The following is a 72,089-nucleotide window of genomic DNA, read 5'->3' as shown; positions in this document are numbered from 1 at the left end:
TACACATTTTTTCTTGTAATTTTTCCACTCCTTTCCCCCCCCCCCCTTTCCTTTTGTTTCTCTCTCACACCTGGTAGCTATCTCATGCCCTGCCAGTACACTTTACACCTAATCTCAGCCTATTACCATCTCGTCTAGCTCTTTTGTTTCTTTCACTTCTTTTGTCCGATCGCAGCCATGCCTTCGATCTATTTTCTTTTCTTTCCAGTTCTGAAGAAGGGTTCGACCCGAAACGTCAACTCAAATTTCTCTCCATGGATGTTGCCTGACCTGCTGAGTTTTTCCAGCATTTTCTGTTGTTATTTCCGCTGCTCTGAGGCCTTACCTGGTCTCGGAGCTGTTTTTGAAGTTGCTGCCGCTCAGCCTTGTTCTCTCGCAGGTCAGCCCGCCTGCCTCTGCTGCTCTGAGGCCTTACCTGGTCTTGGAGCTGTTTTTGAAGTTGCCGCCGCTCAGCCTCGTTCTCTCGCAGGTCCGCCCGCCTGCCTCCGCTGCTCTGAGGCCTTACCTGGTCTCGGAGCTGTTTTTGAAGTTGCCGCCGCTCAGCCTCGTTCTCTCGCAGGTCCGCCCGCCTGCCTCCGCTGCTCTCCCCTCTCTCTCTCCCCCCCTCTCTCTCCCTGCCCCTCTCTCTCCCCTCTCTGTCTCTCTCCCCCCTCTGTCCCCGCTTTCTCCCCCTCCCTCTCGCTCCCTCCCTCCCCTCTCCCTCTCCCTCCCTCCCCCTCTCTCTCCCTCCTTTCCTCTCTCTCCCTCCCTCCCTAGGGCCTCAGGCCCGGCCCGACTCACCTGAGCTGAGCTCCTGCTCCGACCCGAGCCCCCGTGCGCAGCCTAGTGCCTCAGGCCCGGCCCAATGGACCCCTGCCGCTCCGGTGAAGTGGAGCCCCTGCGCGCGGCGTAGCGCCTCAGGCCCGGCCCGACTGCCGCTGCGGCCCGCCGCCGCTCATCAGAGCTCAGCTGCCGCTGCGGTCCGCCGCCGCTCACCGGAGCTCAGCTGCAGCTGCGGCCCGCTGCCGCTGCTCCCCCGCTCGCTGTCTCTCGGGCCGCGTGGTTGTGTTTTCCCGCGCAGCCGGCCAGAGAAAAGAAAAACAAAAGAGATGAAGATTCTAATTGAAAGCAGCCTCTCCCCCGCTAAAAGGTGAGAGATGGAGGGAGGTTTTGTGGGTGAAGAGGGGCGGCCGCCATTTTGTGAGGCACTAACGGCAGTTTGAAAGATTAGGCCCCGCCCACACACACCATGAAACACCCCCCGTGATGGAGCACGCTCCCCCTGTAGGATTGGTCAACCTTCACGTCACTCAATGCTAATGAGCGGATTCCCCCGTATTATTGGCCAACCGCTAATGAGCGGATTTTTGAATGTTTTTTGTATACTGTCTGAACAATTTTTGTCGGGCCAAAAAGTAAATATGCCTATGAGAATCCCCTAATCATAAGCTTTCTTTTGATATAACATATGTGTAGGTACGCTCTATAACTTTTGAGTGATGCCCCGGACAGACAGACAGACAGACAGACACCACGATACTTTTTATTATATATATAGATTACTTGAAAGTTTTGGGCCACATCACTAGAATTGAAGGTGATAGGGACATAGTTTCCAGGAGTGAGCTCTCACCTCTTCAGATTAAATTGATGCAACAAGATGTACTAAGTAGTCAGATGTACTATATTATATACCTTCCCCCTCAGGACCCCTCCCAGACCTCTTCCTCCATTACACTGATGACTGTTGTCAATGTGGGAGCTTTACAGCTGTCTCCTTAGTGAATGCTTACTCCTTTAACTGGAAGGATTGACTGGACTTTGACTGGCTTTGTTGCTGTGTGACTCCAAGATGGTATGTTGCCTCCCTGGTGCAAGGGTCAAGGATGTCTCGGAGCGGGTGCAGAGCATTCTGAAGGGGGAGGGGGATCAGCCAGTTGTCGTGGTACATGTAGGTACCAACGATGTAGGTAAAAAGAGGGAGGAGGTCCTACAAGCTGAATTTAGGGAGTTAGGAGCTAAATTGAAAAGTAGGACCTCAAAGGTAGTAATCTCTGGATTGCTACCAGTGCCACGAGCAAATAAGTTTAGAGAGAGTAAGATAGATAAGCTAAATACGTGGCTTGAGCAGTGGTGCAAGGGAGAGGGATTTAAATTCTTGAGGCATTGGAACCAGTTCTTGGGGAGGAGTGACCTGTACCAAGGGGACGGTCTACACCTGAACTGTGAGGGAGCCGATGTCCTCGGGGTAATATTTTCTAGGGCGGTTCGGGAGGATTTAAACTAATTTGGCAGGGGGATGGGAACCTAGGTAGTGGAAAAGAGGGAAGTCATATGAAGTCAGAAATAGATGGTAGAAAGGTGAGAAGCAATAAGCAAAGGAGAGAAACACAAAGGGCCAAACTAATTCATAATGAGAGTGTGAAAAAAGCAAGCCTGAAGGCTTTGTATCTTAATGCTAGAAGCATTAGGAACAAGGTGGATGAATTAGTTGTGGAAATAGAGGTAAACAAGTATGATTTGATTGGGATTACAGAAACGTGGCTGCAGGGTGGGCAAGGCTGGGAACTTAACATCCAGGGATATACAATATTTAGGAAGGATCGGCAAAAAGGTAGGGGAGGTGGGGTAGCATTGCTGGTAAAGGAGGGGATTAATGCAATGGAAAGGAAGGATATCAACTCGGATGAAACGGAATCTGTATGGGTAGAAATGAGAAATAGCAAGGGGAAGAAAACGTTAGTGGGTGTGATATATAGGCCTCCAAATAGTAATATGGAGGTGAGGGAAGGCATAAAAAGGGAAATTAGAGAAGCGTGCGATAAGAGCACAGCTGTCATCATGGGTGACTTTAATTTACATATTGATTGGACTACCCAAATTAGTAAAAATTCTGAGGAGGAGGAATTCCTGGAATGTTTTCGGGACGGTTATCTGGACCAATATGTCGAGGAGCCGACTCGAGATCAGGCCATTTTAGACTGGGTATTGTGCAATGAGAAGGGACTTATCAGCAATCTTCTTGTACGAGGCCCCTTGGGTCAGAGCGATCATAATATGATCGAGCTCTCAGTCGAGATGGAGAGTGAGGAAATTGAATCAGAGACTAAGGTCCAGAACTTAAATAAAGGGAATTACGAGGGTATGAGACGGGAATTGGGTAAGATTGATTGGGTGGTGTTTCTGGGGGGATTGACAGTGGAGAGACAATGGCAAGCATTCAAAGATAGAATGGAAGAATTCCAGAACATGTTTATACCGGTTTGGCATAAAAATAAACCTAAAAAGGTGACTCAACCGTGGATAACGAGGGAAATTAGGGACAGCATAAAATTAAAAAAAAGGGCATATCAACTGGCAAAAAAAAGCACCAGACCAGAAGATTGGGGGCAGTACAGGATACAGCAAAAGAGGACAAAGGGATTAATCAGGAAGGGGAAAATAGAATACGAAAGTAAACTTGCAGCAAACATAAAGACAGACTGCAAAAGCTTTTATCGGTATATCAGGAGGAAAAGACTGGTAAAATCCCAAGTCGGTCCCTTGCAGTCCGATTCGGGAGAATATATAATGGAGAATAAGGAAATGGCAGACCAATTAAACTCATACTTTGGTTCTGTATTCACAAAGGAGGACACAAATAACCTCCCAGGAATATCGGCAAACATAGGGATTAATGAGAGGGAGGAGCTGACAGAAATTAGTATCTCTAGGGATATGGTGTTGGGTAAGTTGAGGGGACTGAAGGCCGACAAATCCCCGGGGCCTGATAAACTACATCCTAGGGTACTTAAGGAGGTGGCCCTGGAGATAGCAGATGCTCTAAGGATCATCTTCCGGAACTCCATTGACTCGGGAACAGTACCCGTGGATTGGAGGGTAGCTAATGTTACCCCAATATTTAAAAAGGGGGGTAGAGAGAAAGCAGGGAATTATAGACCAGTAAGCCTTACATCGGTTGTGGGCAAAATGCTAGAGTCCATTATTAAGGATAAAATAGCGGAGCACTTGACAAATGGGGAAAGGATCGGACAGAGTCAACATGGATTTACAAAGGGTAAATCGTGTTTGACTAATCTGCTGGAATTTTTTGAGGAAGTAACTGGTAAAATAGATGGGGGAGAGCCAGTGGATGTGGTGTACCTTGACTTCCAGAAAGCCTTCGATAAGGTTCCACACAAAAGATTATCATGCAAAATTAAGGCTCATGGAATTGGGGGCAAAGTATTAACGTGGATAGAGAACTGGCTGGCGGATAGAAAACAGAGAGTTGGAATAAACGGCTCGTTTTCGGAGTGGCAGGCAGTGACCAGCGGGGTGCCGCAAGGATCTGTCCTGGGACCCCAGCTGTTCACAATATATATAAATGATCTGGATCAGGGAATTGGATGCAATATTTCCAAATTCGCTGACGACACTAAACTAGGAGGAGGGGTGGGCTCTGATGAGGATGTCAGGAGGCTACAGTGCGATTTGGACAGGTTGGGGGAATGGGCGGATACGTGGCAGATGCACTATAATGTGGATAAATGCGAGGTTATCCACTTTGGGGGTAAAAACAGGAGGGTAGATTATTATCTAAATGGCAATAGATTGGGAGATGGGGAAGTGCAGAGGGACCTGGGTGTTCTTGTGCACCAGTCACTGAAGGAGAGCATGCAGGTGCAACAGGCGATTAAGAAGGCAAATGGTATGTTGGCCTTCATATCAAGGGGGTTCGAGTATAGGAATAGGGATACCTTACTACAGCTGTACAAGGTGCTGGTGAGACCGCATCTGGAGTATTGTGTACAGTTTTGGTCGCCCCATCTGCGGAAGGATGTTCTTGCCATGGAAAGAGTGCAACGGCGATTCACCAGGCTGATACCTGGAATGGCGGGAATGACCTACGAAGAGAGATTAAATAGTTTGGGCTTGTACTCACTTGAGTTTAGAAGATTGAGAGGGGATCTCATCGAAACATATAAAATTATGGCAGGCCTGGACAGGCTGAATTCAGAGAGAATGTTTCCAATGGCCGGGGAGCACAGAACCAGGGGCCACAGTCTAAAAATAGCGGGCAAATCATTTAAAACAGAGATGAGGAAGAATTTCTTCACTCAAAGAGTGGTGAGCCTGTGGAATTCCCTGCCACAGAGGGCTGTGAAGGCTAATTCAATAAATATTTTCAAGAGAGAATTGGATATATTTCTGAAGGCTAAGGGGATTAAGGGTTACGGAGAAAAGGCGGGGACGGGGTACTGAACTGGTAAGATCAGCTATGATCTCAGACGAAGATCAGCCATGATCTCATTGAATGGCGGAGCAGGCTCGAAGGGCCGAATGGCCTACTCCTGTTCCTATCTCTATGTTTCTATGTGATCAGCTGACTGGGTATATATTTCCGAAGCACAATATTGGTTTCACCGGTTGTGTGTTTTTTTTAAAAATCCTCCTTTCTCACTTCCTTCCTACTGATTTCCCACCCCCTCTGTTTACCCCTCCCAGAAAGATTTCTGCTGGTGTGTGATGCCTCCTCAGAACTGGCAAATCCTGTGCCATTAGAGTTGATACACTGCCTATGAATTTTAAATACTATTGCAATAGATACTTTTTAACTACAATTTTCATACCCCAGAAATTGTGTAAACTTAAAGGTTTCATTATACCAGAAAGTAATGTTTTTGTAATTTGTAATTTAGAATAGTTACTCTCAATTCTGCTAGTTCTAATTTGATCACTAGTATGAAATAAACTGTGTGATTGTAAGAACAAGAATAGAATGGACAGGTTGACTTTGGCTGAAGTTGTTAAAAATCCAAAGCCACTAGAAAGAGCTTTGGCAACTATTGGGAATTTATATTAAATATTTACCACCGATATTTAAAAGTTTTGAGTGCTACTTTAATAACTATAAATTCAGTCAAAGTTATTATGGTTCTTAACTATTTACAGCCTGGGTTGTCTAGAAATTTCTGCACTTTTGGGCACTCCAGACTTTAAAGGGTTATACTTCTTTTCTTTATCAAGGAACCTCCATCCCCAGGCGACATGTGGTAGCTGCCGACCAGGAAGCTTGCATACGTCCACAGCCAAGGCCATCGCATATTCGTGAATCACAAGTCTGCAAATTGATACAGTCTATAATTAAGGATAGGGTGACTGAGCACCTTGAAAAGTTTCAGTTGATCAGAGAGAGCCAGCATGGATTTGTGAAACGTAGTTCATGCCTGACGAACCTGATTGAAATTTTTGAGGAGGTGACTAAGTAGTGGACAGAGGAATGTCTATGGATGTTATTTATATGGACTTCCAGAAGGCATCTGATGAAGTTCCACATAAGAGCCTGTTAACTGCCCATGGAATTGAGGGCAAATCATTGACATGGTTATGAAATTGGATGAGCGGCAGGAGACAGAGAATAGGGATAATGGGTAGGTACTCAAATTGGCAGGATGTGACTAGTGGTGTCCCGCAGGGTGGTGTTGGAGCCTCAACTATTCACCATATTTATTAACGACTTAGATGATGGCATAGAAAGTCATATATCCAAATTTGCTGATGACACAAAGATAGGCGGTGTAGTGTACCATGGAAGTGGGATGACGAACGTAGGCGAGCTTTCCAGAAGTGTAAAGAATTGATCACATCAAAAGAGGTGTTGGCCCATTTCAACCCAGCACTACCAATTCGTTTGGCATGTGATGCATCACCCTACGGCATTGGAGCGGTGCTGTCGCACAAATTCCCAGACGGGTTGGAGAGGCCAATAGCCTTTGCGTCTCGGTCACTAACCTCAGCCAAGCGCAACTACGCCCAGATTGACAGGGAGGCCCTCAGCCTAGTATGGGGAGTAAAAAAATTCAACCACTATCTGCATGGGCAGAAGTTCACCTTGCTGACTGACCACCAACCACTTGTCTCCATCTTTAATCCTAAGAAGGGCGTGCCAGTAATGACTGCACAGCAGTTACAAAGATGGTCCCTGTTTCTAGGGGCGAATCAATATGAAATAGAATATAAAGGCACGAAACAGCATGGGAACGCTGATGGGCTATCGCGCCTGCCACTGCCTACTGTGGAGGAAGCACCAGCAGTGGACCCTATCGAGATATTTTATTCGTCAATAATTGAACAATTGCCAGTAACAAATGTGGATATAGAGAAGGAGACCCGCAATGATCCGACGCTGTCACGGGTATATGAATTGGCGGTGAGGGGATGGCCAACACATGGCGACTCACTGTTGCCAGCATTCTCATCCAGAAGAGAACAGCTGTCAGTATGCCAGGGGACAGTGATGTGTGGATCCAGAGTGGTGATTCCACCCAAGTTAAGGGAGAGAGTGCTAAATGAGCTACATGAAGGTCATCTGGGGGGAGTGAAAATGAAAAGCCTTGCTAGGGCTTATGTGTGGTGGCCGGGAATCGATCAACAAATCGAAGACCTAACTAAGAGCTGCTTAGGATGCCAGAAGGTGTGAGGGCCACCACATGCTCCTCTACACCCATGTGAGTGGCCCTCCTCTCCATGGCAACGGGTGCACATTGATTTCGCTGGTCCATTCATGGACTCAATGTTCTTAATAGCAGTGGATGCTCATTCAAAGTGGCCTGAGGTGATAAAGATGTCTTCAACCACTACAGAGAAAACGATTGCAGTCCTACGGACCATATTTGCCAGAAACAGTTTGCCAGAGCAGATCTGCTCTGATAATGGACCACAGTTTGTGTCCGATGAGTTCCAAAAATTCATGAAAAGGAATGGGGTAAGGCATTACACATCCGCCCCGTATCATCCAGCCACAAATGGATTGGCTGAGAGGTTCGTACAAACCTTTAAGAAGGCGATAAAGGCCATGTGCGACGAGGAAATTCCACTACAGCATAAGATGGACAATTTCTTATTAGCCTACCGAAACGTGACACATGCAGTTACCAACCAGACCCCGGCCATGATGTTCTTTAACCGAAGGTTGAGATCTCGTCTGGACTTGCTCAGACCAAATGTGCGAAGAAATGTTGAGGACAAACAATTCCAGCACATCAACGAGAAGCCGACAAGGAGCTTCAATGTAGGGCAACCAGTCTTGGCCCGGGACTATCAAACAGAGAAGTGGCAACCCGGAACGATATGTACAAGGCAGGGGCCATTAATGTACACAGTGGATGTCAGGGAGAACATTGTGAGACGCCACGTCGATCAGATCTTAGCATCACAGGAATGCGTCAACCCCATGTCTTGAGTACCTGGGGGTGAACCTGACATACCGGTAGCATCTACTTCAGACCCAGTAGCAGTGGAACCCGATGAACTACCCGATGAAAAGGGGTCAGAATCGCCTCTGCACCAAGAACAAGAACCTCTGGAAAGGCGCTATCCCGAAAGGGTCAGGAAGCCGCCCCAAAGACTGAATCTATAAATGGACTTTTGTTATTGAATGTACATGTAAAAATGTAATTGTTATTTGAATATTAAGGGGGTATTATTAATCTAAAAAGGGAGGAATTGTAGTGTATGTGCCTTTAAGTCAGAACTACTTTTTACAGCTCCTGTATACTGTAGTACCGGCAGTAACCACACCGGTATATAAGCTGTGCGCATGCCTCTGTACCCCAGTCTAGAGATTACCCTCCTCCAGTAAAGACCTGTTATTTGTTAATGTACAGCATCCGTGTGATTATTTATCCACTGAACCACGGATCTAACAGGTGGCATTGTAGATGAAGGCATAAAATTACAAAAGGATATTGATAGATTAAGTGAATGGACAAAACTGTGGCAAATGGATTTCAATGTAGGCAAATGAGGCACTTCGGACCTAAAAAGGATAGAACAGGGTACTTTCTAAATGGTGAAAAACTAAAAACAGTGGATGTCCAAAGAGACTTGGGGGTCCAGGTGCATAATCAGTAAAATGTCATGAACAGGTACAGAAAATAATCAAAAAGGCTAATGGAATACTGGCCTTTATATTTAGAGGACTAGAATACAAGAAGGTAGAAGTTATGCTGCAGCTGTATAAAACCCTGGTTAGACCACACCTGGAGTACTGTGAGCAGTTCTGGGCACCACACCTTAGGAAGGATATATTGGCCTTGAAGGGAGTGCAGCGTAGGTTTACCAGAATGATACCCGGACCCCAGGGGTTAAATTACAAGGAGAGATTACACAAATTAGGGTTGTATTCCCTGGAATTTAGTAGGTTAAGGGGTGATCTGATCGAAGTTTTCAAGGTATTATGGGGAACAGATAGGGTAGGTAGAGAGAAACTATTTCTGTTGGTTGGGGATTCTAGGACTAGGGGGCATAGTCTAAAAATTAGAGCCAGACCTTTTAGGAGTGAAATTAGGAAACACTTCTACACACAAAGGATGGTAGAAGTTTGGAACTCTTTTCCGCAAACGGCAATTGGTGCTAGATCAATTGTTAATTTTAAATCTGAGATTGATAGCTTTTTGTTAACTAAAGGTATTACGGGATATGGTCCAAAGGCGGATATATGGAGTTAGGTCGCAGATCAGCCATGATCTCATTGAATGGCGGAGCAGGCTTGAGTGGCTGAATGGCCTACTCCTGTTCCTATGTTCCTAACAGCCTCTAAGAATTTTATACATTTCAATGAAAATCTCTCATTCTTCTAAACTCCAGTGAATATAGGCCCAATCTACTCAATCTCTCCTCATAGGACAACCCTCTCATTCCAGGAATCAATCTAGTAAACCTTCGTTGCACCGCCTCTAAGGCAAGTATATCCTTCGTTAGCGAAGGAGACCAAAACTGTACACAGTACTCCAGGTGTGATCTCAGCAAAGCCCTATATAATTGCAGCAAAACTTCCTTACTCTTGTACTCCAACCCTCTTGCAATAAAGGCTAACATTACATTTGCCTTCCTAATTGCTTGCTGTACCAGCATGTTAACTTTCTGTGATTTGTGTACAAGAACACCCAAATCCCTCTAAACACCAACATTTACTAGTCTCTCACCGTTTAAAAAATATTCTGCTTTTCTTTTCTTCGTACCAAAGTGGATAATTTCACATTTTCCCACATTATACTCCATCTGCCACCTTCTTATCCAATCACTTAACCTGTCTATATCTCTTTGCAGCCTCTTTGCATCCTCCTCACAGCTTACTTTCCTACCTTACTTTCACAATCCACAATCTGCTACTGATTGTCTTTTTCCACACACCGAGAGAAAGCCAAAAGCGTACCCATTACCCCTCCCCCACCTCTGTGTTGAGGATTGGCTCACTAAGCTGAAAATCAGGATTACCACTAATGTTGACAGCACCAAATGGCACGCCAGTTGATTCAAGAAACTCATAAGACACTTAGTTCGGTGTATAACTTTATTAGGTCCAAAGTCCACCCAAACTTAACCAAGCATTACATTCATAGGTAGATTACAGTTCTATAACATCTATTCTTTGACAAGTTATGAGCTTTCTAGCCATTGCATACTCACCACTTGGGACACTTCGCCTGGGTCAGAATCTAAATCCAAATCCAAATCCTGTTCTCTGGAAGTGCCAGCTAACTAATCTGCTCCCTCTTCTTTATACAATCATTCTTGTTGTTACCTTTTTAAGCCAGCTATAGCACACTGACTTCCTTTCACAACACAGGAATAATCCTATAATTATTGCAAAGGTTTCATTCTTATCTGATATTTCGCAAGGTTGTGGACTGAAATCATTCCTTTCTTTATCTGGTAATTTCTATTATCTCTCTGCTTAACCTTATCTTTCTGTTCTGGTTGATTGGCTCAAAAAGGTGTTTTCCTATTTTGTAGCTGGTTTTATGTCAGACACTATGGGGTGGGGGGAGGAATTTTAACCCCCATCCCACCACCACGGGCTGGAGAGGGGAGGTGGGGGGTTAAAAATTCAAAAATGGGAAAGCTGACCACAACCTGCCTCCAGCTTCCGGTTTTAACAGAGGCAGGCTGGGGGTGCGGGCGACTAACCAGAGGCGGAGCTGTCATTTAAATATTTTAAAGAGGCTGCTTGCTTCAGATTTTAAGACAGTTTTAAATTTAGTGGCTGTGGGCGGGTTTCCGAGGACTCTGGAAACACAGCAGCTGAAAGGAGGCGATAATGGAAGGATCCAGCAGGGAAGTGCTTTTTCAGCACTGCTTGTGGGCCAGCAGAAGCAGGAGTGCTTTCTCCTGGCCCCTCAAGCTAAGCTGCTTCCCTCCCTGCGATCCTCTGACCCCCACGATCACCTCCCGGCTGAGGATCTCCTCCCTTCCTCCTGCCCGCGATCTCCTCTCCACTCCCCCCTCCATCATCTCCCGGCCCACGATCTCCTCTCTGCCCCCCTGATTTACTCCAGCAGGCCCGCAAATTCCCCTCCCCACCCATGATCTCCTCACCCATCCCCCCCCCCACCGCAATCACCTCCTAGCCCGCGATCTCCCCCCCCCCCACCTGATCCACTCACGGCCTATGATCTCCTTTCCGCAGCCCCCGATCTACTCATGGCCTATGATCTCCTTTCCGCAGCCCCCGATCTACTCACGGCCTATGATCTCCTTTCTGCAGTCCCCGATCTACTCACGGCCTATGATCTCCTTTCCGCAGCCCCCGACCTACTCACGGCCTATGATCTCCTTTCCGCAGCCCCCGACCTACTCACGGCCTATGATCTCCTTTCCGCAGCCCCCGATCTACTCACGGCCTATGATCTCCTTTCCGCAGCCCCCGATCTACTCACGGCCTATGATCTCCTTTCCGCAGCCCCCGATCTACTCACGGCCTATGATCTCCTTTCCGCAGCCCCCGATCTACTCACGGCCTATGATCTCCTTTCCGCAGCCCCCGATCTACTCACGGCCTATGATCTCCTTTCCGCAGCCCCCGATCTACTCACGGCCTATGATCTCCTTTCCGCAGCCCCCGATCTACTCACGGCCTATGATCTCCTTTCCGCAGCCCCCGATCTACTCACGGCCTATGATCTCCTTTCCGCAGTCCCTGATCTACTCATGGCCAGCGCCCTCCTCTCTGCCCCCCTTCCCCCGATCTACTCATGGTCTGTGATCTCCACTCTGGCCCCCCACAATGTCCTCTCTGGCCCCCCACAATGTCCTCTCTGGCCCCCCACAATGTCCTCTCTGGCCTCCCACAATGTCCTCTCTGGCCCCCCACAATGTCCTCTCTGGCCCCCCACAATGTCCTCTCTGGCCCCCCACAATGTCCTCTCTGGCCCCCCACAATGTCCTCTCTGGCCCCCCACAATGTCCACTCCGGCCCCTCATAATATCCACTCCGGCCCCCCACAACGTCCTCCCCAGCCCGCCACGATCTCTCCCCAACCCACGATCTCTCCCTCCTGCTTTTCCATGACCCAGCTGCGCCCAGGCCCTGAGTTCTGCTGTCCCCTATCAAACCCTTTCATAATCTTAAAGACCTCCATCAGGTCACCCCTCAGTCTTCTCTTTTCTAGAGAAAAGAGCCCCAGCCTTTTCAATTTTTCTGATTCGGTATAATCTCTCAGTTCTGGTATCATTCAAATACATCTTTTTTGCACTTCTCCAGTGCTTCTACATCCTTTTTATAATATGGAGACCAGAACTGTTCACAGTGCTCCAGGTGTGGTCTAACCAAGGTTCTATAGAAGTTGAACGTAACTTCTCTGCTTTTCAATTCTATCCCTCTAGAAATGAACCCCAGTGCTTTGTTTGCCTTTTTTATGGCCTTATTAATCTGTGTTGCTACTTTTAGTGATTTGTGTACCTGTACCCCCAGACCCCTCTGCTCCTCAACCCGTTAGACGCTTATTATCCAAGGAGTATGTGGCCTGCTTATTCTTCCTAACAAAATGTACCACCTCACATTTATCTATATTGATGTTCATTTGCCAACTACGCACCCATTCTGCAAGTTTATTAACATCGTCTTGTATTTTGTTGCAGTCCTCCTCTATATTAACTACACCTCCCAATTTGGTGTCATCTGCATATTTTGAAATTGTAGTTCCAATTCCTGAGTCCAAAACATTTATGTAAATGTAGAACAGTCCCAGCACCAATCCTTCTGAAACACCACTTCCCACCTTTAACTTCGACTCTCTTTTCTGTTTTGTAGCCAGTATCCATTCTGCTACTTGTCCCCTGACTCCACATGTTCTGACTTATGCCTCTGTCATCTTCAGACTCAAATATTCCAATGATCTCTAGGCCGGTTTCCCATCCTCCACCCTCGGTAAACTACAGTTTATCAACATTTTGCTGCCTGTATCCTATCCCGAACCAAGTCTCTCCTGTCATACTTGGCTCCTAGTCCCCCAACGTCTCCAACTTAAAATTCTCATCCTTGTGTTTAAATCTCTCTATGGCCTTGCCTAGCCCTAGCTCTGTAACCTCCTCCAGCCCCACAGCCCCCTCCCGAACTCTCCATTCCTCCAACTCTGGCCCTTTTCCTCACATTCCATCCTTTCACCCCACCATTTCTCTCTGCATATATGCATTTGTTTGTACTTTTGCTGCATATAAGGATGTGCTCAGCCAATGCAAGCATAATCATTTAAAATAATTATAGTTTGAGGACAAGCCTCTTTTACAATTACTAACTGGTGTAATGGAATGCTACAAGGCTAGTGAAGCACGGTACAATATTGAGGTTGTGGGTTCATGTCCCACTCCAGGGACTTGAGCACAAAAATCTAGGCTGACACTCCAGTGCAGGCCCGAGGGAGTGCTGCTCTGTCGGAGGTGCTGTCTTTCGAATGAGACGTTAAACCGAGGCTCCATCTGCTCTCTCGGGTGGATGTAAAAGATCCCATGGCACTATTTCAAAGAAGAACGGGGGAGTTATCTCCCCCCCCCGCCAATATTTATCCCTCAGTCAACATCACTAAAAAAGAAACAGATGATCTGGTCGTTATCACATTGATATTTGTGGGAGCTTGCTGTGCGCAAATCGGCTGCTGCGTTTCCAACATTACAACAGTGACCTTTAACAAAAAATGTGGTTCATTGGCTGTAAAGCGCTTTGGGCCGCCCGGTAGTGGTGAAAGGTGCAAAATAAATGCAAGTCTGTCGGTCTGTCTTTCTTTGTGGGATAGGCTCAGTGCGGCTCTGGTACTTGTCGGGACGTGAAAGGCTGCTGGGCATGTACATCCGGGTTGCTGGGCGCAGCCGCCGTGGTCGGGAGGCGGACGGGAGCATGTTGCTGTGATTTCGCCGCGCTCTCCCTGCCGCTTCTCCGGCCATGTCTCGCTGTCTTTTCGTCGCCACAGCTCGGGCTCCTGTTTCCTGGTGAATGCGATCGTGCTGAAGGACGTGCCGCTGTCTAGCCTGAGTGGTGGTGGTGGGGCGGGGGAAGGCAGGTCGGTGAGTGTCCGTGTCTGCGCCACACGTCGCGGGGGAGACAGGCTAGGCGTGAGAGGGCGCCATGTCAACGCGTAGGCCTCAGCATGCACACTCGGCGTCAGGGCCTTTTTTATTTATTCCGCCGGGGTTTCTCCCCTCCCACTCTGACCCGGGATCTTTGCGGCTCCAGTTTTACTGCCTTTGTTTTGTTCTGTCATTGGCGTAAGCCTTGGATATTAAGATCGGGTCAGGAGGGTGTTTCATGGGTGTGTGCTTGGTTAGATTAGTGTTATGTAACTGCTCCTTTACTGGGGTAAACTATTGAGTGGGAAATGATTTGTACTCGACAGGTTATATTGCCATTTTTGTCGAGTTACTTCACACAAAAAGTATCCGATTCACAAACAAATATTTAATGTTCACAAAATTCGAACTATTTGATACCATCTGAAATGATTACAAATGTCATTATCAGGTTGGCAAAACTGCGCAGCTGGATTTTAAATATATAATATATATATATGTTACTGTTACAGCACCAACCATTATCACTGCGAGTATAATATATATATATATATATATTTTAAAAAAACTCGCAGTGATAATGGTTGGTGCTGTAACAGTAACTTTAGATGCTAGCAGCAGGATGAGTTAATGTATTATTAATTTAATACATTTCCAGATGATAAAGTAGCTAAAACACAGTCCCATTGTGAGTTTATGGAGATATACTTTTATCATAGCCGACCAAAATATGAAACGTATTGGGTAGAAAAATCTTCATGGGACTAAAAAACTCACCTGTACCCCTCCAATTTGGGATTTCTTATATGCTAACACTACTGCAGAACCTTGTAGTCTTGAAATGGGCACTCAGACCACAGTCAACTCCTCTGCACTATGTTGGTATTGATATTTAACAAAGATATATTAAGTATTACTCCTGGGATAATTATAACATGGTACATTTTTGCTTTCCCCAGCATCTTGTTTTGTATGTCCTGGATTGGCAGATGGATGTTTGTTTTTAATTCTCCTCACATTTTACAAATGCTGGACGATTAATACAAATATTCCCTTTTTTTTTCATGCTTTCATGCCATTAATTATTTAAGATGCTACTCTGGTTTTGCAATGGTGCTAGATTGGAATTGAACATTAGTGGACTTGTAACAGTCTTTGGGCTCTAAAGATGATGCACTAAATTTCATTTCTACTGTGAAATCTCCTGTTCTTTAATCACTTGACTAGTACTTTTACTTTTCAAAATTTGGTTGACTTTCTTGATAAACATGCTCTTATATATGTAGTGTAATGTATTATAGATCAATGTCATTTGAAGTATACAGAACATATATGATACTGTACATTGTTATTACTGTATATGAAACTTATTAACTTTGCATTTGTTTTAGAACAACATATTCTGCTGCATGTATCACCAGTTGCATGAACTTAAGGAATTAACTAGTTAACAGCTTGACTGCACTGTTTGGTGAAAGGCTCTTACCTTGAATTAAGTGACCACTTGATGAAAGTTGCGTTATAATTGAAAACCTTCCTAGTAATAAAATAAGGCTGGGGTAATAGTGGAAGTGGACAGATTGGAAGTGCAGCACAAGGCATGCTTCAGCATTGTTGTATTTGGGACTCCATCTGTGTTCATAGAACTCTAATTCTATAATTGGAAGGTTGACCTTATTGATGAAATTAATATTTGGGGGGATTGGAATGGTAGAGGAATTTTCCTGATCAGTTTATCCAAAATGATGAAAAGATTTTCTTCATGTTTTAAGAATGCTAGCCATCATATTCCATCTTCACTTTTACATGTTAGAATAAATGCATTGCCCAAGTATCTTGCTGCCATCTGTAGTCTTCCTAAGTGGCTTACACCTGATAAAAAGGATTAGTAGAATATTATCTAATTAAATATAGAATTTAAACCTAAACTATAATGACCTAACCTAGCTTGAACTTGTTACTAAGTATGATACTGTTTTTGTAGATGAACAATGCTGTGTATACTATATATTTATATTATTATGACTGAAAGAAAGTATGCTACTTTTGACACTGGGTGAGTTAGGCTATAATTGGCTTATGTTCAGTTTTCTAGACTTGCTTTGAAAATTAGGTTGGAATTAGCTGATCAAATTCCACTGACTAGAAGGCCTTGGCTCAGTGGTAACACTCTTGCCACTGATTCAGTAGGTCATGGGTTCATGCCCCACTCTAGAGACTTGAACACATAATCGAGGTTGACACTTCAGTGTAGTACTGAGGGAATGCTGCACTGTCAGGTGCTGTTTGCTCTCTCAGGTGGACGTAAAAGATTCCATGGCACTATTTGAAGAGCAGGGGAGCTCTCCTGGCATCCTGGCCAATATGCTTCCCTCAACCAACATCACTAAAAACAGATTATCTAGTTAAATTATCTCATTGCTGTTTGTGAGACCTTGCCGTGTGTAAATTGGCTGCTGTGTTCCCTTACATTATAACAGTGACTACACATCAAAAGTAATTAATTGGCTGTAAAGTGCTTTGGGATGTCCTGAGGTGGTGAAAGTTGATGTTAAAAAAACATTTTGTGCACTTGTTCCTCAGAGACACACCTACCTGCCCACGCATACACATTATCTCCTCGGCATCCTCCTTTTTAGACTAAGTCATCACTTTGCACTATTGTGGGAAGTACTGATTTGTTAATTTAGTTTCCATTATTAGTCATAAAGCTAGCCAGTTAAAAAAACTAAATGAGTTCGACTAAAGTAAATCATCTAACTGATTAAATATAGTAACGCTATGACATAGTACTCCTATGCTAGATTGTTAGCCAAGTGAAAATTTTCACCAAGTCAGTATTAGCAGTTGGTGACTTTGCAAGTCAATTCAATCCCTACAATAATGTTTGCATTCAACTTGGTGCAGTAGAAGACTTCCTAGCTCCACATATTATAGTGGTCTTCCTCTGAATTTTCCTACCTTGTGGCCTGGCTAAGAACTGATACCAATTTTTGGGTTGTAGATTGGAGTGTGTCAGCCAGTGCCGAGACTTAAACCCATCAGTACCTTTGTGAATTGGATATCTTGAACTCTTTGCAGCATTGTTAATCGTAAAAGTTATCTAACAGATTTTTGTTTAAATTAGGGTGAGTTTTTAAAAAATACAAATAGAAATTTAGTTTATATTATCTAGGTAATAGATTTCAACCAATCCAACTGGTTCTGCCTCCCTCCACTCCAGTTTGAAGTAAGAGATGGAATAGTGACCTTATTGTGTCTATTACTGTACCAGGCACTGCTTGGGAAACTGGGTCAGGCAGCAGGTGGGTGGCTACGTGCAGCTGCATTCTCCTTAGTCTGACTATGTGCAAAATGGAAGCAGTGGCTGGGTATTAACAGGACCAGGTAGTTGAAATGAATTTTTTTTAAACTTTGTCAAATTATCTTTATTTGACATTATTTGTTATATTAGGAAGTCTACCAATGCCAAATAAGGGCATACATTTTTTGGGACGCTTTTCCCTTTCCTATTCAATCTGTTGTCTTCAGTTCTCAGCACGGTAGTAAGTTGCAAAGCTTCCCAATAATAGCGAACTCCGTGAAAGTAAAACTAAGATTATCAAAATTGGCTCAGTAAAAGTGCACCTGGTCAGAGTATCATTGGTTGTGTAATTAATTGGGTAGTTACATTAACGGGCACTGTTAGATGTTTGGGATCACACACCCTATTACAGTGCCAAGTAGTCAAACGCTTGTTTTTGCAATAAGTTTATTCTTTTATGGGATATGGGTAGCTCCATTACATTTCTGACTATTGACTTTGTAACTACTTAGGCAAATCCATATTGACTATCTGTGTATGGTGGGGTGAGTGGTCACATTTTAAAAATCCCATGGAAATGCAAATCCAAAAATAGTGCCAAGTATCTGACCTTGATGTCCTGTGGAGACATATTGCAGCAGTTGTTGGGAAAGGAGGAGGTGAAAGACAGCAGAAAACAGCTTCCTGTTAAACATGCTCGAGAAAGACTATTGACCTTTAACAATCACATTATTTTCTACCACATCCTGGGTCGAATGCTTTTTGCTTAAGTGACTCAAGTTTATGGATGATCTTTTCAGAGGTTTTAAAAATAAAAACAGCAATTGCTAGAAATGTGCATAAGTTAAATCTTAACATTTAAGGGGTAATCCTTTTAGAACAGTTCATGGTGAAGTACTGGTAGTTACAGTCTGTCACTAATGTTGGTTGTGAATAAAGAAGAAATGTATTGCACAACATTAAAGCTTATTGGCTTAAGTGTGCTTTATTTATAGTTTGGCACCAGTATGCTAATTAAGCCTTGTGGTACTAGTGATCCAGTGACAGGCTTTTAATCACAGGTACTTCACTCTAGTGTTGTACCTTTCAAATATGGAAGGACAAAATCTGTATTTGTACTTCTGGGTATTTTTCATAGTTCAAGTAGATACAGTATGAACATGTCACATGTCAATTGTGGCACTTCACTGAGATCCCAGCAACTAATTATTTCATCCTATTTTTAGTTCTTGTTTTTATGGTGAATCATTTAATGCAGATTGACTTTGGAATTAATATGATCAGTTACCTGAATTATTCATAGAAGTGTTTTCCAAACTGCTTAGATAAACTGTATTAACTAGTAAATTAGGCATTTTTTGTTACAGTAAGCTTACCTTTCAGTGCTGTCCTGCTATTGTAAAAGTTTCGCATTGTTTAGGAATCATTGTACTTGCATTTTGCTGAAAAAGTTTCTTGGTCAGCTGTAATAGAGATTATAACCATGTTTCTGCTTCTTTAAGTACATTCATTGAGTGTCTAGAAAATTGAAATGTATTTGTTTCCTTTTCCTTCAGTGCTGAGCATATTGGGGAAAAATGGGAGCATTTCTGGACAAGCCAAAGATGGAAAAACATAATGCCCGTGGTGAGGGGAATGATCTGCATTATGGACTGAGCAGCATGCAAGGTTGGCGAATTGAGATGGAAGATGCACACACGGCTGTCATTGGTCTACCACATGGACTTGAATCCTGGTCATTCTTTGCAGTCTATGATGGGCATGCTGGATCCCAAGTTGCCAGATATTGCTGTGAGCATTTGTTAGATCACATCACCAACAATCAGGATTTCAAAGTCACTGATGGTGTGGCAGAGCCTACTGTGGAAAAAGTAAAAAGTGGAATCCGAACAGGTTTCCTGCAGATTGATGAGCACATGCGAACAATCTCTGAGAAGAGGCATGGATCGGACAGAAGCGGGTCAACTGCAGTGGGTGTCATGGTTTCGCCCAAGCACATATACTTCATCAACTGTGGAGACTCGCGAGGTTTGCTCTGTAGGAATGGGCAGGTTCATTTCTTCACACAAGATCACAAACCAAGCAATCCACTGGAGAAAGAGCGCATCCAGAATGCTGGTGGCTCAGTGATGATTCAGCGTGTGAATGGTTCCCTCGCTGTTTCAAGGGCTCTTGGAGACTTTGATTACAAGTGTGTCCATGGGAAGGGTCCAACGGAGCAGCTTGTCTCACCAGAGCCTGAGGTTTATGAAATCGAGAGAACGGAGGGCGACCAATTTATTATCCTAGCCTGTGATGGCATTTGGGATGTCATGGGGAATGAAGAGATCTGTGAATTTGTTAAATCCAGACTAGAAGTTAGTGATGACCTTGAGAGAGTTTGTAACCAGATTGTTGACACGTGCTTGTACAAGGTATATAGAACGTCCTTTCCAATTTTATTATATTTGATCTTTTTCTTATCATTTTGCATTTGTTAACAATAGTCTTCAAAGCATACTTGTTATTGTCAGCCTGCAGTCCCGAATTACACCTTCCTATGCGAGCATTACCATGTTGCTGTTGTGAGCTGACAGTAAGTTCTGGAGGTAATTGTATGTGCAGCTGCATTCGCCTTAGCCAGGCTATGTGCAAAATGGCAGCACAGTATCAGGATCGGGTAGCTGAAATTATTTATTGAAATTATATATATAAAAAATATATATGATTTTTTTAAGAAAGGGTCCATCGTTGTTTCTGTTGGAATGATCCTTAAAATAAGTTGACATTATTCCTAACATCAGCTGATATAAACTTTGGGTCTAGTGGCACAATGTGTTGGAGTATCATTGTGTAGTGTCATGAAGTGGTGGGATGTCGGAGTGTAGGCATACTGTCTCAAGTGGCAAGTTAGGAGTCTTGGGCAGGTCATTAATGGAGGGTATTGTGTGAAGAATCTCCACACAGAAGAGAAAAGAAAAAGTAGGTGAGTCATTCAAGGCTACCTGCGCCTTGTATTTGGTTACAGAGCAGCAATTTCATGAGACTTGATTGCAGGTATAATGAGAGATAAAAAGGAATGCAAAGTTGCTGTGTAGTCACTGATCAATCATATTTTGAATTTGCAAAGGTTATCTGCTGCTAGCATACTTTTATGAAGTAAAGATAAGGTAAACAGTTGCATTTACACTGGGATAATTACCAAGGGGGAAAAATTGAGTCGCACCCCCTTTGGGGCGCTAACTTCGCCGGGGCGATACTTTTAGCGCTCTGAAAAAATTAGCGCCCCCGTAGCTGAAATCCATCCACAGTGCCCCAAGAGGGAAGCGGGGCACTACCGGAAGTGCCCCGCCTCCCTCTTGGGGGCGCTGCGAGGCAGGCCTTCCTCCCCTTAAAGGGGAGGGGCCCAGCTGAGCCACATGGGATCAGAGTGCCGGCAAAAGAGCCCGGCATTTGAGAAGGGGGCAGGTGCTGGCAGGCAGCCAGCAACAAAAATGGCCGCCCGGCACCTCGCCTTTAATTAGCGTCGCCCCGGCCACAGGTAGGCCCCCCCGATCCTGTTGGACATGGCGTCCGGCGGTAAGTCAGGGGGCGCTACCGAAGATTGCGACCGGGGCGCTGCGCACGGCGATGACGTCATTGCCGGCAGCGGGGCGTTAACGATTACCACCGCCGCTAATCTCCCACTGAATTTCGCAGGAGGCATTGGCTCCGCCGAGCCCGGGCGCTAGTTTCTTTGTGCCCCGTTAGCGCCCCAATATTGCTCATTCCTATCCTCAGTCACCTGCCATCTTGCTGCTCAGATGCATAAATGTTGAATAGCTCAGTACACCGATGAGCTCATTAAATGTTTGTTACCTAAGAGGGTGCTAACGAGGCGCAAAACAACCAAATTTATCCCCCCAAGATTATTCCACAGACTAACAGCTTGAACTTTTCTAAGATTGTTAATTAGTGTGTGTTGATCATACTGAAAAGGGAATATCTGATCAATTGCATTGTTCAGACTTCAACATTCTTGATACTGGAATTAGTTACAGTTGATTTGGGATTTCAACAAATGTAATCTGATACGTAACTTTAAAAATTGTGAACAGATTCTTGATTTAGAAAAAATAGATCTGCAGTAACTGTTTCAGTTATTTGCTACTCAAAGTAGAATATAGCACAAGGCTCTTCTTTCTTGGGTCTTTTGGTATCTGGGTGACTTGACCAAGGTAACAAACATTTAATGAGCTCGTCGGTGTACTGAGCTATTCAACATTTATGCATCTGAGCAGCAAGATGGCAGGTGACTGAGGGTAGGAATGAGCAATATTGGGCTTGGCAATAAAAGGCAGATGGCAGCTTTGTTGGTGACTCCAGGATACAGTGTTGATTTCAAAGGCATGCTTTAATTTGTTTCTTTTTCCAGATATTGGTGCTGGAGAATGAAACATGATTTCCAAATTTGCCACCTAGTAACATTTCCTTCTTGGCCCAGTAATGGGGATAAAATTCCTAACTTAAGTAAATGTGGGTAAAAAGTTACATAATCTCACTTTACTCATGTCTACTTTCTTTGTTAAAATTAGTGAAGACAGAAATTTCACCTGATCTGTCTAAACCCCAGCTGCAGAAGACCAGCCCCGACTGCTTCAGTTCATATGTTTCCACTTTCCATGCCAGCTAATTGATGGCATTTGTAAAGGTGATGGCCACTTTTAGTGTGTGGCCCCATACCCAGTAGGAGCTGGATTGAAACAGCACTAGCTTATTTTATGGCGGGCCTTTACAGCTGGCAAAGAGACCTTCCCATTAGTCTCAGATGCAGACAAGTCCAGGCCCCAGAGGTGAAGGGACAATGTGTGCTATCTAGTCTCCCAGGATGGTTCAAGAGGTTACCCGCAAAGTCAGTTTTAATGAATCTTTAAAGAAAACAAAAACTTTACTTTTAAGTCTTTAATTTTATAAACCAAGGATAATTTGCAAAAGACTGTAAATTTCACCCATTGTGTGTGTATGTTAGTTAATGTATGATGGCATTGGTGGTGTATACTACACAAGTAAGAAAGAACTTGCATTTACATACACATCCCAAAGCTCTCCATTAGCAATGGATTTTTTTTGAAGTGTAGTCACTATTGTAATATAGGCAATGTGGCTGCTAATTTGCATACAACTGTACTAAAATGAAATGGGACTTGAACCCACAAACTTCTGATTTAGGCAAGAGTGGTACTACTGAGCCAAGCTAATACTAAATGCTTATCGTCTGTAAGGAATTTTCTGTCCACTTGTCAATTTGCTAGTGGTGGCAAAAAGGCTTTGCTGCAGTCTTTTACCTGGTGAACTTCAATTATGACTGACATAGTTTCATATTGAATAGTTTTAGGAAGCATAATAAACAGATCGATTTGTATCCCATATATTGGTGAACTCCATAGCACTAAAGTTTCTTTGATTCAATTTAAGGTACTCCAGTATAAGAAACTCCGCTCCTAATTTATTTACTGCAGAGATTTTTTATTACTGTGGCAAACGAGGATTTATCATCAGCAAATGCCCAGAATTTTGGGAGACACAAAGGTTGATATAATAAAGAAATAAGAAAACTAACACAGAAGGTGAATGAATAAGAGGTGGGTAGGAAAACATAGATCAACACAAGATTGAGAAAAGGAGAAAGGTGAGAGTTGCATATAGAAAATTAGAATCAAAAGGGAAGAAAAGGATAAACTATATCAGTTGTAATTCTTTTTAGACCTGCATAAAGTAATTTTAAGCTTAACAGGTTGATCAAAGTTATTAGTCTGGCTGCTAAATGTTTGGTGATGGTGGTAAGTAAAAAAACATGTTGGTGATAGCCAGTTAACTACAATTTTTTTGTCTTTATTACAATAAGTTTTCAGCTTCCTGTACAGTACATGAGTTAATAATGATAGTTCCACTGTAAAGGTCTTGTTATTTTTAGTTTTGTGTTACTAGTATTAGTGCTGTATATAGTCCATTTATAAATTTGAAAATTTTTCAACAAAATGACAATCATCTATTAATATATTAAAAATCTTATCTCTGGGCACACTTTCTATTGACATTTTCCTTTATAAATTCCTACGTTCACATTTAATAATGGAAACTGCCTGCTTAAATGAAGTAGGAGGATGTAATTACAGCGTGAAAAGTTTACATAGGCGGGTTCCTTTATAAATGTAGACGTAGAAATTTACAGTAGAAAAATAGAAATAAGGCTAGAATGCATCACTTTAAACAGAAATATAGAAGATAGGAGCAGGAGTAGGCCATTCGGCCCCTCGAGCCTGCTCCGCCATTCAATGAGATCATGGCTGATCGTCCAAATTCAGTACCCTGTTCCTGCCTTCTCTCCATATCCCTTGATCCCTTTAGCCTTAAGAAATATATCCAACTCCTTCTTGAATATATTTAATGAATTGGCCTCTACTGCTTTCTTTGGTAGAGAATTCCACAGGTTCACCACTCTCTGGGTGAAGAAATTCCTCCTCATCTCTGTCCTAAATGGCTTACCCATTATCCTTAGACTGTGACCTCTGGTTCTGGACTCCCCCGCCACCGGGAACATCCTTCCTGCATCTAGTCTGTCTAGTCCTGTTAGAATTTTATAAATTTCAATGAGATCCCCTCTCATTCTTCTAAACTCCAGCGAGTACAAGCCCAATCGACCCAATCTCTCCTCATACGTCATTCCTGCCATCCCAGGTATCAGCCTGGTGAATCTTCGTTGAACTCCCTCCATGGCAAGAACATCCTTCCTTAGATAAGGCGACCAAAACTGCACACAATACTCAAGGTGTGGTCTCACCAAGGCCCTGTACAACTGCAGCATGCCATCCTTATTCCTGTACTTGAACCCTCTCGCTACGAAGGCCAACATACCATTTGCCACCTTAACCGCCTGCTGCACCCGCATGCTCACTTTCAGCGACTGGTGCACAAGGATGCCCAGGTCTCGTTGCACTTCCCTTTTTCCCAATCTATTGCCATTAAAGTAGGAACTGCATTATATCTGGTTCACCTGGTCCATTTATTCTACACCCTCCAATCCAAATTCACCCGAAGGCTACACTTGGTGTTACTCACCTATGTGTAACACCATGGTGGATCAACGAGCATTCTTTAATCTTGCTGAAGTTGATGCATTAAAGGGATACTACAGGAAATGCTCCATGCTCTTTTATTAAGAGTTGCCTGTAACATACACCTCCCTTTCTGTAAAAACTTTCACTTTTCCAAAACTTATCATGAGGTAGCTGGGCTCCTCTTTGTTGCATTTCCAAAACTGGGGCTCAGGAATCTGAGTTTTTCCCCCACCCCCTGCTTTTACGGATATATGTTCCTGTGTTTGTTAATGTTAGCGAGACAAGTCACTGGGAGCATAAAACAGGTAAACTTGCTTTCTACCTGAACTGTTTTTTCACTAATAGCAAAAGGAGGCAAATACCCTCTATATTCTGCTGCTGAGCCTTGGCTCTCACTATATATCTTGCAGTTTGTTTTTTTAAAAAGTAGGACAAATGAGTGGTGAGGTATGTTTAGATTTCACAACCAGAGTTACTTAAAAATAATAATTAATGTATATTTCGCTAATTTAGCTGTCTGACTGAGACTCTCTCTATTTTTCCCCCCCCTCACAGGGGAGTCGAGACAACATGAGTGTCGTATTGATTTGCTTTCCAAATGCACCAAAGGTATCGCCTGAAGCAGTGAAGAGAGAGGCTGAGCTGGACAAATATCTGGAGAACAAAGTGGAAGGTGGAGCATCTAAAAAAACACTTGCTGCTAAGTAAAATAACTTAAAAAAAATTAAACCGTGTTAACCCTCTAAGTTCATGAATATGAACTAGACAACTAAATTCTATAAATCTTTATCTTCTGTTGCTCCTTGATGAACTTAAGTGATTCTGTACTTCATTACAGTACTGGATACAATGCCTAGTACCTGATACATTTTGTTACAATGGTATAGATTTAAAATTGTACTTTTATAAAACTTTCTCTGTGCTATCATAAATACAAGTCTGAGCTTAGAGGGATAACCTCCACATAGGTACTGTAAGTTAGAGCTTTCAGTTGCATATCTTGTAGAGTAGTCAGTGCTGTTACTGCTTTATACTAGCACTTGACATTTTGGTTGTGGGGACCATTTCACTTGCAGGACAACTAAACCCCAGTAGTTCTAAATCTGCTACAAGGTTATGTGCCATTATAGTTTTTGTGTCCAATTGAACAATGCTGCTAGCGTGATGATTTACTGGTAGTTCGCTCAGGTTTTTGAAGGCTGCCATTGATACAATGTAGCTGTGCCCCGGAAGTGTTGCTGCTTTGGTTCTGCCAGCCAAAAACATGGAATTGTCACTTGTTTGTGTATATAATTGTATAATACTATATCAGAATATCAAAATGTTGCACAAGGTCGAAACAGAACATCCTGTCTGTAATGGAAGATTATGCACTAAGGCATCCTGGGCACAAGTCTGCCATTTTGAAAAAAGTTAATGTCTTTGTTCCAAGTTTCCAAGAGCTTGAGTTAATTATGTGTAGTTTCTGACATTTGTTCAGCCAGACAGGAAAAAATAATGATTATAAACTATCTTTGTTTATCCACAGCTTATTATAATACAATTATTGGGGATAAGTTGCCACTTCATTATGAAAATGTTGAAAATGGAGATGCCAAATAACCATTTGTCACTTAATCTTTACTACTTAATACAGATCAAAAATTGAAAATTGCAGACTGCCTGATAGCTGCAGCAGTAAAATATCAGATTGCTGGGTTCAAATCCCAGCCTGGACAGTGATTGTTTTCCCACTGGGTTGTGTGCACCATGTGCAATTAAGGGGGAGACCAGGAAGATAAGCTAATTGGTGAGACATTATGCCCTGCAAAGTGCATTTCCTAACAGTATGGAATAGTTTTGTCTTGTCTCACCGTCCTGGATAAAGTAATATTCTATGGAGGAGTGAAAGGGGATACTAGAGATTACAGCTTGTTTATAAAAAGGAAGAATTCCGATTAGATGTGCCGATATTAATTAGAATGCTTAATAATGTGCACTCATATCAGAATTAAAGTTTGCTTCTTGACCATTCCAGCATTAGAAACATGGTGCTGCCTTACCTGTAACTTAAACGTAAAATTGTCAGTCTCCTCAGTATAAAAGTGTTAGGTTTGTAAGGAACTCTGTGTGATTGCATGAACACATGGATACACTGACTTTTTCTAGACTTGAGAGGGAATATTTTGGTACCAGGCAATAGTCACGTCCAGATTATGTTTACATTAGCATATCATTAAGCCTCTGCTAGTTTTAATGAGAAGAAAACTCCCTTTTAACAGACATTTTTATACCCATAATCACTTCTTCTTGACTACTTGACACTTTTCCATTGTTTGTATTACATTTGAATGTATAAATTGATTTGTCATTCAAAAATGATTCAGGTAATATTGAATAAAACACAAGAAGTGATTGTGGATAACTGAGTTACATAATGCTCAAGTTACTCTTTTTTTTCTAAAAAGAGACCAAAAATTTAAATTTAACAATTACGGCAATGCTTACTGTCCAAAGATAACACAATTCTTGGTTTCAGTATCAGATTATTGCATACCTCACATTGGCTGTTAGCCATTTGGTTTTACATTTCAGACCTGGCTGAAGAAATATAACACGATTAGCCAAAATTACTGAGTTAACAAAATTTATGATACTTCTACATACACTGGTGCAAAAGTATTTTTTTTAAGTAGTTCTTCTATTGAAAATAACAATTAAAATTTGGCCATTGTTTTCTCCCTATGGCTAAAATGCCTCCTAACCTCAAGAGCTGTAACTTTACAGTCTCCAAGATCAGATCTGGATTTTTTTATAGTTGCAAAGTAGTGACATCATTTTAAAAGGCTAAAATGATCCGAATCAAAATGAATTAAGCCAATCATGTAGTTTATTTTAATAATGCTAGAAGTGGTGGCAAAGAAATGCCATACTTTCATGAAAATATGAGATATAGTTCATAAAACACTTTTTTTGCTTCAGTTTTGTAGATGTTGTGCTGTGATCTGAAAGGTGTGTTAAATATGAAATCTGGACTGATGAGCTTGTGGAACTGTCAGGGCAGCTTTATACTGAATATTAAAACAAATTGAAGTGGGCCAACACTTGACTGCGGTGTAATATGCCTACAGCATACTGTATTTGGAGGGGATTTAACAGATATGATGAGGCACTTTGGATCTGAGCTTGTGTCTAAATTGATGCCTGTATGAAGCTACTGCCTGATAAGGATTTGGATTGCACTGGCATCAATTCAGAATGCATGAATCAGACCAAATAGGGAATACTTCAAAGGTCACCTTTCAACCAGTTTTGGGCCCAAATCTGACCTCTGAAACTTACCCTCCAGGATTGATTGGAAAAGTCTTGTAAGGTCTTGTCTGTCTGTGAACAAAATGTTCCGAACATTTGTGAGAGTGGTTAATATGTCAATATTTGTGTGTGATTGGTATAGTTTAGTGAGAGTTCAGTGAACCTGTGTATGTGCAAGCCATATTCCAATTTTTAAATATTTGGTTTTAAAAATTTTATGCATCAGTTTTTTGGGGTGTTATTTTTGTAAAATTATGGAACTGTAGTTGACAGTACATTTATTATCTCTACCCAGCAATCCCCTGTTAGCACATTTTACAAGCTACATTCCAAGTGACTATTAATCCTTTTCCTTTTTGATAAAATAACTTTCTTAATTGTATTTACTTAACAGAATATAAAACCTATTTAAATTATGTTTGGACGGTGTGCTTGGAGCTGCTGGGATGTCATTAAAAATAATGCATACGTAATATACCTGGTGAATGTCTTATGTGAAGCAATAATGATTAGAGGTGTGTATTTAAGAATAATTCACAATGCGGTATGTATTATATAAAGTGATGTCAAATGTGTGCTAATAATAGATGCATTACATACCAGTAACTTGCATTGTGTACCGTAATGCACACCTTTCAGTTGATTATTGCTGTTATATAATGCCTTGATATTATCCTGAAATGCTAACTTTGCTGAATTTCATGTTGAGTCCATCCACTGTTAAATGCCAGCAAATTTTTAAAAAAAAGTTTCATGTCAGTTAGAAAGTCACCTGATTCCCCAGACCCCTCTGTAACGGACTGTTTTGGCTACACCCCCTAATGTGCAGCTTAGATTGGAAATTTGATGTGTGGGGATCTGCAGGCAGAACCTTTTATTTTGCCTAAGTGCAGTACAATCGTTATACCTTTAAGTCACCATCACTTTGGGGAGGAGTTGAGCTTATTCTAATGAATGCACACTTGATGCCTAGATTCATGTGGTTGGTGCTTCCTATTAGTCTACAATTTTTTAATTTCTCTTTCTTTCAATTTTAATTACTTTTCATCCTGCCTTCAATCCCCCGGGGTGGGGGCGCAGGGACATTTTATATTTTAATAATCTCTTAGATTTTTAAGCAAAAGAAAAAGGCATTATATAATGTGCTTTCTCGCCGGTGATTTAATGGTATTTTTTTCCATAGTGACACTTTAGGTAACATTGAAACATACGATTTGTTGGCACCCTACGTATAGATAGGAGCAATAGACATACACATAGGAAGAAATAAAGTGGTGATAATTGCTTGCTAAAATTAATACCTGTTGTATTGGAACTTTATTCTGTGGAAGTACCTTTTAATCTCCCTTGCCTGTGCCTGTGTGTCTGGTAATTTATTTGACTTTTTGTAGAAGAAAAAATGAGGTATTAAATCGATCAACTTTCCTCTCATTTTGTCTCTACATCTTTAGTCAAATAAGACTGTACGAAGGTATTTAAGCAAATATATTGTTACAAAAGAAGTGATTAATGTAATGTAGTCACTTGCTTAATGTTTGCACACAAACTCTAGTGTCACTATCATCTGATACATAATATCAAGTAGTTTAGTTATGGTTTAAAATATATGGGTAGTAAGTAGCTGTAAATCTTTTATTTTTGTATAGTAAATTATACAAGTAGGATGATTAAAATACAGCATACTGATGTAGATAATATGTTAGCCATATTTATAAAGTTACATGTTAAAAAGTTATTCTAATAAAGACATTTACTGAATCAATTCTGAGATCTTCGAATTTTTTCATTTGACTAAGTCTCAGGAAACATAGCACAACATATTTAGTGAAATATTTTATATATCAGCTAGTCCAAATTAGTGCTGAAGGCTTTTCTTCAAATTGTTCTGTTTAACAGCTGTTTGTACTCCCACCAGTAAGTTTTTTCTCTGTTTATTTGTGTTGGAACTGCTTTTTGTTGATGTTAAAAAGAGACCCATTATATGTGGGTTAATGATGCTTTCCGATCCAAAACCTAGTAGCTGTAATACAAGATAAAATGTTAATGAATTGTCTGTTGCGCGTACGCGGATCATTATCTGGTCGGAATTCAAACATTTTTCCTATTGACAGTGTTCCATTGTTGCACTTTAGTAACAAAGTCCTCAAAAATAAAAATCCATGTGGTAATTGTATAACTGGAATATTGCCATTAGTTACCTCATGAGAAACGACATCAAATTCTGTTCTGGTGCAGTACATTGATGTTTCACAGTTGCTGCTGTGCTGTTTATTTTCATAGTATTTCAAATTTTGAAGTTCTGATATATACATACAACTTTGATATGCACATCCCACTGACCCGGAAGTCCTTCTGATTCCCCAGAAATCTTTGAGAAGCAGGGTGCTGAGCGGGTGCCAGATCTAGTCCACGTGATGCGTGCTTTGTCGTCGGAGAGCATCCCAAACCTCCCCCCAGGAGGTGAACTGGCCAGCAAGTGAGTGTACAATGTGTGGAATTATAACCTTTAACTAAAAATCTATTTGCACTGTTGAAAGGTACTTAAAGGGGGCTGCTAATCAGCTGCAATTATAATTTCCCTTTCCAGCACAACACTTGGCTCCTTAACTGACATTTTTATTAATGGTAAGAATGGATGCTATTACTTGAGCAGTGAAGCATTTTAGTACAGCATATTTGGTTTTTGAATATATTATGGCTGATCTGAAAACCTAACCTGTGTGTATGTTAATGGAGCAGTGTGTAATCAGTTAAGTTTTTTGTACATAGTGATTAACAGTCCCATTTTAACCCCTCACAGTGCAAAATAAAATTGACGTTCTTTCATCACAATGCTGAAAGTTATAGGTAGTACAAATTAAATGATTAGTACATTATAACATACATTGTGCCACATTTAAATATGCAAAATGGGCGTCCATAAATTTTGTCCCTGATGGGTGCTTTGATCTACTAATGTATTTAAAATTTGAGAATTATAACTTAAAGCTGCAGTATTCTTTTTGCTTCGGGCTTCTTGAGCTGTGTTTAAAACTATCAAATTAGACCTATTTGCATTAAAGTTCCATGTGCAACCTTGTCAGGGGGAATCATTCAATGCATGTTTAAATGGAAATAAAAAATAGCCTGTATAAGCTATGAAAAGGATACTGCAACTATTTAAGTGGAGGTTTTACATATATGGTTGGGGAGAAGAAATTTGCGTGTTCATTTGATTCCTGTGCATTGAAAAATGTGTTTGTAACCTTCAATTCATTCATTGTACTGTGTAAGTATGCCTTACAACTAATGTAGCTAAATCAGTAAGTTGGTACTTAAATTTGTAAATTAGATTAAATACATCAGTATTGCATAGTTTAAAATATATATTTCAAATACAGTTAGGACATTCCTGGCATTCTTGTGTCTTTACTTGGTAAGGTAATGGCCCTGAGTAAGCAGTCTGATTTTAATACGAATAAAAGAAGGAAATCCAGTTATATGATCTTGTCATGTTTACTACGCATGAGTTTGTTGGTTTGCTATTTATTTGGCAGCACACAATCATGTATGCCAATAGTTCTGCTGCTTGCTCATCCTAAATAATAATGCATGCAGTTGTATCCACATTGTCTACTTGTTGAAAGAAAGTGTGTGTTTTAAACATATTTTTTCTTCTAAGTAAACAACACCATGCAATTAGCAAAACAAAATAACTTGTTAGGTTTGTCACATGTAAATAATTTAAATTGATGTCACTGTTCAGATGACCTGAATGCAGTCCCCTAAAAAATACAATAGAGATCACATGAATGCCAGTCTTATCAATTTCCTGGGGGGAAATTGTTTTATAAGTTAACTGCACAAAAACTAGGAGAAGTTTTATTTTTTGTTGCTGGTTGTTAATAGATTTATTTAAAAAGAATTAAAATTAGCCACAAATTAGTGTTCTAAATCCTTAACTTAGTCTAGTTCATATAATAACTGCAAGGGTGCGGGAGGTGGGGTGGGGGGAGAATCCTGAAATTAATAATCCAGACAACTGCATCTTGAATTAAATGGTTTTAGAAATTAAACAGGTTTTTGTTTCCTCTCCTTAAGAGCATTTGTGTGTGGTGTGTTTCCCAGCTATTACGTTATAGCTATAATCTGTAGATGGAAATAGTGCAAGCTATCATTTTCTCATCAATCATTTTTCATTTTATGTTGAAATGCATACAGTACTCGTACAACCAGGTACAAAAGTTGTTCCTGGTTGTGATCATTTGCAGGAATTGAAATGCTTCAGCAAGCTTTAAACTACCTCTGCATACTTTCTGTAATACTGCAGGTGTAAATTAACAATATAAAATTTAGTGGGAACCTTGAAGGTTTGGCACATTAAGATGCAATAGCAACAACAATTTGTATTTAAATAGCGCCTTTAACGTAGTAAAACTTCCCGAGGCGCTTCACAGGAGCGTTATCAAACAAAATTTGACACCGAGCCACATCATGAGATATTGTGACAGGTGAGAGGTACATTTTAAGGAGTGTCTTAAAGGAGGAAAGAGAGGTGGAGAGGTTTAGGGCCTAGGCAGCTGAAAGCACAGCCACCATTCGTGGAGTGGTTTAAAATAGGGGATGAGCAAGAGACCAGAATTGGAGGCGCGCAGAGATCACTGAGGGTTATAGGGCTTGAGGAGGTTACAGAGTTAGGAGGGGGTGGGGGGGGGGGGGGTGACGAGGCCTTGGAGGGATTCAATAACAAGGATGAGAACTTTAAAATTGAGGCGTTGCTGGACCGGGAGCCAACACAGGTCAGCGAGCACAGGTGATGCAATACTTTCTGCGATATGAACAGCAGAGGTTTGGATGAGTTCAGGTATATGGAGGGTGGAACATGGGAGGCCAGCCAGGAGAACGTTGGAATAGTCAACATTGGAAGACAATGGCTTCGGTCTTCCCAATATTTCGTTTGAGGAAATTTCTGCTAATCCAATACTGGATGTCTGACAAGCAGTCTTGACAATTTAGAGACAGTGGAGGGGTTGAGAGAGGTGGTGGTGAGGTAGAGCTGGGTGTTGTTAGCGTATATGTGGAAACTGACGCTGTTTTCGGATGCTGTTGCCGAGGGGCAGCATGTAGATGAGAAGTAGGAGGGGGACCAAAGATAGATCCTTGGGGACTCGAGGCAGCGGTGTGGGAGCGGGAAGAGAAGCCATTACAGGTGATGGATAAGAATGGAACCAGGCAAGGGCAATCCCACCCAGCTGAACAAACCCAGCTTTGACAAATATTCAGTAAAACAAACTTTAGATTAAATTCTGATGTATTTTTAAACTGGCAAAGCAATACTATAAAGTAATAATGATTCTGGCAAAATAACTCGTGCTGTAACCATCAACAATGATGGTTACTTGTGTGAACTTTGTTGAAAACCAATTTGACTTTGTATGTCAATTTGTGTGGAGCATTTATCCGTAAGCCATTCCCCATTGAAAACTAACTTACTGTTGCAATTTATGAAGATTAAAAAAACGGAATAAAATTGTGAAGTGAATATGGTTTGCCACACAAAGGCAACTAAAAGTGGAGCTGTACGTACAGCTCCTCCTGTGACAATCAAAAGTAAGTGGTGTTTTCATTTACTATCATCATTTAACTTTATTGCAAACCTATTTGATCGTTCAATCGTCTAGTGCTCTATAATAATTGGTGAATGACTCTTCAATGTGAATTTTATAAAATTAAAGTGCTCTCACTAGTATAGAACCATCTAAGTGTTACACACTTCAATAAGTTTTGATAAAGCTGATGCGCCATTTTGAGCATTTCTGAAATCAAGGAATTGACTTGCCAGTGAACTGAAGAAAACATTCTGAATGGTGAGAGTATTTATTTTTGAAATATTCAGGAATTTTTGAATTGATAATACTGTCATATGTGCAGTACTGTCATCCTTTCTTTTGGTTATAGCTGAAGCCTACAGGTTGCGTGAAGTCAAATTAAAAAGTTCTGGATGATTCATTGAAGTCTTAATTTTAAGAAATGAATTACAAATCATTCTGCAACTTCAAATCATTTATTTTACTAATATACAGGAAACTTTGGTTTATCCGGAGGTTGTATGTCCGGAAACCTCGATCTAACGGCAGAAATCAGCAGCCGTTTTGTTAGGTTTTTTTTCTTCTAGCATTTTTGTAAACAGTCAGTCTCTGGAAAGCCTCTCTGAAGCTGTTGCTAAGCTACAGAGATGCTTCCAAGGTACGGGCCGACTGTTTACAAGCTGTTGCTAAGCAACAGTGTTTGTTGTCAGATACGGAGATGAAAACCTCCGTATCCTTCAACATTAGCGCTGGTCTGTCCGGAAGTTTTCATAGATCGGCATCACGCTGGTCCCGTCGGTGCCGGATATCGCGAAGTTTCCTGTATATCTGTTTTAATTCAACATCAATTTGAATATGCATATGAAAAATCAATTTTGAGTTCTAACTTTTCTGTTTTTATTTACTTTTAGGCGGAGTGTTATTGAAGCAGTTTACAACAGACTGAATCCCTATAGGGCCGACACTGTGAGTAACCATACTTTCTAACATAAATGGCCTTAATGTTTATCATTTCTATTTAGGCAACTTACATAATCGTAACAGAGTGAACCCCTTTATTGTATGCCTGGAACCAATAGATGATAGTAGCATTATGATAGAAATTCTGAGCCTTTATTCTTAAGACAAAATTGTTTCTGGACTGAAAACCCACCATTATTAGCAATGGTACTTCTGTATTGCTGAAATACCACTTTTTCACGTTAGTATCAATAAAAAGACACTGCTAAAGCATAGAATATTGCAGCCCAGAAGGAGGCCATTCGGACTGTCGTGCCTGTGCCAGCTCTTTGAAAGAGCTGTCCACTTTCGTCCCACACCCCAGCTTTTTCCCCATAACACTGCAAATTAGTCCTCCAAGTACAAGTTCAATTGCCTTTTGAAAGTTCCTATGGAATCGGATTCCACCAACTTTACAGGTAATGCGTTCCAAATTTTAACAATCCTCTGTGTGAAGAAAATTCTCCTAATTTCCCCTCCAGTAACCTCTGGTTACTGACCCACTCGCCAGAGGAAACAGCTTCTCCCAACTTGCTCTAACAAAACCCCTCATAATTTTGAATACCTCTGTTAGGTCTCCCCTTAACCTTCCCTGCTCTAAGGAGAACAATCCCAGCTTTTCCAATCTCTCCACATAACTGAACACTCATCCCTGGCATCATCCTGGTAAACCTCCTCTGTACCCTCTCCAAGGTTATGACATCTTTCCTGAAGTATGGTGCCCAGAATTGTAAACAGTACTCCAGCTGAGGCTTAACCAGCGATTTGTAGAGGTTTAGCATGACTTCCTTGTTTTTGTATTCAATGCCCCTATTTACAAAGCCAAGTATCCTATACACTTTCTTAACCTCCCAGGTCCCTCTGCTCTCGCACCCCCCCCCCCCCCCCCACCTTCAAAATGGTACCATTTAGATTATACTGCCTCCCCATGTTGTTCCTCACAAAGTGCATCACTTCACACTTCTCCGCATTAAATTGTATCTGCCGTGTGTCTGCCCATTTCACCAGTCTGTCTATGTCCTCCTGAAGTCTGCTATTATCCTGCTCACTATTTACTATGTTGCCAAGTATTGTATCATCTGCAAACTTTGAAATTGTACTCCCTATACCCAAGTCCAGGTCATTTATATATAACAAGAAAAGCAATGGTCCTAATTCTGATCACCAGGAGACCCCACTGCATACTTCCCTCCAGTCAGAAAAACATCTATTCACCACTACTCTCTGCCTCCTGTCACATAGCCAATTACATAAGAACATAAGAAATAGGAGCAGGAGCAGGCCAATTGGCCCCTCGAGCCTGTGCCGCCATTCAATAAGATCATGGCTGATCTGATCCTAACCGCCAATCCACTATGACAGGACTATCTCCTGAATCTAACAGAATTAGACACACGAAACAGGAGCAGGATCAGGCTACACGGCCCCTGGGCCCGCTCCGCTACCCACAGGGCCATGACCTATCCGAACCTAGACTCATGTCCAAATTCCTGCCTGCTCCCCGTAACCCTTAATTCCCTTTTCTTCTAGGAAACTGTCTATTTCTGTTTTAAATTTATGTAATGATGTAGCTTCGACAGCTTTTTGGGGCAGCATATTCCATGGACCTACCACCCTCTGAGTGAAGTAGTTCCTCCTCATCTCAGTTTTGAAAGAGCAGCCCCTTATTCTAAGACTATGCCCCCTAGTTCTAGTTTCACCCATCATCTGGAACATCCTCCCTGCATCCACCCGATCCAACCCCTTCATAATCTTATATGTTTCAATAAGATCGCCTCTCATTCTTCTGAACTCCAATGAGTAGAGTCCCAATCTACTCAACCTCTCCTCATATGTCCATCCCCTCATCCCCGGGATTAATCGAATGAACCTTCTTTGTACTGACTCGAGAGCAAGTATGTCCTTTCTTAAGTATGGACACCAAAACTGTATGCAGTATTCCAGGTGCGGTCTCACCAATACCTTGTACAACTGAAGCAATACCTCCCTATTTTTATATTCTATCCCCCTAGCAATGAAAGCCAACATTCCATTGGCCTTCTTAATCACTTGCTGCACCTGCATACTAACCTTTTGAGTTTCGTGCACCAGGACCCCCAGATCCCTTTGTACTTCAGTACTTTCAAGTTTCTTGCCATTAAGATAATAACTTGCTCTACGATTTTTCCTGCCAAAGTGCATAACCTCACACTTTCCAGTATTTTATTCCATCTGCCAAATCTCTGCCCACTTACTTAGCCTGTCTATGTCCCCTTGCAGGTTTTTTATGTCCTCCTCACTCACTACTTTCCCTCCCATCTTAGTATCATCTGCAAACTTTGATGTGTTACACTCGGTCCCCTCCTCCAAATCGTTAATATAGATTGTAAAGAGTTGGGGACCCAGCACTGACCCCTGCGGAACACCACTGGTTACTGATTGCCAGTCTGAGAATGAACCATTTATCCCAACTCTCTGTCTTCTGTTAGATAGCCAATCCTCTATCCATGCCAGAATATTACCCCCAATCCCGTGATTTTTTATCTTAAGCAATAATCTTTTGTGTGGCACCTTGTCAAATGCCTTTTGGAAGTCTAAATACACTACGTCCACTGGTTCACCTTTATCCACCCTAATATGTTACTTCCTCAAAGAACTCCAGCAAATTTGTCAAACATGACTTCCCCTTCATAAAACCATGCTGACTTTGTCTTATTAAATTATGATTATCCAAATGTCTTGTTACTGTCTCCTTAATAATGGACTCCAAAATTTTACCTACCACAGATGTTAGGCTAACCGGTCTATAGTTTCCAGCCTTCTGCCTGCTGCCCTTTTTAAATAAGGGTGTTACATTAGCAGTTTTCCAGTCTGCCGGGACCTTTGCTGAGTCCAGGGAGTTTTGGAAGATTATTACCAATGCATCCACAATCCCTACCGCCACTTCCCTCAAGACCCTAGGATGTAAGCCATCAGGTCCAGGTGATTTATCCGCCTTGAGTCCCATTATTTTACCGAGTACCACTTCCTTAGTGATTTTGATCGTGTTTATCTCCTCCCCATAGCCCCCTGCTTGTCAAGTGTTGGGATATTCTTGGTGTCCTCTACTGTAAAGACTGATACAAAATATTCATTCAGTGTTTTTGCCATCTCCATATTTCCCACCATTAATTTCCCGGTCTCATCCTCTAAGGGACCAACATTTACTTTAGCCACCCTTTTTCTTTTTATATAACTATAAAAACTCTTACTATCTGTCTTTATATTTTTTGCTAATTTACTTTCATAATCTATCTTCCCTTTCTTAATCAATCTTTTTGTTATTTTTTGCTGTCTTTTAAAGTTTTCCCAATCCTCTATCCTCCCACTAGATTTGGCTACCTTATATGCCCTTGTTTTTAGTCGAATACTATCCTTAATTTCTTTACTTAGCCACAGATGGCTGTCTTTTCTTTTACACCCTTTTTTTCACAGTGGAATGTACTTTTTTTGGAAGTTGTAAAATAACTCCTTAAATGTACACCACTGATCATGTATCGTCTTATCCTTTAACCTATTTTCCCAATCCACTTTACTCAATTCCGCTCTCATACCTTCATAGTCTCCTTTATTCAAGCTTAGCACGCTTGTTTGAGATACAACCTCCTCACCCTCTAACTGAATATGGAATTCAACCATGTTATGGTCACTCATTCCAAGGGGATCCTTTACTAGGACATTTTTAATTAATCCTGTCTCGTTACACAGGACCAGATCTAAGGTTGCTTGCCCCCTGGTTGGTTCAGTTACATACTGCTCAAGAAACCCATCCCTAATACACTCAATAAACTCATCCTCAAGGCAGCCCTGCCCAATTTGATTCGTCCAATTTATATGATAGTTAAAATCCCCCATAATTATAGATGTTCCCTTATTACAAGCCTCAACTATTCCCTGATTGATACTCCGTCCAACCGAGTTGCGACTGTTCGGAGGCTTATATACTACGCCCACTAGTGTTTTTTTCCCCTTATTATTCCTTATCTCCACCCAAACTGTTTCATTATCCTGATCTTTTGACCCAATATCATTTCTCTGTATCAGTGATTCCTTCCTTTATTAACATAGCCACCCCACCTCCCCTTCCTTCCTGCCTGTCCTTCCTGATTGTTAAATAACCTGGTATGTTTAATTCCCAGGCATTGTCACCCTGTAGCCATGTTTCTGTAATGGCCACAAGATCATACCCATATGTAGCTATTTGTGCCTTTAACTCGTCTATTTTGTTACGAATGCTACGTGCATTCAGATAGAGAACTTTCAAATATGTTTTGTGACACTTAGTTCCTGCTTTTGCCCTTTTTATTACTTTACCTTTTACTCCATACCTTCTGCCCCTTCCTGACACGCTCTGGTTTTTAATTTCCCCACTGCTACCTAAGTCTTTGACCTTCTCTTGTCATTTTTATTATTTGTTCTCTTGGAAGCTCCCCCCCACTAGTTAGTTTAAAGCCCTCTCTACAGCCCTAGTTATATGATCCGCCAGGACTCTCGTCCCAGCACTGGCCAAGTGAAGCCCGTCCCAACGGAACAGCTCCCCCCTGTCCCAGTACTGGTGCCAGTGTCCCAGGAAGCAAAACCCATTTCTCCCACACCAGTCTTTGAGCCACGCATTTAACTCTCTTATTTTATTTGTCCTAGCCAAATTCGCTCATGGCTCAGGTAATAATCCAGAGATTATTACCCTTGTGCTTCTGCTTTTTAATTTGGCCCCTAGCTGCTCAAACTCCCTCAGCAGAACCTCCTTCCTTGTCCTATCTATGTCGTTGGTACCAACATGGACCACGACAACTGGATCCTCCCCCTCCCACTCCAAGTTTCTCTCCAGCCCAGAGGAGATGTCCTTAACCCTGGCACCGGGTAGGCAACACAGCCTACGGGACTCTCTCTCTTGGCTGCAGAGAACTCTATCTATCCCCCTAATAATACTATCCCCTACCACTACAACATTTCTATTTACTCCCCCCTCTTGAATGGGCCCCCCTCTCCACGGTGCTGTGGCCAAGTTGCTCATCCTCCCTGCAGCCCCTGCTTCCGTCCCCACAGGGAGTAAGAAGCTCGAACCTGTTGGACAAGAGCAAGGGCTGCGGCTCCTCCAACACTACCTTCTGGATCCCTGTACCTGCCTCACTCGTAGTCACACCGTCCTGTCCCTGACCATGGGCTACATCTGAATTAATTAACTTCATAGGTGTGACCACCTCCTGATACACAGAGTCCAGGTACTTCTCCCCCTCCCTGATGTGTCGCAGTATCTGAAGCTCAGACTCCAGCTCATCAACACGGAGCTGGAGATCCTGTAGCAGCAGACACTTGTCACAGATGTAATCACCGTTAGCCTCAATGGGGTCTACCGGCTCCCACATCTCGCAACAGTAACACATCATCTGCTCCATTCTATGTAATTAATTATATATTTTTTTATTTAATTAATTGGATTTAAATTAAATCAATCCCTCTAAATTACACCAGTTTAATGGTTAACCAACTGTCTCCCTTACAGCACAGACCCTAGAAAAAAACCGCCGAATTTAAGCTTGTAATAAAAAGAAGAAATACTCACCAACCAATCCAACCAATCACTTACCTGCTTCCTGGTGACGTCACTCTTGGATTATTTTTTACCTCTCTCCTCTGCTGTTGATTTGGTATGCCTCTGGTCGCTGCCGGGTTATAGCTCCTCCTGACCTCGCTGCTCACTCCTAGGTCCGATGCTGTACTCGGGCCTCTGGTCGCTGCCGGGTTATAGCTCCTCCTCCTGACCTCGCTGCTCACTCCTAGGTCCGATGCTGTACTCGGGCCTCTGGTCGCTGCCGGGTTATAGCTCCTCCTCCTGACCTCGCTGCTCACTCCTAGGTCCGATGCTGTACTCGGGCCTCTGGTCGCTGCCGGGTTATAGCTCCTCCTCCTGACCTCGCTGCTCACTCCTAGGTCCGATGCTGTACCCAAGTTGCCAACATCCCTTCAATACCACATGCTTCTATTTTACAAATAAGGTTATGTGGTACTTTCAAAATGTCTTTTGAAAGTCCATATATACAACGTCTACTGCACTACCTTCATCAATCCTCTCTTGCTACTTCATCAAAGAACTCAATCAGGTTAGTCAGACAAGATCTGCCTTCAGCAAATCCATGCTTCTCCAAGTGAGAATTAATAGTTTTCCCACCACTGACTAGGGGGTTGCAGAGTGTGTAAGAGAAGAGGCGATACAGTTCCTGAAGCTTGTGTTGAAATTGGTTGAATGAATGAGGACAAGGACTCAGGTCAGAAAGGGAATGAAAATTGAAGTGGTGAGTCACATTTGGGGATGGAACTGATGTGTCAGCAAAGCATTTGCTGATCAAAGCAATCTGTGTTTGGCTCACTTAGTGTTAAAGGACTATAGCGTGAACAACAAATATAGTTTTCTAAATTGAAGTAAATTCCTTTACATGGAAGGAGTGTTTGGGACCCTGTACAATAGTATGGAAAGAAGTTACACAGTAAAGTGCCAAGGAAAGGGAGCTCGATTGGTGGAGGAAGCAACAGCCGAGTAAGATTCTGGCTAGCGCCTTGTCTTATCAATTAATAGGTTCGAGAGTCTAGCGCCAGCAGCTTATTAAGAAATATAAGATTAACAGATTCTCCAAGGTTGCTCCGTTCAGCATTTTCCCACTATACTTCTGTATCCATGGTAACCTCGCTTACCTATTTTAAATTTGTACACTCCGAGGGGGAGACATTCGGTATCACCCCGTTTTGGGTGTAAGTATCGGCCGGGCGGCAAATTTTGCGCCCGGCGCAAATTATCGCCACCTACTGCTAAATTGGCCTCCTTCGCCCCAGGAGGTGCTTGGAGTGCTAAAACAGGCGCTGCGCGACTGTCTTAAGGCGCTAAGCCAGAGGAGTGAGGCGCTACCTCTGAGGGCGGGCGCAGCGCAAGTGTGGCCAGTTAGCGATTGCACACAGACACGCTGGCGCCGGTCAGCTCTTAAAGGGGAGGGTCGATCTTGAATTTCAGCCACACCCTGCGCATCGGAGCCCTGAATCTTGGCCTGGACAGACCTGTTGCCACGTACTTAAGCCAAGGACCATGGAGAGGGCCAGGGAGCGAGCGCAGCGGTTCAGCGAGTGGGCCTTGGAGGCTCTGGTTGGCGCAGTGGAGCGCAGGCGATCTCTCCTGTACCCGGACAGTGGCAGGAGGCCGCTGCCCAGCGACTATCGAAAAGCTTGGAGGGAGGTGGCTCAGAGTGACCTCCAGCGGCATGGTGCCTAGGACCCCTGTGCAATGCAGGAAGAAGTTCAACGACCTCACTCGGGTCGTCAGGGTGAGTGCCCTTTTCAGAATCCTCTTCATCCCTGCATGTCGACCTCACTTTATGGCCAAAGGGTCCTGAAAGCCCCAATGCCCAGCCCTCATCCAACACCTATGGCCCTTTCAGGAAACTCTCACGCACATTCAGCACTTTGCACACTGTAAGGGCTATTTGACCATGGGAGGCAGTGCAGCCAAGATCAGGGCTGCACACTGTACTCGGAGCCCGTCCTTTCTCTTGCAGGGCAAGCTGGCGCATAATAGGAGGCAGCAGCAACGGACCGGGGGAGGCCGGCCTCACCTTCAAGCCCTGACCGATCTGGAGCAGCGAGTCCAACGGATTATGGCAGGCCGGATGATTGGCCCCGTCGCCACCGGAAATGCCGACCCCGTTATGGACAGCAATGGTAAGGTCATCACCTTTTTGACTTCTCTCCTTCCACTTGTTCCTCACACCAGCATCCTTTGCCACTTTCGAGCCAAATCAGTACATTGCAGCACTCATGCCTCCCTTGCTGCCACCCTGTCCTCATGCTAAAGCCACTCTTGTACTTCCCTGCTTTCAGATGCTGATTCACCAGGTGAGGAGGCAGGCCCTCAAGCTGCCACTGTGAGTGATTCTGAAGGTGACGACGAGGAGGAAGCCGGACCATCAGTGCCACCCTCAGCCGAGGCAGCCCATGGCCATAATGGGGACACGCCTTCCCTGGAGGGGAGCAGGGGGGAATGGTCTGAGGAGGGTGAAGCTCCGGGGCCCAGCGGGCTGCAGCAACACGAGGGGGGTAGGGAAGCTCGGCGGCCTTCTCCCCGGAGGGAGAGTCTGGCCTCGAGTCCTGCTACAATGAGCGCAGAAGAGGTGCGGCTCCTCGCTGAAATGAGCGCCCAGGCGGAGCACAGGCACACTGAGCTCATGGCTGCAGTGGCAAGGACGCCAGATTCCATTGAGTCACTCCCAAGGAGTGTCCAGGACTTCGGCGCAGCAAAGGCAAGGATTGTCCAGGACTTCGGCGCAGCACGGGCAAGGAGTGTCCAGGACGTCGGTGCAGCATAGGCAAGGATTGTCCAGGACGTCGGCGCAGCACAGGCAAGGATTGTCCAGGACGTCGGTGCAGCACAGGCAAGGATTGTCCAGGACGTCGGTGCAGCACAGGCAAGGAGTGTCCAGGACGTCGGCGCAGCACAGGCAAGGATTGTCCAGGACGTCGGCGCAGCACAGGCAAGGATTGTCCAGGACGTCGGCACAGCACAGGCAAGGATTGTCCAGGACGTCGGCGCAGCACAGGCAAGGATTGTCCAGGACGTCGGCGCAGCACAGGCAAGGAGTGTCCAGGACGTCGGCGCAGCACAGGCAAGGATTGTCCAGGACGTCGGCGCAGCACAGGCAAGGATTGTCCAGGACGTCGGTGCAGCACAAGCAAGGATTGTCCAGGACTTCGGCGCAGCACAGGCAAGGATTGTCCAGGACGTCGGTGCAGCACAGGCAAGGATTGTCCAGGACGTCGGCGCAGCACAGGCAAGGATTGTCCAGGACGTTGGCGCAGCACAGGCAAGGAGTGTCCAGGACGTCGGTGCAGCACAGGCAAGGATTGTCCAGGACGTCGGCGCAGCACAAGCAAGGATTGTCCAGGACTTCGGTGCAGCACAGGCAAGGATTGTCCAGGACGTCGGCGCAGCACAGGCAAGGAGTGTCCAGGACGTCGGTGCAGCACAGGCAAGGATTGTCCAGGACGTCGGTGCAGCACAGGCAAGGATTGTCCAGGACTTCGGCGCAGCACAGGCAAGGATTGTCCAGGACGTCGGTGCAGCACAGGCAAGGATTGTCCAGGACGTCGGCGCAGCACAGGCAAGGATTGTCCAGGACGTCTGCGCAGCACAGGCGGCTGCCACGCAATTGCTAAGTGCTGCAATGCAGTCAGTGGCTGGTCTCATGCAGGCGCAGATTGAGGCCACACGAGCACTGACTGCTGCCACCCTCGCTGGATCGGGCAGGATTCCCTGGGGCCCTCACCACGCCGCAGCAGGCCAGCAATCTGTGCTTCAGCAGATTGCTCCGCATGCTGCAGTGCTGCCCCGTGGGAGTGCCAGTGTATTGGCCGAACAGGGAGTTGCTGTCCTCTCTCAGGATGACAGCATTCCTGCTGCCAACACTGTCACTTCTCCACTGCAGCTGCCACCACCTGTAGGACAGACTGCTGCCGCCCATGCAGAGTTGGAGCAGTCAGCAGCCGGGCCCTCCAGGCCCAGAGCTGGTCCAGGCTGTCCCTCAAGGGCATCTGCAGTCTCAGTTTCTGACACTCAGCAGCCTTCCCCCAGCCTTGCTGCAGCCACTGGGGTCCCATTACGGAGGAGCTGCAGGGTGGGAAGGGGCCAATCTCGCAAGCGAAGCAGATCACCCTCGAAGGGCAAAAAGTAGGAGGTGTGGCAAAATGATGTTTGTTTTATTGAAGGCCGAGGATCGTGGTCATATTTTTGTTACTGTTTTGGCCATTGCCTCCAGGTTGTGAGAGCCAGTTATGTGACTGACTTTTTTGGGGGGTTTCTTTCTATTACTTTGTCATGCGGGAAGGGTACACAGTTTGTTAAATAAAGAAGTGTCTTTATTCAGAATGTGCATGTTTGCTCTTTGAACTAATTGCTGCCTTGACCGGCTCAGGGGTTGCGGAACGGTTCCATTCAGGTTCTTTGAATGGCAGAAGCCATTCCCTCAGAGGGGGCCTAGAAGCGACTTGCTATAAGCCGCTGACGGACGGCCCTTGCACTTTGTGCCTCCCTCCCGTCTTGGTGCTGCTGCTCCTCCTCCTCCTCTGCTGGTGCTCCAATGTCTGGTGGCATTGGCTGAGTCCTGAGGATTGCCAGGTTATGCAGCATGCAGCACACCACAACAAAGTGGGAGACTCGCTCAGGTGAGTACTGAACGGCTCCTCCGGAATGGTCCAGACAGCGGAACCGTTGCTTGAGCACGCCGATTGTGTGCTCAACGATGTTCCTAGTAGCTTGATGGCTCTTATCGTATCATTCTTCAGCAGGGGTGCTGGGCGAACGGAGCAGGGTCATCAGCCAGGTGCACAGAGCATAGCCCTTGTCCCCGAGAAGCCAGCCTCCTGGGTGAGCCGGGGCCTCAAAGGGCTGCCACAGAAGTCTGGTGCAGGATGAAGGTGTCGTGGCTGCTGCCTGGAAAGCGGGCATTGACCGCGAGTATCAGCTGTCTGTGGTCACAGACCAACTGGACGTTCAACGAATGGAACCCCTTTCGGTTGCGGAAATCCTCGGCATTCTCTTGCGGCGCCCACAAAGCCACATGCGTGCAGTCAGTGGCGCCCTGCACCATGGGGAAGCCTGCTATTCTTGCAAAGCCCATTGCGTGCTCTTGCTGCTTGTCCGGGGTCATGGGGAAGGAGATGTACTGTCGTCTCCTTTTTAAAGAGGGCATTCATGACTTGACGGATGCAGCAATGCACTGCGAACTGGGAGATATTGGCAATGTCCCCAGTAGCGGATTGAAAGGAGCTGGTGGCATAGAAGTTGACAGGCACTGTTACCTTCACTGCCACCGACAGATACGTCCTGCTCCTCAGTTGAGGCTGCAGATCTGGCTGAAGCAGGTGGCAGAGCTCAGTGACCACCTCCTTGCTGAATCGCAGCCTCTGAAAACACTGCTCCTCAGATATATTGATGTATGAGAACTGTTGGCGGAAAACCCAGGGAGCGTAAGGTCTCGTGTGCCGACGCCTGTTGGCCCTCCTCCGCCTGGCCATGATTGCCACTCTCTCTCTGCGTCACTGTGCCCTCTCAATGTAATGGAGAAGCACGACATTCCCATCCATTGCAGCCCCCATAGTATGTGGCCACTCAAAGTTATGCCGGTGAAAAAGCAAAGCAACTACAAAGTTCTGGTCAGAAGCCAAAAGTACCTCAGCGAGCGCTGACTCAATGCAGAAATCTCTCTCCCTTTGTCTCTCTACAAATCTCTCTCTCTCTCTCTCTCTCTCTCTCTCTCTCTCTCTCTCTCTCTCTCTCTCTCTCTCAGAAGGAGTGGTCCAAAAATGGCTACCACAAAGAAGCCAGGAAGAGCCCCCTTTAAATAGCGCCCCCACAGCGACTGGCAACCATTCCAGTCAACCTGTCGTTGGGAGTGACAGGCGGAAAGGAGGGGGACGCTACTGAATTTCCGGTCCGGGGCGCCCCAAGGGCGTTGCACTCTGAAATGACGTCAGGATCTGCATGCGCAGCTGAGCGGGCGTTGCGGTTTAGCGCTGCCGCTAAATGTTCGCGAGAGGCGCAGGTATCGCCGCGCCCGGGCGCTAGCTAGTTCGCGTTCCACTTATCGCCCTCTTAAGGCGCTAACGGGTGGCGCAACCAACTGAATTTCTCCCCCCTAAACTCTTGTGATACAATTCTCATCTAAGGATCTATTGTCTAAAGGAATACTACACCAGCTATCTTATCTTACTCAGGCTGCTTATTCTGTTTTAGACACTATACTATTTATTTAACCCATGATGCTTTTTGCTTATGTCAAGTTATCATCACACACGTCATTTTTCTACTATTACCTCTAAAATATACAAGCTCTATCCCAGATAGAATGGTCCCTCTGGAAAGGGGAAATTGTGCTTCTTGGTGGAATCATGTCGATGGGTGAAATGTTCAGGTGATTGTGCAGATTAGGAGAGCGGATGAGAGCAGAGTTATGGAAAATCGTATGGATATGTTCAAGGGTGCTTGTCAACTATTGCTGAGAGAAAGCCTCAGCGGAGCAGGAAGGAGGATGTTTCAGAAGCTCTGGTGCCGAACGTGGAATCATTTGGAGTAGATGCAACAGAGACTGAAACAGAGAGAAAGGGATGAAATGATTAGAGGATACAGGATGGGAAGGAGCATAATCCAGGTAGTTGTGGGAGTTGGTGGCTTTGTAGTACATCTCTATAGAAACCCCATTACCTGAGATGGACAAAGAGAAATCCGGGAAAGGGCCAGAAATGAACCATGCGAAGATGAGAGATGAGCAGAAATTAGAATTGTACTGAATGACATTTTCAAGATCAGAGTGAATGCATTAAGTGGCTCCAACAAGGTCATCAATGTAATTTATGTGATGGAAGAGATTAGGGAGGGGGCCTGAGTAGGACTCAGTTTTACAGACTGTGCTATCATTGAAATATCAGAGCAAAACTCCTCTCCTGCACTATCTCTTAACATAAAATTGATCCCTGAAACATGGTCATCCACTGCACGTGGCGAGCACTACCACCGAGTCAGATCTAGCGCAGTCTCTGCAGGCTTTAAATACTCTGACAGACTTCTGAAGTAAAGTCAGCCTGATAAATCATTCAACATCATCCTTTGAAACAACACTGAAAACAAAGAACATTAGACAACGCTGTCTTATAATTACATTATATTAACAACCATTCACAGGCTATCAAATACTTAGAATATTTGTCCACACAAATACATCTGCCATTATAGTAAATTTCAAATACAACTCTACCCAAAGTATCATGCTGTCTAAATTTAATAGAATGATATCTAAACAGCAAGGTACCAAGAAATGCTTCTAAAGGAATAAAGCATCTGAAATGACCCTTTTATTGCTTCCCAGCCTAATGTATATTAATCTCTCTGCCTTTCTTACCTCTCTTTCCTCCTTTAAGACGCTCCTTAAAACCTACCTCTTTGAGCAAGCTTTTGGTCATCTGCCCTAATATCTCCCTTTGTGGCTCCGTGTCAAATTTTGTTTTATAACAATCCTGCGACGCGCCTTGGGACATTTTACTACATTAAAGATGCTATATAAATACAAGTTGTTGTTGTTACAGTTTGCAGAAACCAGCATTAGCTCTGGGTATTGTGGCCAATAAAAAAAAATCAGTAAATATTCTAATGTAGACAGAATTGCTTAATTTTTGTCACACTGCAGAGACTGTATACCCATGGTGAAAGGAAGCTCTGTACCACCATGAATCACCATGACACTCTTCAAGTTATCTGCTTCCTCCTTGAACAGTAGCACAACCAGTTCCCCCTATCCACCTTTGCCTGTGAAAGCTTGTTTTTACACTGAACTTCCCTTTTAACTCCACTCCTTGCCTCCAAATAAAAGACCTCCTTGTGGCATGCCACTTTATAACTCTGCCTCCCATTCTGATCTCTTTGTAGGGTTTGGAAAAACCAATGCTTTCTTTTCCATTTTCTCCAATGTGCAATCATTGGATAGAAATATGTTTAATAGCCCCTGCAGTTCTTCATGCAGGCAGTTGTCAATCTGCTGTGCCACCATTTGGGAGGCATTAAGTTGAACCAAGCAACTCTTCCCCTTAAGGGGGGAAAACCTGTCCAATCTCAGATCACAACTGGACTCGTGTCAACCAAACCAGAAATTGAAGCCCATTTGAGAGATTGTGAAATAGTATCAGGAAAATCTTGTTTGAAGCAATTTATTTTTGAAACCATGGGTAAAAGCTATAACTTGAACTTAAATTAATGTCCCCACTACATAAAAAGTAAAATTAGGCTAACAAACTTATTTTGTGTTGTTTTTATGATCTGGACATAACGTTTTGGCTACCTTTTTTTTGATGCAATGTGGTTGAGTTCTGGGACAGGGAATAGAAATTGCAGGTTATGACCTGAGCTATGAGGTTGGAGCCATGTTAGATTAGTGAAAATTTAAAGCAACATCAAAGCTTACAACCCTAAATAAAACGGGGGTTCCCCACATGTCCAGTTCTCAAGTGGCAGTATTGACATCTAAGATTTGATTTTGTTTTCCTAAGTATGACTGGCCATTGCTGCAATTTCATGGCTTATCATTTGTTATTCCTCTCTTCTTCTCTTGTTCTTTTTCTGCTCTTACTCTTCAGTCCCTTTTGTATTTCCATTTCTTGCACACAATTGGCAATCTGAGAACCTGAAGAGTCCAGGAGGAATCTAGTCAGTTGAAAGGGCCTTAGTTCAAGCCTTGGCATGTTTTACTATTCCTCACTTTAGCATGTGAAGTACAGTTTTAGTGTTCATGGAGTGTTAGAAAGAGGGTAAAGAAGGAGCTACACACAAAGGATTGCCAATTTGGAAGGCAGCAAAGAAGGATTAGAGGTGGGGAATATACACACACACCTGGATAGCTCTTTGTTGGCTGGCATGGACAAGATGGGCTGAATGGCCTCCTTCTGTGCTGTAAATTTCTATGATTCTTTGCAGGTGAGTAGGTTGCTTCTGATTTTCAGCTCCCTGGAAAGTAACTTGCCTCCGGTGAAGTAGTGAATAAAATTTTCCACTACTTATGTGATACCCCTGTGTCACAGCGTGCTATCTTTATACTGTGCATTTGGCACTCTTGTTTGACAAAAGTCAAATACAAAGCGTCCATCTGGAATAATATTGGTGCAAACAGGAGCATCTCCTAGATATGCTCCCATTTCATTTAACCCATCTTTTTATCAGTGCTTTCAATCAGTAAAATCTACCCTGGCAGTTGGAGGCCAGAACGCAGTACACTATGTACATGTTTGCTCCAGCATGCACTGATCTCTACCAGCTCCCATCCACACTGACCTGAGTATGTAGTGTAATTGCAACTTCCTCCATAGCTGCTGTCAGAGCTGGTGGATGTGGTGTAAAGGAAGTATAAAACTTCAGGCTCCTACCCTCTCAAACAAGTAAGTCTGAAGATATATTCTTCTTGTTGCTGTCTCTTGGGATTGTATAGCCTTAAACCAATGGAAGGAGAACAAAGTTAGTCCCATCAATTATCTGTTTATAATCTTATTACTTAAGTTTTGGGCCACATCGCTTGTATTGAAGGGGATAGGGACATAGTTTCCAGGAGTGAGCTCTCACCTCTTCAGATTAAATTGATGCAACAAGATGTACTAAGTAGTCAGATGTACTATATTATATACCTTCCCCCTCAGGACCCCTCCCAGATCTCTTTCTCCATTAACTGATGACTGTTGCCAACGTGGGAGCTTTACAGCTGTCTCCTTAGTGAATGCTTACTCCTTTAACTGGAAGGATTGACTGGACTATCGGCTTTGTTAGCTGTGTGATCAGCTGACTGGGTATATGTTTCCGAAGCACAATATTGGTTTCACCGGTTGTGTGGTTTTTTAATCCTCCTTTCTCACTTCCTTCCTACTGATTTCCCACCCCCTCTGTTTACCCCTCCCAGAAAGATTTCTGCTGGTGTGTGATGCCTCCTCAGAACTGGCAAATCCTGTGCCATTAGAGTTGATACACTGCCTATGAATTTTAAATACTATTGCAATAGATTCTTTTTAACTACAATTTTCATACCCCAGAAATTGTGTAAACTTAAAGGTTTCATTATACCAGAAAGTAATGTTTTTGTAATTTGGAATTTAGAATAGTTACTCTCAATTCTGCTAGTTCTAATTTGATCACCGTAGTATGAAATAAACTGTGTGATTGTAAGAACAAGAATAGAATGGACAGGTTGACTTTGGCTGAAGTTGTTAAAAATCCAAAGCCACTAGAAAGAGCTTTGGCAACTACTGGGAATTTATATTAAATATTTACCACCGATATTTAAAAGTTTTGAGTGCTATTTTAATAACTATAAATTCAGTCAAAGTTATTATGGTTCTTAACTCTTTACAGTCTGGGTTGTCTAGAAATTTCTGCACTTTTGGGCACTCCAGACTTTAAAGGGTTATACTTCTTTTCTTTATCAAGGAACCTCCATCCCCAGATGACATGTGGTAGCTGCCGACCAGGAAGCTTGCATACGTCCACAGCCAAGGCCATCGCATATTCGTGAATCACAAGTCTGCAAAGCATTGTTTGATTTTTGCGAAGGGAATTCAAAAAGGGTGCGAATACAATACCAGAATTCAGTAACCAGCAATGATTCACCCAGGATTTGATTTATTTACGGTGGTCGAAAATACAGAAGATCGAATTATTTCCACTATAAATTGGGCATTGTTTGATTTAATCTTGTTGAATTAAAAGTGCAATTTTGTCTTTTTTTTTAAAAAGCTTCTATTTAATGGAATATGACCTCCTTACAAAGTGTATTGAATGGAAAAACTAACTGATGTCCCTCTCTGGTGCAAATGTAGCAGCCAAGTATTTGGTTTATCTAAAGAAGAATCCCCTCCACCCAAAGAACTTTTGTTGCAATTGTAATCTTCTTTAAATTGAGTCTTGGGTAAGCTACTCTTCAACTTATGTCCCAATACCAGAGAGTATGAATGCTCTAAAATTTTAATTTTGGGTTTGGCAGGCCGTAAATAAATGCTCACATGTTGAGTATGCCACAGATCAAACTCGAATCATAACATCCACATTACTATGGGCTTTTTAAAAGCAAACTACACTGCTGGGGAAAGTGATTAATCGGAATTATATAATGCCATGTCTCTAATTTTGAAAAATCCAACTAAGGTGTGTACATTATTAAATGGCAGAGTGCCCTGTGTTCTTGCTGTTAAATGAAAAATCTACCACATGTGAGATTTTCACTTATACTAACCGTTAGTTATTTAATGTATATTTTAATGCTGCTTTTCCACTTTGACACCTTCCCACCTCCAAAAATTAAAATGTTACTTTATTTATCTTCATGGGCTTAAGCCTTCATTTATCTATCATCAGCTAAATGGACAGAAGACCAAGCCACAGATGTTTGAGTTGAGCATCAATATTGCTGTATCAGCTGATTGGTATGCAGGCTGTAGTGGTGAAGGTCATTTGGTTTGATTTTTTTTTCCTTCGAGGAGATGATGGTCTTTCACTAGGTCATTCTACTTATCCAGATCACCAAGAACGATAATGCTGGTAGCATTATTGGTCAGTAGATTGGATTGTCCAGCCAGCACTGGACGGTAGTTTGTGACCACAGAGATAGGAAGTGAGCTGCTTTATTGCTGTGCTTTGGAGTGTCATAGTACTTTTCCCATTGATATACAAAACTTTTAAGTGTTACCATGATCTGTAATCATCAAACCTTTTATTTGTTTCCTTTTCTATTGTGTATTAATGATACAATGCTAAGAATGCATTTCTAAAATCTGTAAAAGTGAGAAATGGATGCATTGTTGCACTTCATTAACCAATCTTTATTAATATCTGACAATCCATGGCATTATATAATAACCTTTAAATATATCCGCAAAGGGTAAATAACACACTTCAGGATTAATTTAGGCTTGATTGTGTCCCAAGTAATTGCAGATTTTTCAATATTGCTTTAAATGTTTATTTGTATTTAATGCTTTATAATCAACTATTTGGTAACAGGAGTACTTTCTCATTGTACTAAATCTTTCTTTAACTGTTTTCCAAAAGTAGAGGATTAAACAGAAGAAAATATTGAGGTCTATTTCAGGGTGGGAAGGTTTTATTTAAAGTGTATTGTCCTGAGGACATGCAGCTTGATGGTACAGGTTGTCTGGCGGTAGATCTGCATGTTCAGTGGGTTTAACTACATGGAAAGGAATTGGTTATGACACTGGATCAGGTTTCCATATACCACTGTGAACAGACAGTTTAATACATAGTGACTGTATCGAATGAGCTTCCAGCTGTATTCCAGTTCTGAACTAAAATGTAGATTGTGACATTGGATTTTCTTTCAATCTCATCATAGCAAGAAATTTTTTTTTAGTCATCATGGTTAAAAATTGCATTGTACAGAGCTTCAACAGAATGGAATTCTAGCGATGGTAAAATGAATGCTTTATTTTTATGTATTTTTGGTGTAGTGCCACCTGATTATAAAAGGTTCAGCAGTCAGTCCTTGACGATTTTTAAGTTTTTATCACGGTGGCTATAATTCTCAACCCAAATACAAGGAAAAATTAGCAAAATGTTTGAACTTGTTGTAGTGTCTAATTTTTCCCCCTAAGTAATGAAGCAACATTACTTTTGCTTAAATATTGCTACTTCACAGTATTTTACATCAAACTAAAAATCTGAAATTGCTTTAGAAGCAACTTTTACTCTGAGTCCTCTCCCATTTTCCTTTATTAAGTTGTCAGTGGTGCCACCCAGTTCCATATTTCCTCTCTTGCATTGCAAGATGGTCTAAGCCACTGACTTCTCAATGGCAGCCAGCTATATCTGTGTAATTCTGTGGTGCAGACCTGACTTAGTCAATTTTTCTTCTCACCGAGATGGATTTCGGCAGGGTATTGAACTCGAGCCCTCTGACTGAATGGAGTCCAATGCTGTGCCATTAGAGCAACCCCACCATTTAAGGAACAAAAGATCCAGTCGCAATATAAGGAACAAAAGATCCAGTCGCAATATTGTGAAGTTGGATAGTATTTCATTAGTGAATTCTAACCTATCTGCTTCATTTGTGAAATTTGCAGTAATACAAATTAGATAAATATTAAAAAGATGGCTCCTGAAATAATATCTAATGGGTTTTTGTGGAAAATGATAAAGCCATGTATTAATGTGCAAGATTAATGAGCTTAATATGTATTTAAAGTGCTCTCTTAATAGTTAAAACTTGTGATTTTAAGTAAAGATTGATTTTTGGCATCCTTAATGAAATATACATTGCTGGCAATATAAAACTACTCACTAATAAACTTTAAAAGCAAATTACTCCAAAATGGATTTTCTAATTTGAATGGTTTGGAAAGAATACTTGTGTCCGAGAAAATGACCTGTAATTTTAAATGAAGGATGTGTTTTGGGTAGTCTGATGAAATAAATGTCTTCAAGTGAGGCTGACCAGATAACTCCCAAGTGACAAGTCATGAAAGTTTTGGTCAGCTTCACAAGTAAGAGATATTCAGTAGATCACTAGACTGTTCATGGTCTATTCTACTTATAATATTCATGCTATGTTTCAATTAAAAATTAATTTTAATATTTTGGATAATTGATTGGAATCACAATTTTCATTGGAATATCATAACTCTTATTTTCATTGTTACACAAGTGTTGGAGAAATACTGTTTTATTTGAAAAACTTCCAAAATTGAGGGTTGTTGCTTTTAAGAGGGCAAGCCAGTTCTGAACTTTGCTCATCCTTTGCTTCAAGGTTTTTAAACGGTTGCAGATTTGATCTGAAGCATTGTTGTCTTTCGGACAAACCAAGTGCGAATTGACTTTGCTCACTGTTGTGTAATGAATGTCAGACAAATGAACTTTCCTACCCACTGTTGCTTATGTCGTGATGTCAGAAAATGTAACTGTAATCACACCAGTTTGCCTTACTACGTTCTAGGATAGCATTTGTCCCAGCACATTGCAAAAGAAGGGATTATATGATACATCTGTTTGACTTAAGTCTGAAACTTGCTGTGCCTGTCTTAGAAGAAAACCTTGTGAATTGCCATAAAAATTCATTATCTGTAGATATATTGTTTGTTTATAGTGTTCATTATCAGGTAGCATCTACATACTGCTAGACTTCCCTTCACTCGCACATTTATATATATTTTTTCGGATCAAAAGATAACGGCATTGGAAAATATTTTAATAACTGTTTACTTTAGCATAGAAAATAATTGCGCTATCCGTGAGAAGTAATTTAAATTTTCTATTCCGTTTCACACACTAGAACACATTGATTGACGTGTAGAATGTGTAACAATACTTGGTACATTATTGTTCACAGCAATTAAACTGTTATTGGAAATCCAGATTAAGATTAAGTGTTTACAAAAAGCTTGTTAATTGTATATTTTGTATTATGTACTGATCCCAACTCCAAAGGAAATAATGTGTGAATTTAGTTCCTAACTGTGAGATTGTACTATTTGTTTGGAGTCAATTGAACAAATTGCATATGCCTGTGAATTGTTGTGTTTGCAGATTGTGGAAGTTTGAAATACATTTATGGCTGAAGAATGGTGCCATTTATTAAAGTGTCAGGCAATTGCATTATATTTGTGTTTTTACTACAGTTAAATCATGAAAATTGCATAAATGGGTTGACGAGCAATTTTGTTTGTGACCTGGGATCTTTATAGACTGCGTTTAAACATGTCAAAAAACAAAATTGTGCTGTAGAAAATTAACCTGTTCATCTAATCTAAACCAAAGTAGCATACAAAGCAGTTTGCTATTTATACAAATATATTTGTATATTTGCTGAGCTTCTGATCTTGAATGCATCAATTGGAGGATCGACACTTGGCCCAAGAGAAAGGAAGAAAAGTCACAATCACCCTGGGTTGTTCCATACCTCCTAATAGTTGAATCAAGAGCAATAATAGATTTTGGTGTATTTGGCCTGCCTGTGCTTTATTTGGTGTTTTTTAAAAATTCATTCATGGGATGTGGACGTCACTGGCAAGGCCAGCATTTATTGCCCATCCCTAGTTACCCTTGAGAAGGTGGTGGTGAGCTGCTGCTTTGTGGCTTGCTAGGCCATTAGAAGCAGTTAAGAGTCAACCTCATTGCTGTGGGTCTGGAGTCGCATATAGGCCAGACCAGGTACATTGCAAACAAAATTAGAACATTAGCTTTTACGACAATCCGGTAGTTTCATGGTCGCCGTTACGGATACTAGCTTTTTATTCCAGATTTATTTATTAACTGAATTTAAATTCCCCAGCTGTGTGGAGGGATTTGAACTCATGTCACCGGATCATTAGTCCAAGCCTCTAGATTACTAGTCCAGTAACATAACCACCATGCTACCGTTTCCATGGATGCATAGTCTTTTTTAAGTCGTTAGTTTAGTGTGCATATACTAAAATCATCTAGAGTGTTTTGTTGTTGGCTCTTCGGTTGTAATGCCCCTCTATATGCAAATTTCTGTCACCCTTGCCCCTGTTTGGCTAAAATTTCATATTCCTAAATCGGCAAATCTCCGCTGAACAAGTCGGGAATGTGTCAATTAGCTCATAGCTAATCCCCAATCGTGAAGCTCAAAAAAAAAAAGTATGAATCACAAATGGGCAGTCAACAACATAGATTTAAAAAAGGGGAACCAGTCAAATTGTTCAAAATATTTTTTGAAAACCCTCTGACCATCGTCACTAAATTTACTACTTGCTGCTAGAAATAGTTTGTAACAAACACACAAAGCAATAAAATTTACATTTTCTGGGTTAGAAATGCTTTCTGAGCCCCATGACTATGTCAGAAGCCTGAACCTCGAGTTTATACAAGTCCCAGATATATTCTAGTTCCGTGTTTCTCAAACTGGGGACTGTGGACCCCCGGCGTCTGTAGAGACTTTGCAGGAGGTCTGCAGCCGGAGGTAATTTCAAGCCTGCTCCTCTATAAAACGTGACACTGATTCTATTCTTGCGAATTAATCTCAACGGCTGGGCCCGCCTCATCTCGGAGGCCGACAGCCGTCACTCACTTTGCAACGAGCGCCCCCCCCTGCCGCTTGAACCGATTCCTCTCCCTGGCGCCGCGATATATTCACGCAAACATGTACAATCCCACAGTGCAGCTGTTACAGAACATGCAAGTGGGACAGTATGACGGTGAGTCAAGCTTCCAGCAGCATCCCAGCACGTGCTCGTGCCCTCACTCACCTTGGCCAGCCTACTGACTGTTTTAAAAATTGTCCAGCATTAAGTGGCTAATAGTGGCCTTCTGTTGCTGCGGAGTACGCAGAATTGGTGTGAGAAGCAGGCGCACCCATCTCGCTGATACCTGTTTTCTTAAAAGCATTATTAAAACATTCTTTGCATGCAGCACTTTCACATGAGTATTATATACTGTAGTATTATTTAGATGGGGGTCTGTGATTACTAATCAATTTGAAAAGGGGACCTTCAACCAAAAATGTTTGAGAACCACTGCTGCAGTGGCAAGTTACTACAAGTCCCCAGGTACACCATTTTTTAGGAGTACAGTGGAATTTGGATAAAAATTTAGGTCCAAATCCGTTTCTCGTGTATTTTTCCCTCAGTGTAATCAACTTTTGATTGTATGCATCAGATCAAAAATTATTTTCTTAAATGTTTTACATTTTTTACACTTGTTTAGCACAAATCATCTGTGGCTAAAGAATTGGAATATCAATCAGAGCCAATTAAAATTAGATTGATCTGTCTTGGTTCTAAAATAGTCCATTGGCAGTGATTTCTTTTTCTTTAAAAAGACAAATATCGAGAACTCATTCCACGTCGGACGCAGTGTGCCGCGTTAAACCAGTTTCACCTTGATATCTAATATGTGTTGAATCTAGTGTTTGTAGCGCTATACAGTTTTTTCAATAAACAAAGTCTGTTCAGCTTTATTGAGTAGTGAAACACAATACTGCATGGATCTGCATTCAGTGATCAACCAGATGTAACGATCAAACAGAAGACAGCTCAAATTGACCCTTTGAATTCTACTGTAATTGGAATTTCTTTGTATTAAAAAATTTTTAAATCAGCTTTTTCCAAAGTAACTTTGAAAGCAAAAGTGTGCGTACTACTAGCTGAAGTCCTACAAATGCCAAGTAGTCAAGGAGTTGAACACATACAGCTGAAGAGAAAACTGGTGAGTGGGCGGTGACTCGTTGAGTAGGTCTTTATATTTTGCATTGTATTATAAATGGTTACAGCAGATACCTCCTTTATTTATGTTTATATGAGCAATGGTTCTGGTCTGGAAGTACTATCATTTTTCAAATGTGGAAGGAAATTGGAATAAAAGTACTGAATTTAAAATGTTTTGCCTAACTATTTTAAGTAGCATTGGAACGATGTTGGGTAAAAGATCAGCCATGATCTTATTGAATGGCGGAGCTGGCTCGAGAGGCCGAATGGCCTACTCCTGGTCCTAATTCATATGTTTGTAAAAGGGGGTAGCGAGAAAGCAAGAACTTCCATTTATATAGTGCCTTTCATGACCTCAATATCCCAAAGTGCTTCACAGCCAATGAAGGGACTTTTGAAGTGTAGTCACTGTTGTAAGGAAATATAACAGCCATTTTTTGCACAGCAAGGTTCCATAAACAGCATTGCGATGAATGACCAGATAATCAGTTTTTAGGGATATTGGTCGAGGGATAAATGTTGTTCAGAACACCGGGAGAGCTTCCCTGCTCTTCAAAAAAAAAAAGGGATCTTTTGCATCCACCTGAGGAGGCAGGTGGACTCGATTTAATGTCTCATGAAAGACAGCACTTCTGACAGCGCATCACTCCCTCAGTACTGCACTGAAGTGTCAGTTTAGATTATGTGCTTCAAGTCTTTACATAAGAACATAAGAAGCAGGAGTAGGCCATACGGCCCCTCGGGCCTGCTCCGCCATTCAATGGGATCATGGCTGATCCGAATCTAGACTCACGTCCACTTCCCTGCCCTCTCCCCGTAACCCCTAATTCCCTTATCTGCTAGGAAACTGTATCTCCATTTTAAATGTATTTAATGTTGCAGCTTCCGCAGCTCTCTGGGGTAGCAAATTCCATAGATTTACTACCCTCTGAGTGAAGAAGTTTCTCCTCATCTCAGTTTTGAAAGGGCAGCCCCTTATTCTTAGATGATGCCCCCTAGTTCTAGTCTCACCCATTAGTGGAAACATCCTCACCGCATCCACCCGATCAAGCCCCCTCACAATCTTATATGTTTCGATAAGATCGCCTCTCATTCTTCTGAACTCCAATGAGTAGAGACCCAACCTACTCAACCTTTCCTCATACGTCAATCTCCGGAATCAACCGAGTGAACCTTCAAGTGGAGCTTGAACCCATGACTAACTCTGAGGCAAGTATGCTACAACTGAACCAAGGCTGACACTGAAAAGATGCCAATAAGGAAATAATAAACTGACATTTTCTTGGCCTTCATTGTAAAAAGTTACACTTTAACCAGGTGGGCAGTAAAGGTTAAAGGTTGCTACTAAATACCAATATTTATTATGTATTTATATGCCTTTCTATCTGAAGTGTGAACTCTCAATTCTTTCACCAGTAACCCTCCCCTATTTCCACAACACAGTAATTCTACCCCCATCTTTACAACAATTGCTTCTAGTGATGCCACAGGAGGTCTGCTAATACTATATAAAAATTAAAATTTATAAATCACTTAGTGGATTTTGCAAGATTTTGAAATTTGCCATCCTATGCTAGATAAAGGCCAATAGTGATAGAACACACTTGCTGCAGGTATACACTGTTGTGTGACGCGGTATAATCAAAAGTTGAGCTGATCTTTATGGGTACCTATCCGTGGCAGTAATATTTTATAATAGCCCGTAATTTGCGGTCAGCCGCGAAGCAAAGATGTTTGCCGCTAGTCCTGAAGAAAGTGCTCACAAAGATCTTGCGATCTTTGGCAAGAAGTTTGCCTTTTGCGATGTGTAATTGAGATCAGTGTAGTGTAGTGGGAATCCCATCTGTTGTGATGCCAACAAGCTGACTAAGCAGCCAATCACAATACCGAATTCTTACAGACCAGGAAGTGAAGTTGCTTTTATTCTGACTTTTTAAAAATGTTAGAGAGCAAAACAAAGATTGGGGCTCTCACATGGGGAAAAAGTAAACCTGAAATAAATATGAACAAACTTTAAAATATATATATTTTTTTTAAAGTTTCTTAAATTGTAATTTTTATTATAATGGAGAAATTTGACACTCCACAAAATTCAAATTAGATTTTCAGGGCCATAACGTTTGTTTCGCAGTCAATACACTTAAAACCCCAGTTACACCTAAACCAACAAGGTCTAACTTTTAATGGGGTATTTAACAGCGATAATACCACAAAAAATCCCAAGTTTTTGTCCGTTTCACTGATTTCCCTGATGACACTGATTGCTGGGAGGGGGTCCACCGCGCAGCCAGTGTCGGAGCAGTGAATGACTGACCACAACTTCAGGATTTCCGCATTTAGGTGAGCATGCGCTACATCCTGAAGTTACGGTCGGTTTCAAAGGGCAATAACAGCAAACACTGTTCGTTCACTGTTATTACCCACCGCAAATTCCGGGCCATTGTATCACTGCAGAAATGATTGAATTTAAGAGAAATGTAAATGCAACACATTAATGAAAATATCAAGTGAATAAAGGGAAATCATGTTTCTACAATAGTTTAATTGTGAGAAAACAATCTCACCCTGTGCTTCTGAATGCCTATTACTCGTGGAGTAAAAGTGGGGCATCTGCTGCCCTCTATAAAGTTGAACTTGTGATTGAAGTTCATGTACAAATATATCATGCATTGGTATTACATTTCACTGTGCTATATTTTGCATTTAAAATGGGTTAACGTCAGTGTAAACATTGTGCCCACAGGAACTTAGTTTAACATGCTAGTATGTGAACTTTGCTGACTGGAAATTCTATTCTTGTATGTTAGATTTTTTAAAGTAACCCAAAAATAATCCTTTACAATGAGGACAACATGGGGATAAAATGCATGATGTAGGCTTGATTGTCCATACTGTTGAATTCCCAATCTCAGCATCATTGTAAGCGGATACTAACAAGCGACCAGGTATCTACAGAGAAGGAGGGATAGTCGGAGATTAGTTTCTGGGCTACACTTGTGTCTAGTACCTGCTTTTATGGATTCCTGTGGAAACTGGGATAGAAAAGCAGGCAGAAAAATAGAGTTAAATTTGTTTTTTAAAGGTCAATGTATATAACAAAAGAACTATAGCTTGGGTGAATTAGTTCCAATTAGCGTTTAATTTTTGTGCTCGAGGCTTCATCAAGTGTCATAAAGAGTAACCATTAACTGTTCATATCCTCTGTCTTTATTGTCAATTTTCAGTAGGGAATACTAATTACATCATAGGGAGGGATCTGCTTAGAGGAGTTCAGAGTCACGAAGAAGTTGAATTAGCAATGACACAATCGCTGAAGTGTTAGGGTTAATAACAGCACAGCTGATAGTAAATCCCATGCAATTTTGGGCTCTACTGAGTTAGTTTCTGTGATATCTAAGTTACGAGTTACATTAAAAAAAAAAGAAAATTAACTCATCCTAATTCTTTGTAATTGTTTTTAAATGGCTTTCTGGTGGTGAAACACATTTGTATTCTTGCCTATCTATGTTAAGATTTTTTTGCAAAGAAATCTATCTGTCATGTCAGCCGTGACTCAGTGGGTAGCACTTTCACCTCTGAGTCAGAAGGTTGTGGGTTCAAGTTCCCACTCCAGGGACTTGCAGCACAAAATGTAGGCTGACACGCCAGTGCAGTACTGAGGGAGTGCTGTATTGTTGGAGGTGCCGTCTTTTGGATAAGACATACTGAGGCCCCATCTGCCCTTGTAGGTGGATGTTAAAGATCCCATAGCACTAGTTCAAAGAAGTGTAGGGGAGTCCTGGCCAATATTTATCCTTCAATCAACTATAAAACAGATTATCTGGTCATTATCACATTGCTGTTTGTGGGAGCTTGCTGTGCACAAATTGGCTGCTGCATTTCCTACATTACAACAGTGACTACACTTCAAAAAGTACTTCATTGGCTGTAAAGCGCTTTGGGACATCCTGATGTCATGAAAGGAGCTACATAAATGCAAGTCTTTCTTCCTGAGGGGATGACTTTTAGGCTGGGATACAGTTCCACAGGTGCTGACAATTCTTTCCTACCTAATCCAAATGGCTATTCTTTTAGGGTGAACCTAAAGAATTGTCAGTGCGCTATTTATTGGACTGATTGGGAGGGGCGTAGCGTTGCGGATAAACCCATCCCTGGCCATCTGTGCATTTTGAAGATGGGTTACTGGCTAATAGAAGGGCAAAACCTTGGCTGATTTTTGCCCGCCCCCCAATCCCATTCGTATTTCAGCAACGCCCAAGGCCAAAGTTGACACCATAGCTCAGATCAGCTAACTCAGTACAGTGAGGGTTACACACCGTCTAATGTATATGTCTAATGAGCTATTGAAAGAACTCTGGAAACTTATGTGCATTTTTCAATTGGAACAGTATACAACTATTGACACCAGAGGGTGCTGAAGTGCTTTGGGGTATAACTTTTGATCATACTATGTGGTGTATTCCTGTTGTGATTCCAGATGGGAATTGTTAAATTCACTCAAACTAAGCAAAGAATTTTGATTACTTTCCCTTTTTGATATTTGCTGTTCCAGTCTTTTCTGATGAATTGAGCTAGCACCATTCATTGGCCATTATTGAAATAATTTTGTATTCTGCAGCTAACAGGCCTTTCACATTTCAGTATGACTCAGAACCCCAGTCATTTGAGACCTTGAAATCAATGCTATTCAGTCACCTGAGGCTGTGCTCTAGGGGTGCTAATACCCCTTTGTTAACTGGGTAAATTCTATTTCCTTCCATTGTATCCCAATGCCTGTCGATGTAACATTACACCTGAGGGCAAAACCCATACAAAGAAACTAAAGTAATGGTTGGCAAATTACTCATCATGTTTCTGTCAATGCTAAAAGTCAGAAGCAAGTGTGAAATAAATGCACCTGGTGTAAATAATTATAGACCTGAAAGAGAAGGTGTATGTGTAAGGTGCCATGGAACGCTAAATGGCAGACTAATTGTTTGCAGAAGGGAAAAATCCTGCTGATGAGTTTGAGATCGGCTCGATTAACGCAATCTTTCTGCCAGTTTTGTTTAGCCATGTCATGGTCTGTTTCCTTTAGTAAAGCCATTAAGTCTGACTAATGCAGCCGCCCAGCAGTTAGCCCTGTCTTCCCTGGGGCTGAGGATATAATGTCAGTGGGCTACGATCCAATTCACTCTGTGCTGGATACATTAAATCTTTTTACTGCAGGTCTTGTCAGGCAAGGCCGGATCGTCTGCTATCAAATGCTCTGAAAGCATCCTAGCTCATAAAAGCAATTTCATGTGCTCATTGATACAGAATGGTTTGTTGCTAAACCTCCAAGGCATATTCTCAAGGTCAAACTACTGAATTTTTTAAAATGTAAAAATGGACTTATATCAAAATACGACCTTTTTAAAAAAAAAAAAAAAAAAATTAAGCGAGGATGAATGTGTTTTTGTGTGTGTTAGCTGGTGATGTGTCACACTGCAGCCTGGGGTTTGTCACAGAGACCGCCAGAATTTATCACTTGTTCACAGCTACACAATAATATGATTTAAACAAACAAGATCAAGCTACGTATACTGTCAGGCTGTTGTTGGTGTATAGGGATTTGTATCCTGCACTGAGGCTATGTTAGCGGCTAATAGAGTAGCTAGCCAGTTGCTGCACTTGTTTGTGTGTTTTGTCTGCAGTCAATCCATAGCTACAGATGAAACGGCTCCAGTCTATAAACCTGACTAGCACGTTTTCCCTCATTATTGGCACTTGGATTAAGCCTAATTTTTTTTGGCATTTAACCCAAGAAAACAAATGCCATCAGAAATATCTACATGTACATACGTGTATGTTGCATGTTACACGACAGTGGCAAAAATCTCATTATGGCTGTGCGTATTATTTCTGGTCACATTATTGGTAGATATGATTACAGGCTGTTTTGAATAACAATTTGCCTTTTGAACAGCCCACTTATCTTCCATTTGTCAAAGGTAAATGTAGATGAATTAGTAAATCAAACAATAACTTCACAGTTCATACAACTTTAAGATTCTATGAAACCAGATGTTGATTTTCAATTCTCATGACTTGGATTTTTTATCATTGACTAGTAAATTCCGACCCCCCCATCCCCACTCCTTACTTTTGGTGTCCACATGCCAGGTGTCTAAACACTTAGGGGGTGAAATTGGGTGCCTTTGCACCTCCCGTTAGCGCCCCTGGGGGTGCTAACAGGGCGCAAATGGCTTTGAAACCGGGCATGGCACTGACATCGACTCCAGCCATATCCGGCAGGAGTTTTGCAGTGGCACTACGCTGTTGCGCCCCAATCTCCTTTGACCGGAGATCGCGACATCATCACCGTGCGTATCGCCCCAGACCCGAAATTGACTTCCGCCCCCTGCCGCAGCGTCGATTGAAAACACCGACTGCTGCAGGAGGTTTGCATCGGGCGGCCGGCCACTTCGGGGGCGATGCTTAAAGGTGAGGTGGCTGAGGTAAGTAAAAAAACTTACCTTGTTCCGTTTTTTTTTTGCGGGTTCCTGCCCGTGATCGATCAGCCTCTGCTCGAGTGCCGGGCTGACTGTGCCTGCCTTGGTGGTTCAGGTAGGTACTTTATATTGCAGAGCCTGCAGCGATGGCGATTCCCTTTAAGGGAGGGACGGAGCCTTTGAACGTGGCAGCGCTGCACGGCCCAGTGTGCAGCATTGCTGAAGCCTCCGCCCCGCCTGCTGCCGATTGTGCTCCAAGAAGGAAGTGGAGTGCTTGATTTAGCTTCCCACTTCCTTCTTGGAGCGCAAATGGTGAATTTTTCAAAAGTTTGAAATCATTACCACCTGGTGCTAACTTTAAAAAAAATTAGCACCCCAAACGGGGCAATAGTGAATATCTCCCCCCTAAGTCTGAGGTCTGTGCTTATATAACTGCTTCCCAAAGGTTGACCACATCAGTTAAGGGCGAGTTGCCCTTTCCCCTCTTTTTCCTCCCCCTCTCAATCTCAAACAGTTACACAAATTTTGTATTCCTTTGAGGCCAAGCATAAAATATATATACTGAAAACACTGATTCTTAACCCCCCCTCCCCCCCACCTCCACTGATACTGATTTTCTCCTTTAAAGTACATAAACTTTGACCTGCTCCATAACAAAACCCTTGCTAGAGTACTGCAGGCCTGACTATTGGGAGAACTGTCTGCAGATTCACAGATGATAAAAATATTTGTGTTGGGGCCTTCCATAAGAAAAATAAATGACAGATCTAGAGGCGATGGGAGATGTCATTTAATAATACAGATAAATGTGTTGGGCATGGGAGTAGAGGGCCAACACCAACATGTGTACATCATGCAGGGTTGTAACCTTAAGACTTTTGAGTGGGAGAAAGACCTAGGCATTACACTACATAAATCTGAAGTTTCACGACCAGTGCCACAAGGTTATAGCAAAAGCAAATTGAGTATTAGGATGTATTGCTAGGACAATTTGATTTGATTGAGGTCTTTAAAATGTTAAAGGTTTAGATTCAATCCATGTGGATCAGCTTTTTGAGTTAGATAGGTTAGGGAGTACCAGGAGACATGCATATAAGTTACGTAGCATATAACTAGGTGAGCTGTCAGGCTTTTCTGTTCAGAGTGCCGTCAACCTTTGGAACAAATTTGAGGCTTGTGCAGTGAGTGTGGATTCTGTGTAAGCATTCAAAAAGGAGCTGGGCAAGTTCCTAATTGTGGCTGACATCACAACGTACAACAAGTAGGTAGGGTATGGTCAGTGCGAGTCTTGGTAACTGGTCTCCTGGGTGGGAGAGATGGGGGGGCGTGATGGTGTTAAATTACACCACTATGGTATGAGATAAGTTCGATGGAGCAGCTGGTCTTCTCCTGTCCATCATTTTGGTATTTGTATGTAACTCTATCTCTTCTGTTCAAAATAATGGTTTGAACCAGTCCACCAGCTGAATTTGTGTTTAGTACCTTTGCCTCTGTTTCCTGCAACAAAAAGAAGGGGAGGGGTAGTAAGAGAAGAGCATGTGTTACTGCTGCTGTGCCAGTGGCCGGAATTTTCCTTACCATGGCGGGTCCAGTGCAGCCGGTGTCCGAGGCGGGTCACAACCCTGCTGCTGGCTCCAACCCACTGTAGAAAATGAACTTGCCTTAATGGGGTCTATTAAGCCCGCCCAGCATGTTATCCGGCCCAATTAGATGGAGTGGGTCTAGTGATGTCATTCATGACACATTTTAAGCCGGGATCCTTAAAGGGACCCTGGCCACATAAAATTTAAAGTTTAATGTAACATAGTGGGTGTTGAATCTTTACTGTAAAAAAAAAAAAAATTTTATATATGAGTGATAAAGAAATATTCAAATAATTTCATGAAGTAATATGACTCCATCTACAAATTCAATCAGAACATAATTTTAAAAATACATTAATTAGGAAGTTATTGGGGCTTTAGTCACAAAACTATAGACTTTTGTATCAGTAACTGGTACAAATAAAAGATGTGTGTGTGTATATAGGTAATACATAAAATTAAGCAGATTTTAAATGTAACTGCAAAGAGGTGGATTTACAATATTATGCAAGTTCAGCGGAAGAGCTGCGGAATCCCTGACAAACAACATAAGTGGTGCTTAGAATGTGTTTCTAGGATTTCTGCAGCTCTTCTGTTGAAATTCACCCTAAAGTCTCAGACTGAAAAATTACATTAGTCATATTCAGGGACTGAAAGCAAATTGAACCAGTGGAATGAGTGATGAGAATGAAATTGTTACGATTGATGACTTGATTTAACGTGTAACTAGACAATCACAGTATACTGTGAGAAAAACCTGACCAGAAACAACACAAAAATGTATTGAAATGGTATATTGTGGCAAAACCACTAAGAGACTCTTACAGTGACTTACATAATTGTCTGTAACCAATGTTATTACCTCTAGCATTAATTGTCTGTAACCAATGTTATTACCTTTCAAGTTGGCTCTGGTTAAACAGAGCTAGATCGACAACATCGCGATCTGACGTGATGATGTCATCACGTGGGTCACGTGACGTCCCCTTCGGCGGGAAACGTGATGACATCAGAGGTAGAGGGCGGGGCCAGCCAGTCCTCGTGTGGATTGAAAGAGAAAAGACCTGTTTTGAGCTTCTCCTGTAGTTTCTTGTTTTGTAAAGTTCTTAGACAATAAATTCAGTTTGTTAACTTCCAGTAAGTTATAGATTCTTTGTTAGGAGTGCAGAGACTCCTACAATATGTAATTTTTTATAGTGCAGATCAATTCACTGCAGTTACTGTTGAGCTGGAAGGCAACAGCCAAGAATGGCCAGTGAAAAATGTATTTCCCTCACCATCCAGCGTAGGATGGGAGCCTTTAGCACCCTTCAGGAATTTCTGAATTAACATTTGCCAGTAGCTTTACAAGTAGAACAGAATCTCCATCAATCTGTTAGCTGATGTAATCAACATGTTTTTATTTTGGTTTGTTTTTCATACAATTAATCAGCTGGAGCAATGACCATGGAACTCACACCTCAGGCTGACAGACGTGGTTCCCGAGCTGTGTGAATCCCGTGGCCATGCAGGGAAATTTAAAAAGTAGAGGGGAAAAAGGCTCTTGAGTGCCTGTAATGTACCTCATAATGATTTCAATTGGGTCTCCCGCTGCTGCAGGTCGGTTCAGCTCCACGATGACGGACCCATCTGTGGGAAAGGCGCGTGGGGGCAAGCTGTCAAAAAAAAACAACTTTCCCACCCAACCCGCCACCGATTGCGCCCGCTACCACCATGGAAAATTCAGCCCATTGTCACTGATAGTGGATGTTTATGTGGCCAGGACCTGGACTTGGCTCCAAACTTTCGTCAATTTGCTAATGGAGGATCACATGCCACCCAAGCAGGACCTTGCAAATTGGTAAGAACTCCTCTTTCAGAAAAACTAGAGCAGTGAAATCCCCACCCCCGCTATGCTTTTCAAAATGACCCTTATGTATGTACATATTTATGACAGAACCCTAGATAAAAGTCAGAAACTAAGTACACATTGGGGATGCTTAAAGAGGAAGGAATGCCTAGCATACACATAAAACAGCAACAAATCACAACTGAATAGATAAGTAACCTTGCAGCACTTCCAACTGGTTGCTTCTAACTTGGAGCTGCGGATTTACAAGTAGTTGCCAATCTACAAATTTTTCTCAGCAACTGCAAGCAGCCTCTTTAGGATGTGTATATATAATCAACACTATGAAGTTAAAGAGACGGCCCGCGTTAAAGGTGTGTTCACTTTAATAGCAGGATAATACAATGGCCCGGATTTTGTGGTCAGTGGCGAATGAACCCAGTCTTCCTATAGGCTTTTGCACTGGAACTTGCGGCAATTAGAAATCCATTTCCACATGGTGCCTTCTACAGGGGATCTGGGATCTGTGTGAATAGGGCAAGCAACTGTGTATCTCCCTAACCAATCATAATGAAGTATTCTTAATGAGCAGTGCTGTCTAAACCAGGAAGTATAAGTTAGAATATTTAATTCAATGCCAAATCATGTACAGAAAGCGAAAAAGAGGGAAAGAAAGATGGGTTTAAGAGACAAAAAGTTTTAAAAAATTATATAAATTAGAATCTGAAGGAATGAAACTCCACACTTATAAAGTTAATTTTCAGTGCCAGATAGGTTGTTTGCCAGTAGTTAGGTCTTAAGGGTGTAAGGATAAACCCAGCAACTACAGGCCAGTCAGTTTAACCTCGGTAGTGGGGAAACTTTTAGAAACGATAATCCGGGACAAAATTAACAGTCACTTGGACAAGTGTGGATTAATTAAGGAAAGCCAGCACGGATTTGTTAAAGGCAAATCGTGATTAATTAACTTGATTGAGTTTTTTGATGAGGTAACAGAGAGGGTTGATGAGGGCAATGCAGTTGATGTGGTGTACATGGACTTCCAAAAGGCATTTGATAAAATGCCACATAATAGGCTTGCCAGCAAAGTTGAAGACCATGGAATAAAAGGGACAGTGGCAGCATGGATATGAAATTGGCTAAGTGACAGGAAACAGAGAGTAGTGGTGAATGGTTGTTTATTGGACTGGAGGAAGGTACACAGTGGTGGTACACATGGGTGTTCCCCAGGGGTCAGTACTAGGACCACTGCTTTACTTGATATATATTAATGACTTAGACTTGGGTGTACAGGGCACAATTTCAAAATTTGCAGAAGACACAAAACTTGGAAGTATAGTGAACAGTGAGGAGGATAGCGATAGACTTCAAGAGGACATAGACAGGCTGGTGGAATGGGCAGACACGTGGCAGATGAAATTTAATGCAGAAAAGTGTGAAGTGATACATACAAAGAATGAGGAGAAGGAATATAAACTAAAGGGTACAATTCTAAAGGGGGTGCATGAACAGAGACCTGGGAGTGGGTATATGTGCACAAAACATTGAAGGTGACAGGGCAGGTTGAGAAAGTGGTTAAAAAAGCATACGGGATCCTGGGCTTCATAAATAGAGGCATACAGTACAAAAGCAAGGAAGTTATGATGAACCTTTATAAAACACTGGTTCAGCCTCAACTGGAGTATTGCGTCCAATTCTGGGCACTGCACTTTAGGAAGGATGTGAAGGCCTTAGAGAGGGTGCAGAAAAGATTTACAAGAATGGGTCCAGGGATGAGGGACTTCAGTTACGTGGATAAACTGGAAAAACTGGGGTTGTCTCCTTAGAGCAGAGAAGGTTGAGACTATAACCCCTGCCCCTATTTTTTCACATGGCAGCTGTTGATGATTCTGCCATCCCCATTTGCAACATTTAATCTCTCCTGCCTTCCACCCTATCACAGACCGTCCCTTTTGTTCTTTCCTCACCTCCCCCTTTCCCCTGCCCCTGCACCTGCTTAAAACCTGTTACATCTTTAACTTTTTCCAGTTCTGACGAAGGGTCGCAGACCTGAAACATTAACTCTGTTTCTCTTCACGGATGCTGCCTGACCTGCTGAGTATTTCCAGCATTTCAGATTTCCAGCATCCGCAGTATTTTGCTATTGTAAGGTTGAGAGAAGATTTGATAGAGGTGTTCAAAATCATGAGGGGTCTACACAGAATAGCTAGAGAGAAACTGTTCCCATTGGCAGAAGGGTCGAGAACCAGATACACAGATTTAAGGTGATTGGCAGAAGAACCAAAGGCGAGATGAGGAAAAACTTTTTTACGCAGCGAGTGGTTAGGATCTGGAATGCACTGCCTGAAAGGGTGGTGGAGGCAGATTCAATTGTGGCTTTCAAAAGGGAATTGGATAAGTAACTGAAGGAAAAAAATTTGCAGGGCTACGGGGAAAGGGCAGGGGAGTGGGACTAGCTGAAGTGCTCTTGCAGAGAGCCGGCATGGGCTCGATGGGCTGAATGGCCTCCTTCTGTGCTGTAACCATTGTATGATTCTAACACACCATTAAAAATCTGATTACACAAGCTATACTTTTTTCTGGTGCGTTTGGTGGGTATCTGGTGGGTAAATACAGCAACTTCACACTTTCCATGTGGTTCAATGGCGAGTCTGGGTGAGATGCTTAGTGAAGCTTTTGGAGTAGTGCAACTCGGACAGTAACTTCCAGATTTCTGGATGTGCGGTCGTCAGAAGTTGCTGCTTACTCTTAAATAACAGTGAGTGCTGATAGCCTCACCATTATTTTTACTGCAAAATTATGTTTTAATGGTTTTATGCTCCTGCCATTAAAAGCATATCTGGCTTACTGTGAGCAACGTCACAGGAGATCTGCTGTTTTACTGTTCAAAAAGGCCAAATATTCAACCTAAAGGAGGTGAGAAGAAATGTAATAATTTGCATGTATACAGCATCTTTCAGGTTCTCAAGTGTTCCACTGCACTTCACAGCCAATGAAGTACTTTTGAAACGTCGTCAAATACAGAAGCAAATTTGTGCATAGCATAGTCCCACAAACAGCAATGAGAGAAATGACCAGTTAATCAGGTAGTGGTGTTGGGTGAGGGATAAATATTGGCCTGGACACTGGGCGAACTCTACTGCTCTTCATCGAATAGTACCCTGGGATCTTGTACATCCACCTGAGAGGGTAGGTGGAAGTGTGGTTAATGTTTCATCTGAAACACAACACCCCTGCTACTAGAGCACCCCCTCTACTACACTAAAGTGTCGACCTAGTTTATATGTTCAGGTCCTAGAATGGGACTTGAATCCACAATCTTCTGATTCAGGTGAGAAAGCTACCACTGAGCCAAGCTGACATTGAACCTGCCTATGTCATTTGTTTAATTGGTGACACTCTTGCTTCTCAGTCAGAAGGTTGTGGATTTAAGCAAAACTATGGGTTTGAGTACATAATCTAGGCTGACACTACGGCGCAGGAGTGAGGGAGTGCTGCATTGTTTGAGGTGACAGCTTTTGATTTAGACATCAAAGTGAGACCACATCTGTCTGCTCAGATGAATGTAAAAGATCCCACTGTACTATTTGAAGAAGAACAAGGAGTACTCCTTAAATAACAACAGAAAATGCTGGAAAAACTCAGCAGGCCAGGCAACATCCGTGGAGAGAAATTAGAGTCAACGTTTGTCAAGACTAAAGAGGCACAGGGAATGAAATAGATTAAGAGGCCAGGCTGGGAGAGAACAAAAGAGAAGAAGAGACATTAAGAGGTATTCAAAACAAGACGAGATGGTGATAGGACTAGTGGAGACAAAAGACAGCTCTAGATTAGGTGTGAAATGCACTGGCAGAATGGGAGACAGCTGCCATGTGGGAGAGAGAAAAAGAAAGAGAAAAGGGGGGGGGGGAAAGGGCCAAAACAAAGGTGTGGATAAAAAATATAAGTAAAAATGTAATGGGGGCTGAGGTTATGATCTGAAATTGTTGAACTCGATATTGAGTCCGGAAGGCTGTAAAGTGCCGAATCAGAAGATGAGGTGCTGTTCCTCGACTTTACGTTAAGCTTCCATGGAACAATGCAAGAGGCCGAGGACGGTGAGGTCCGAGTGGGAATGGGGCGGTGAATTAAAATGACAGGCGACCGGAAGCTCGGGGTCACCCTTACAGACTGAACGGAGGTGTTCCGCAAAGCGGTCACCCAATCTGCGTTTGGTCTCCCCAATGTAGAGGAGACCACATCGTGAGCAGCGAATACAGTATACTAGATTGCAAGAAGTACAAATAAATCGCTGTTTCACCTGGAAGGGGTGTTTGGGGCCCTGGACAGTGGGAAGGGGGGAGGTATAAGAGCAGGTGTTACATCTCTTGCGCTTGCACGGGAAGGTGCCAGGCGAAGGGGAAGGGGTGATAGAGGAGTGGACTAGGGTGTCTCGGAGGGAGCGGTCCCTACGGAATGCTGAAAGGGGAGGGGAGGGGAAGATGCGTTTGGTGGTGGGATCACTTTGGAGGTGGCGGAAATGGCAGTGGATGATCCGTTGAATGTAGAGGCTGGTGGGGTGAAAGGTGAAGACAAGGGGAACCCTATCGTGGTTCCGGGAGGGTGGGGCAGGGGTGAGGGCAGAAGCGCGGGAGATAGAACGGACACGGTCGAGGGCCGTGTCAACCACGGTAGAGGGGAATCCTCGGTTGAGGAAAAAGGAAGACATGTCGGAAGCAGTGGTGTGGAAGGTGGCATCGTCAGAGCAGATGCGGCGGAGACAGAGAAACTGGGAGAATGGAATAGAGTCCTTACAGGAGGCGGGGTGGGAGGAAGTGTAGTCCAGGTAGCTGTGGGAGTCAGTGGGCTTGTAGTGAATGTTGGTCAATAACCTATCCCCAGAGATGGAGACGGAGAAGTCGAGGAAGGGAAG

General features: G+C 42.6%; 1 protein-coding gene across 7 annotated transcripts; it reads left to right on the top strand.

Annotated features, from left to right (window-relative positions):
• The first annotated feature begins 14,054 nt into the window (after nt 1-14,054).
• ppm1aa (protein phosphatase, Mg2+/Mn2+ dependent, 1Aa) lies at nt 14,055-54,726 on the top strand. 7 transcript variants are annotated; one of them, XM_086002861.1, is made up of 6 exons: nt 14,055-14,297; nt 19,165-20,022; nt 25,240-25,357; nt 30,340-30,451; nt 34,454-34,508; nt 50,476-50,565. In XM_086002861.1, the coding sequence occupies exons 2-6, from the start codon at nt 19,186-19,188 to the stop codon at nt 50,521-50,523; spliced, it is 1,170 nt and encodes a 389-aa protein (XP_085858987.1). In that variant the 5' UTR covers nt 14,055-14,297; nt 19,165-19,185; the 3' UTR covers nt 50,524-50,565. The 7 variants fall into 7 exon arrangements, with proteins under 7 accessions (XP_085858987.1, XP_085858986.1, XP_085858992.1 ...); XM_086002860.1 differs by having other exon boundaries at nt 14,056-14,301; XM_086002863.1 differs by lacking the exon at nt 50,476-50,565 and adding an exon at nt 49,446-50,465 and having other exon boundaries at nt 14,057-14,301.
• Nucleotides 54,727-72,089: the final 17,363 nt, after the last annotated feature.

The sequence above is a fragment of the Somniosus microcephalus genome, chromosome 12 (assembly GCF_052327205.1).
Source record: "Somniosus microcephalus isolate GS21.2 chromosome 12, FLI_Smic_1.0, whole genome shotgun sequence".
Classification (NCBI taxonomy): Eukaryota; Metazoa; Chordata; class Chondrichthyes; order Squaliformes; family Somniosidae; genus Somniosus; species Somniosus microcephalus.
This window is presented reverse-complemented; position numbering and strand designations above follow the sequence as displayed.

What these genes read in the sequence shown, in the direction of transcription:
- ppm1aa (XM_086002861.1), top strand. Translation starts at nt 19,186, where the DNA reads ATGGGAGCATTTCTGGACAAGCCAAAGATGGAAAAACATAATGCCCGT. An exon ending in TCTGGAGAACAAAGTGGAAG is followed by an intron (nt 25,358 to 30,339) that starts GTGGAGCATCTA and finishes CTGATTCCCCAG; the next exon opens with AAATCTTTGAGAAGCAGGGT. An exon ending in ATCCCTATAGGGCCGACACT is followed by an intron (nt 34,509 to 50,475) that starts GTGAGTAACCAT and finishes AACTCTTTACAG; the next exon opens with TCTGGGTTGTCTAGAAATTT.